Below are 70,880 nucleotides of genomic sequence, written 5' to 3'. Positions count from 1 at the left end.
GTTTTTCTTCCATACGATTGCTTTGGCCATATACATCCAGGAACAATCTGGCATTCGTAAATTACTTTAGAGTCACTCCTTTAAAATGAACAGCAACATGTCATGTGGTGGGGACCAGGCTTTGCATTGCCAGGTGGGAGACGTGTCTTTGATTGCCTGATTAGAGGAGGACAGCTTAGGGAGGAAAGAGGAATGAGGTCAATAGTAAAATAGTTACGAGCAAAATTATTTGATGAGCTTCCCCATGTTTTCCAAGAATCTTCTGAATTTTAATTAAAATGTGACCTAGCAGCAACCCGGAATACTTCCCAGTTTAGGGGTTAATTGGAACATGAATCTCAGATGCCATGGCAGAAGCTGAACACCAGCCAAAAAAGTGCCAGCTGCCCCCTCAGAGTGAGCCGTCTGCTTCAGCGCTTCTGACCAACGACAAGGAACCTGCTTGCTTGCTGGTTTCCCATTTCTTCACTTCTTCTCTCTTTTCTTAACACAGCTAAATTTGGAATTATTTAAAATGTCTTCTATACTTTTATTTTTCAGAAAGGCAGGTAGTACAGAAAGCTGCTGGCATGTTGAAGCTAAAAAGGTCATTAGCAGCAGAGTACAGAGGCTTTAGGGAGAATTTCTGTATCTCTTGCCCCATCCTATCCACATCTCCTCCTTAATCTTGCTCTCTTTCAGCCTGAAAGATTACACACTAGCTCACTGTAGCCTAATAGTTTTGCTTTCTACTCCCCTCTCTTTCTCCTTTGTGCTTTCAGTAGATTCAACGATCAAGGCCTAGATATTTCTTTTAGGTTGTTGAACTTTAGTGAATAAGAACAAAAATGAACAAAGCCAACATGTTTTTCATAAGTGATAGCCAACAGAAAACTTCCTCTGGCTGAAAAGTTCAAAGACTGTATTTTCAGAGACAGAGAAACCTAGCTTTCCTACCATGGCTTTCTGGATATATATCTTGTACTATTGGGACAGAAAAAAGTAGCTGTGAGTGAGTTTGCAGCCAAATCCTTCATTTAAGGACAATTTTGATGATCGTTTTGTGGAAATGAGGCTGGAATGGCTGTGGTCAGTTAGAAGGAAAAGAGTAAAAAAAGGAAGAAAAGAGAGAAGAAGGGAAAGAGGGAAGGAATCAAAGAGAAAAGGAAACAGTAAAGGACTAACAGTAGGAAGGAAGGAAAGGGAGAGAGAGAAAGAAAGGAGAAAATACAAAACATGAAAAAGGGGTTATCTCATGTCTACTCTGATTTATCTTCATGCAAAAATAAAACTAGTCCCTTCTTTTCCTGAACCAATTCTTCCAGCTTCCTTCTGAGGTAAGAAAAAACAGTTATTCACCTTTCCAGGTAAAAATTTACCTCTATTTCATATTGCAACATTGAAAATATTTGCCGGGTTGGTCTTTTTAAATTCTTATTCAATGCGTTCTATAAGCAAATCAATATTTATTTTGCTTTTCTTTCTCTCACTGCCTAATGACAGAGGTTTTCAACATCCAACAGGTCTTTTCTTGAGCAGATACAGGTAATTCAGGTCCTGAGTCAGCAAGTTCATAGACCTAACTTAATGCATATGCTCTGATTCACCCCATGCAGCAAAACCCTGAAACTCCCTAGGTCATCCACTGCTGAATCAGAGCCACACATCTCCATGAGGCATACCAGAAGTTCAAATTATTCGCATCAATGTACATAATTTTGTATATGTCAGCATAGAAACATATGTGTTAAAAAAAAAAAAAAAAAAAGAAAAAGCTCCAGCTTTTTATCAAGAATGCAAATGATCCTGGAGACATTTATTTAACTGAATATATACTCTTATATTTCTCCTTTTGAAACCGCATGGGGAAAGTGGGGTATAAAAGACATCCCTGCTGGTATAGTTCTGCCCCTTCTTAAATCCATGGTAATATCTACCCTGGCTTCAAAAGGAGTTACAGAAACAAAATGTCTTTGAGAATTTTACCTGAAAGGACAGATCTGCAAGGGATTTTAGTTAAATGTCACAGCATCTATCCAAAAGGTGCACTTTTGCAGTAGAATCTGCAGTCCTGAGTTAGATGTCTGTTTCTTTACAAATTGTACAGGAGAGCTGGAATCCACAAAGACGTGCTGAGCAAGGAAGCACTTCAGGAAATACTGAGATTAAGCATATGCCTTGAACTTTCTCCTTATTCTGCAACTTATTTTTTGATTAGAGAGATGCCTTCTTCCACTTGGGATCCATGGTTCTAAAGGCCTGAGTTACCACGTTTTACTCCCTAATGAAAGGGGTTTCCTTTTCTAGCTTTTGGATAATAAAGGGCCTGAGAAATGCACATCTGGTTTTCTTTGCCACGTGGAAATACAATCTCCCACCTCCCAGAGGAGTGCTCATTCTCCCCAGCCAGAGCTTTCCTGGATAATTAAGTAATCACTGCAACAGACAGAAAGTGAGAAGTACTTGATAGTCAACCCCCCTCCCCCCGAGAAAGAAGAAGCTGGGTTCCAGTTCGTGAACCAGTGTATGTATTTAATACTAAGTAATCATTACAGCAGTGACTGGAATCCAGATCTCCCTTTTTCCCAGGTGACTGCCTTAAGTACCAGACTCCTTCTGTCTTCTGAGAAGCTTGTTCTTTCACTAGCTTAATGAATATTTAATCACTCTCTGTGAAGTGGAACATCACATCTCGCAAGGAGAGGCTGTGAGCAGCCAACCCCAGAAAATCTACCAGCCTGATGCTTAGAACATTTTGGTGAGAGATGCAGTTTCAAATCCCTAACAAAATAGAATGAATTGAATCAGAATTTTCTACCTTAAATGAAAACAAGTTCAGACTTAGCTTAAAGCATATGCTCTTTTCTACTTTTATGCAACAAATACTGAAGGACTTGGCATCCCCCATTCATCTACAGGGCCACACAACTCATGCAAGGTATATCGGGAGTTAAACCTATTCCTATCATATTGCATACACAATAAATGTGCTGGATAAAAATAACTTAAAATCCAAAGATCGCATAGGCATGTGTTGTACATCTAGAGGATCAGGGTTTAGGCAATTATCATATTGTCCAGAAGCAGATTTTAGACTCGGATAATTTTAATAATGAAACACTGGCTGCTTGGGCACAGACTCAGGGAAGTATATCATCTCCTAATTCCTTTTTAGGAGTTAGGAAAATTAAGAACATTAATTAGACAGTCACAGACTGCCTAAATTGGGTGCTTAGGCTTCCTAATTGATTAGTGGAGAGAGCTAAGCACCAAAGAGCAGTCCAGAGAGTTTACCTGCTGGGAGCAGACTCACTTAAAGACGGCTGTTATGAAACATTAGCCACAGAATATAGCTGTATCACTGCCTCCCTCTGAAGTTTAGGCACTGACATTGAGAGCTTAATCCAGTTGCCTACACACAGGCATCTAAAGCTGTATGAGATAGTGCAGGGTAGCCCTTCAGCTGCCCTTTAGCTGACGCTCCAGAGGAGCGAAGGTCTCACTTAGCCGGTGGTCATGTCCACCAGCTGGGCGGACAGGTAAACCCAGGGTACTTGAAATAGCACTAGGGGCTTATGCATGGACAACTGAATCAAACCTTGAGCAAAAGATTCAACTCCAGACTGTAATAATGTAAATTTAGGAGTCTGTAGGTACGTGTATACTGGTAAGGTAGTCGTTTAAGTGAACGGAAATCATGGGTGTGATCTCTACATGAGATGTGGGTGTCCCTTTAGATCAGAGTCATACTCAAGGGCCACCATCTTGAATAAACTAGAGTGTCTGAGGTAGCGCTTGGAGCCAACAAGTGGAGAATTGAATCCAGCCTTCAGTCAATATAGACAGCAGAGTCCAGAGAACTATTCAGGTGAGCAAACACAGCAAGGATCCAGTGTACTTAGCTGAGGATAACCTCTTGAAAGAGCAGGTTTCCTGTGACAGTGATGGCTGCAATCAGTTACAATGGAAAAACATCTCGCAACAAAGATTTGTGGGACCAGAGGGAAGGCAGACCTAAGGAACTGTGTATGACTCAAGCCTGGTGGCTAGGCTTCTCTACTGGAAGGAAGGAAACTAAGAAAGTGAACTGGCCAATATTTTTAGGAAAATGTGTGTCGATGATTATACAAAATAAAATAGAGCGCAATTCATAAACCATACCAAAAGAAGAGATCAGACTCTGAAGAATTCCCAAAAAGCAATCCACCTACGCTAGCATTTCTTTGCACTCCCGGTGACCAATGACTAACGAGTGTTACACAGCTGTCCATCTCTAACAGGAGAGAACACAAGGCCTTTAACCCCTGCTGACCTGATAGTGTAATGAACAGGATATTCCTTGGGATGTAATAGACGAGGTTCGAGTCATCTCAAGCTGCAGCAATTGCTGAACCCAAATCTTGAACAAGTATCCTAGTGATAAAGCTTTCTTAGAGAAAACAGCAGGATCAGCCCCAATTGTGTTTTCGTAGGCATACGTGACACTGCAAGCCAATAAGGCCCCTTGTTTAGACAATATGGCATCAATACACTGTTGGCTTTGGAGCTGGAGATCTATCAATTTATGATCGTAAATCCTAATTTAGTTACCAAACTTCCCAATGAAATTCACAGGATGAATAGGAGCTAGAAATTTAAATATTTTGTGGACTTCCTGGGATGAACTGGCAACTGAGCAGAAAGTTAGAGCATTAGGTTTTGGACTTGGGTCTCAAAGGTAAAATTCATCTCACCTAACTTTAGTTCTGCAGTTTAAATGCCCATGACTAGGCCAGTCACCCTAGTGACTCCTTTATCATTAACAAAGGCAACTTCAAGTCATTTCTTCATAAAATCAGTATCTAAAGTAGGTCAGCAAGGGATTCCTTTCCTAAATGTAGCGTCTAGTGCCAGATATTCCAGATACCACAAGATATCATGCCTGGCCTCAGCTGTAATTTGGTAAGTCAAGTATGCAGTTTCTGTTTGGTACCTGCCCGTCCAACACACAATATAGATAACTTGGTTACCCTACCACCTCTCCAATGGCACTTGGCACCTCTGTAAGGAAAGTGACCACGCTCTTTGAGTCTCCTGATCCAATGAACGGAATCACCTGTCACTATTCTGCCTGAGACTTCCACACCGCCACTTGTGAAAGGCATCTGAAGGTCTGGAATAGCAACATTTTTTAGCAGTACCACTTAGTGTGACTGAGGAAGGACCGTTCATATAAAAAATGAAGTCATCTGTATTTCATCACAAACCATTTTACAGTTAAACATCTAAAAGCTAGTTCTTTAGTCATTTTGAAATATAACTATCCTAGAAAGCTGTTTTAAAAGGGAAACAAAATCATCTGTATACTCATTAAGTATTAATATTGAAATGTAAACCATAAAAACACATAGTTTTACCTTAAGCCAACAATGTTGTACTTTTCTCATCTTTGTGTTAAATATACAACATTATTATGGATAAACAACTACTATAAATATTTTACTGCAAACTGGTTATAAAATAATAATTTTTAGGTATATTATTTTCTCATACCTTTAAAAATAGGTAGAAATAAAAACGTCTATTATACATAAAAGTGATACATAAAGGAACTTTAACAATAAATAGTTCAAAGTTAAGGTTTGTATGTTGTATCTTTCTTGTTTAATGTGAATGTTCAGTATATGGGCAAAGTAAGATAAAAGACAGCCCTTATTACTCCTTTCCTTGTTTTTAAGAGCATGGTGTTTATAAATACTGTGATGAGTAGGAACATGTTCTTGTTCTGAAACTTCAGCTCCTTTTTAAAGTGTTGCTTTCTGAAGATATTTTCGTTGGGTTTGTTGTTAAAACTCTTAATGTCCTTTTTATCCATACACATTAAATATTTTTTACAAATAGTGCGATTCAAAGAATAGTCATTAACATTCTTGTTTACAGCAGCAGTCTGTCGGGGGTTAATAAATGCTCACCTACGACTTCCACGCTCTCCAATCTGTCTGTTGCTCCAGAGTCTGAAAACATAGGCTTCCCAGCTTCTAACAGGGTTACTGAACTGGAAATCTTCTCCAACAGAGGAAGCAAATTTTGCCTTTAAATTTTCTCCACTGAAGCTGTTTTGATATTGTTCCTCTCCCAAATGAGCCTGTTCGAGACCCTCTATTGCTTCTGGCTCCCGGAGTCATATGAAGGCACATGTATATATATTGGTGTATGCATAGAGTACGATATGTGTTGTATAATATACTCAAGCCTGCATTTTTTATGGTCAGATGACTATTGAAATCACGTAAATATTTTACAGGAGAGAAAGGATTAATTCTCCCTAGCTGTAGCCCTCTAAAAATGAAGAGAAATAGGCACCTCCAAGGAGTGATTCATCCATCCTACGTGAGATACTTGTTCAGAGGTGGACTGAACTGCCGTGAGATGTTTCTCTCTTTACACTGACTCCAAAGAGACCTGAAACAACCAGTTCAGGGTCAATGTCTACTTTTTCAATGTCTAAAGCCAGCTGAAGGGAATCCCAGCCTAATTAATTGTTCTGCCTGAAAGGAAGATAGCAGTATAACTGTATCTACACAAAAGGAATTGATGATATCCATGTAGTATAACTTTGGAGAGTAATATTGCCCTCACACACACTGTCTGTTGTTGCTTCCTCCCTACCTCTCTGTGAGAGCTGCCTGTCGTGGCTAACTATCTCGGCTACTTTTACTTTCCTAAATGCATCCATCCCAGGCACTCCCCTCTGACTCTCAGGCCCAAAGGTACAGCACCACCCTGACCGGTACTGGTGTCCTCACACTACATAGCACTTGGCCCTGGATCTTACCTAGGACTTCTGCTGGGTTCGTGTAGCCTTAACTCAAGTTCTGGAGTGAGAAGGGAGAGAGGAAAGGAAGGAAGGCTGTGTTTGAAATATCTGAACTAACATGACGGATGCCCATTGGAGTCATTTTTAAGAGCAGTCGTAAGTAACAAAAATTTAAAAACGCCTGAAGATACAGTCTTACCAAATACATTTGGCTATTGACTGCAGGGGGAACGGCAGACTTCCTCTTTTTATCCACCTTTTCTTCCCTCTCCTCTTTCCCCTCCCCCTCAAGGCAAAGAAATCAAGCTGGATCTCTGATAAGGCAATGAAAACTTCTAGCACATCAAGCCCAACCTAGCAACCTGCTGTTGTTCCTTTCGCATGAATGACTATAAAGGCATTCTCACGTTCACACATCTGCAGCCAAAACAAATTCCTGAATGACTCCCTATATTCCCAAGTTCTCTGAGACGCACCTGAGTGCCACGTAGACCTGGGCCACAAAGGATGAGGCGAGGATGTATAGCTCTCCAAGGCTGGTTAACTAGCTGGGGATTTCTGTCTGTGCCAAAGCCGGTGGAAAGGATAGGCAGCTCCAGGGAGCTATTCAGCTCGGCTATCGCAGTCAGCCGTCTTCAGCTGAAACAAATCTCCATTCAGAAATGCCTACCTCTGTATTCATGAACAATAGCAGAAGTCTAACTGTTAGCTCAGACTAGGCGCTTTGTCTCTTTTACAGTTAGAGGTAGGCAAGATGAACGTACAGCTCGTTGACGGTTTTCTTTGGTCGCAAGGTTCATTCCGTGCCGACTGATAGATATAGAGCTGCCACCCAGCATGACAGACCTGCATAGGAAATCAGTCAACACGTGAATTCCATCAGATTCATGTGTGGGCCGTTAATTACAGCATGTACCTTGGGGTCTCCCACCTGCAGATGCCTTAGTAGCAGTGGTAATCACATTTATTCCGGTAGTGAGAAACACTTCCTGAGTCATATAGAAAGCGCTGAGCAAAGTAGTGCTCAACCTGAGGGACACAACACAGGATAAAGAGGAACAGTAAAAGATACAGACAAAAGGATACAGGGGATGACAGCAAATGCGATGTTTCCTGTACGAAGAAGTGAGAGGTGGGATAGGAAGAATCAGCTGAGGTAAACGGAGTAAGCTACGCGGAAAGACAAGGTTAGGTGAAGGGATTGAAGGTCAGACAGGGTAAGGGGGATGTTGTCTTCATATCATATCCAGACAGTATGACAGAAACCTTTTCCTTGGGATCAGTGGGCATTCCAAGTCCATGTACTGCTTTTAAACTGAATATGGAGGAAAACTTCAGCTTGGTGGTGTTGATTATTGCCCATTAGAGATTGTGTGGAGACCACCAAGCTCATTTCACTTCAGATCATGGAATGAACTAAAATTGAGGTCCTCAAGGTGAAAAGCTAGTTTTTTATCCACTACGCTAAAGAAGTAATTTCTTTTTTTCTATTAAGCAACTGTGAAAGGAAAGATTGTGCAATGACTAGAAGTACATTGTAAATATCAGGGTTACCAAAAGTCACAGAGAAACCTTTCAAATAATCTGAAGTGGTGATAGAAAGAGTAATACAGTGAATTTGTATTGATGCAACAATCGTTAACCCTACACCTTCACTTTCATTTGCATTAAAGAAGCAACCGACTGTATGTTTGTGACGTTCATTGGTTTTACCCCACCAAAACTGTTTGGCAGGTTGGCTAGTTTACTCTCTGTGCGTATACATGTGTGTATGTGTGTCCATTTCTGTGTTTAAGCACGTATGTTGGGAAATACATTTCGTACTTTAAGTTCCTTATGTTACAAAAGAGTGCACATATATTATTCCAGTATTTTAAATATGCACTATTAAAGACTACTTAGGATTGCTAAATTATAGGAATCCAGATGCTGCCACTTTAGCAGCTGTTAAAAACTATTTCTTTGGGCAGCCCTACCGAAATCTGTAAGATTCTCAGGGAATGAGTTAAACATGCGGAATCTGACCCAAACTGTTATTTCCACAGATCACTGTGAACTACTGTTTGTGTTCTCAGTCTTATGCAGAGACTGCTGTCACTCCTGCCTCTCATATATTCTGTGGCTTGTCCTATCCTTTATAGATGAGCCCTTGTAAAGCTAGAGATTGTTGAAATGCCCGACTCCATTATCCACATAAACCAGCAACTATTCACATCATTTTTCAATGACAAAGATTTGAAACCCTATACTGGGCGGGCAATTTTAACTGGAAAACAGGGAAAGGCTATTTAATACTGAAATAAATAATCAGGAAGCAAGTAACCGTAAATCATTAGGATGGTTAAGAAAAAATAAACAGAAAACAAGTAACTGAAAAGGCAAGGATAAAATTAAACAGTAATGATGATTTATAGTAAGATACTCCGAGACATGACAGAAGTCTCAGTACACCAAAAGGAAAATCTTGTTTGCTCAAATTATTTGTTTCTTCTGTCTAATGAATGTAATTCTAATATACAAGTGATAACACTGGCATTTCTTTGAAATGTTGATTCAGTTTAATTATGAAAATCACCAAGGTATTTTCTGGCTGCTGCATCACTCCCTGTACTAAGATTAATCACATCAACATCATTCATTTAATCTTCAAAGAGGAAGCAGTTGTCCACAAAAGCCTTCAAATAGCTTCATTAGTGCAATTTTTCAGACTCAAACACTTAGCTGGCAGCATATGATTGAGAGTAAGGAAGGTCATTATATTCATCTGTTTCCTAATCCAATTTATTTTTTTAATGTTTCTACATTTTTTTGTGGATAAGTATAAGCTCCACATTCTTGTCCTTTGTTTTGGACAACCAAACCATACGCAGTTCCAATACAGACAGAACAGTTGGTGGCTGTCATGTTTTACTGGGTTCACGATGGGATGAATTTGAACCAGAATATCCTCCTCTCCCGAGCCCGGCACTGATTTAACATACAGATTGTTTTTGTCACCAGTCACAAGCACAAAGGACCTTAAGATGTGTTTACTTAAACATGCAAACAGGGTTAAAAAGGTGAGACACAGAGCAATGTGCCTAATGTTTTCGATGCCAGACTGAGGCCTATTAACAATGTTTTAGAGAATAAAAATAAGTCTAACCTCTCCCCATTATTAATATTTAATTACATGCTAAGAGCATCATCCTCTTCAGTCTCCCATGGATGCTGAAAAGACCTTCCCTTGCTTCATATTACTTAAAAACTTCTCTAGCACAATCCTGTGCATTTTCAGAAAATCACGATACCTGATGTCCAATTAGCTGATATTGTGGCACAGTCTTCGAGCAGTTTAACTTTTTAAAAAATATAGCATTGCAACCTAACACATTCGCACCGAGCGTGGCAGCTCACTACCAAGATCACGGTGACAACCTGGTCAGACACAATTATCCTATCTGCATAGCACTAAAATAGCCACTGATCAAAACGTGCTTAGTTTTATTACTGAAAATCAAAGCTGCCAGGTTTAGTTTTGAAGCTTTAAAAACCAAAGACTTTATTAAAGTTTTTGCTAACATATTTGCCTGCAGCTGTCAGTGGATTGTGCAAAAATCAGTCAGGCGGAAAAGGGGAAGCCTTGAGACGTCAGGCAGCAAACGTAATTTTTTTTTTTTTAACAAATTGTTTAAATTAATTAAAAATTTCCTTCCATTTAATTTTAGGTGAGGAGAAAAATCAAAGTTATATTCAATAAAAAAACTTGGGCAAAAATTTACAAAAATGGATCCTAAGGCTCTCGTGAATTGCCACGATCGCAAACATGCCAATCATTCGGAGGTTCCCCAAAAGGATGGAAAGATGTGTTTGAACCACCAAGGTGTTTGTTTTATTAACTACTGGATTTAGTTTAGAGAGAGGAGCTCGGGATAGTTCCATAGCTACAAAGCTATATGCTTCAGTTGTCACTGAATCTCACGTAACTATTTTCATTCCTTTCCCTGGCATATAAACAGCGCCCATGCTCCATCCTTGGTTCACAGTGCTATCTAAAATCAATTGCTATATGAAAGAACAGCATAAAATGCAGGCTCCATGTGGTTCTCAATCTAACCACTCAAACAGTGTATAGGTGAGGCTTTTATAACCACAGGTCCCCTGCACAAGCAAGGATTTTCTTCGTGCTTCTACACAAAAAAAAAAGGAAAATCAATATTCTCAAAAGCAGTTGTATTAGCTAATACCCCACTTGCCCCTTTTTGTAGATAAGACTTCCCCAACTCTGGTGCAGGATGAAAAACATAGGCTGGTGCAATATTTATTCATGGCAGAGAAAATTAAAGCATATCACAAGACGAGTTTACATACAGGCTTCAGTCCTTAAGCCCATCTATGAAATTCAGTGGACTATTTTTCTCCTTGTGAGCTCTTTGGCTACAGAATAGTCCTGCTGGGGGACTCCTCACTCCTGACAAGAGATTGAACAATAGTCATGGAAATCATTTTGTTTGGGGCAGAGGTCAGGATGCAATAAGGGACCAACATAGCGGGAAAGTCACAGGAGCTGGAAGAGTTCCCACAGCTGAAGTGATACCGGAGCCACCAGAGTTTGTCTCCACTGGAATTTGTAAGGCATTTGTCACCTGGATATTCTAAGCCATGTTGATATCCCATCCTCAGTTCAAGGTGTTAGGCTCCATATATACTTATTGCTACCTCAATATATCAGAACTTTCCTTGCAGGAGCTGAGGGCTTCTGTGAAGGACTTTTCTTAAAAAAAACCAAACCAAACAAACAGCAGCTTTGAGGTTGGAGTACTTGCACTTTTTAAAACATTTCCATGAATTGCTCTCAGATCTTGCCACTGGATCTTGGCAGTATGAGGCCACATCATTTCAAGCTGTGAACAACAGAAGGAATGACCAGGCTTATCCTGCAATTTGTCCCACTTCACTGGAATACTTAGAAATTGTTAAGCAAAGTAAGCTTATTTCTGCTTCTACCTTCTCTCTGCAGGACATAGTGGGGAAAAATAACCGATCTACTCTGCAGTTTTTAAACAGGAGTCTTTGAAAAAAGACCAACTGCATATCCCTGGAATCATTCCATCCCGAGAGTCATCTTCCCTCATAGTTCAGTACTATAGTCAGTATGGTCCGAATAACTTGGACTTAAAGGGCTACTACACTCCTTGGGTGACATTTAGGCCCTATCCTTCACTCCTCCTTTTTCTTCAGACAGTGTTATCCTCGGGAGTCCCAAAGCTTCTTGGTCTCAATCAGGCCTTAATAGAAGCAGAAGTCTTCGGAAAGGTCTTGCTGTGACAAATGTAGGTACGATATGCTACTGTTCTTTACTGTTCTCCTCAAACCTCAGTTTCTCTAATTACACACTACTTCTCTGAAAACTATGAATTACATAAGGAGTCTAATCAAGACGTATGCTGCAAGTACTGCATGGGTTATTACGCAAAGATATGAAAATCAAGCTAATGACGGGGAAAGCTGTTTCAATTCATCTGCCTCACATTGTCCATTTACAAGGCATTCGTTTATGTTGGTTGCTTTTAATTTTAACAGTAAATGAACTCTTGTTGTTAAAGTAGGAACAGATGACTGAGTAAGTGGCAATGTGCAATGGGAATGAAGAATCAAGTAAGGATATATTTACATCAGAAAAGTAAGGGAAATAATCTGTAAGCCGTAAAGGCGACAGTGAATACAAATCTATTTAGATGGCCGCTAAAAACAAATCGGGATTCACGCCTCCAAGGGTCCTGCTCTGCCTTTTTTTATGTTAACAATACACAAGTTTTCAATCAAAATTGGGACCAAGTGAAAAACCTTCTTCACAGAGCATGAAGAAGTAGAGATTCACCTTTCTGACCACCTTCTTTCCTGTCTTCTATATATCCTCATAAAATATTTACTCTGCTTCTGAATGACCACTCTGATTATCCTTAGACTCCTTTTCAGATTCCCTGATGATGTCATGGAAATGTTAAACCCATTATGCTAAGCTAGGACCTCCATCTACTGTGACCTCTTGGCACTAGCTTCTAAGGACAGCATGATACTTTTACGTGAAAGTTAGGCTTCCTTCGGGTCATCGACAGATGGACTCGATACACCGGCACTTCAGTCAACACCGGTAAAATCTGAGCAAGGCCACGTAAAAAGCCCAAATCCGTTTTGCGTTTACAATAAAGTGGTTAAAACGTCTATGAAGAGCTACAGCTGTATTCTATTGGAAAATAAGCATTTGTATTATTTCATGGGTCCACCCCATAGGTAATACATGGCGTTCCTTTTCATTAAGCTATTAGGGAAGTGATTAGTGACTAGCACCCCGCTCTAATTATCTTTAATGTAGTGTTTCAAATTGATCATGCATAATGCAATTAGAAATCATAATTAAATTAATTTATATTGATTTAAGCCTTTATAAGTTGTTAATAACTATGGCCCATTACATTAATTCCTACAAGCCAACGTTAATATTTTCAATATGCTGAGATATTTCACTTTTTTCCCCCCGTTCGTGGCGTCGGGCGCTTCGTTACGGCGTTCACGGGGGATGGCACCGGGGGACGTGCCCGGCAAGTGCCCCCGGAGCCGGCGGGCTCCAGCTCGGCAGCCGTGGCCCTTCGTGGTCCAGGGGCGAGTGGGCGCTGGGGGGGGACGAACGAGCCCACGGCTGACTTTAGCGCGGGAATAACGACCGCTGCCCGGGCCGACAGCGGCCCTTTGTATCTCCACGGAGACGGAAAGAGCCCGGCAAGCCGCCCAAGGGGAAAACTGGGGGCGCGGGAGCCAAAAAAGCGAGTCCAAAAAGAAAACAAAACACAAGCAGCCCACGCCGGAGCTCCCCGCCGGCCGCGGAGGAGGCGGGCCCGGCCCCCCGCGCCAGCGGCCCCACGGCGGGGGGGACCCGCGGCCGGCGTCGCGCGTGGGTCGGGGGGGAGCCGCGCCGCTGGCGGGGGGGGGCGGCGGGGCGCAGGGCGCAGGTAGCCACGGCGGGGAGCGGGGAAGCCTCGGCCCCCCGGGGCTTGCGGGGCAGGGCTCTCGCCCGACGGGGGGCTCCCAAATCTCTCCCTCCTCTCCCGGCAGCGACCTTATTCCCTCCCATGCCCCCGCCCCATCCACCCCCCCCCCCCCTCCCCAAGCCCAAAAGTTACACACACACACCCCCCCCCCCGCCTTCAACTTGTGCAGCCGGGCCCCCTTTTCGCAAGAATCACATAAAATACAAATAAAGGCAGTAGATCCCCCGGCGCGGGCTGTCAGGGCCGAGGCAGCGCTGTGAAGCGGGTGGGCTTCCAGCCCACCCGCGCCTGCCACCTTTCCAGCAGAAACCGGTGCTCCGGGGTCGAAAGAAGTTTCCCAGGGAGGAGGCTGCCCGGCTGTAATAAAATCTTACAGCGGGGGGTTAACAAACCACTTAATAAAACAATTTATGCTTAAATAATATTTCTTTTAAAATAAAACCGGGGTGTGCAAATCAGGATTTGATTTGAGAGGCATGAATTCTATTATATGTACAATTTAATCACGGGGTATTTAAAATAGACATTTCCATCTAAAATCCAATCAGAAATCAACACGGTACCTCGAGGCATTAAGATGATCATCTCCATTTTGCATTTGTAAACCGGTAGAAATAAATGTGGCTTGTGGATACCAAGAGGTCAAGTACGGCTGCTCAAATATTTTTCTTACAAAATGACGGATTTATTAGACAAATAAGTAGCCCGGCTGATGCAAAACCCCCAGTGATTGAATTTTGACGTTGAGTCAACAACAACTCGAACTACATCAGTGCTCCAAGATTTAGTTATGATGGCAGAGATTACTGAACAAATAGGAGGCAGAAATGAATACAGATTTCCAAGGATCTGCCCCTGGCACCCTCTTCTTGACATTCCCCTCCATATGCTGTCCCTATTCACGGTGTATTCTAATTAAAGGACTGGGCTATGTCTTCTGATTTTACAAGAACTTTTAAATAATTAGTCTGGTGTGTGTTAAAAGGGAAAGCTTCAGACATGAGGGGATTTCAGTCCCTTTAGGATCTCTCCCCGGCTTTGCAGTTATCCCAGTCCCTTCCGTGAGGAAGGCTGGAAAACGCCTCTGATTTGATTGCAGAAAGACACGACCCCTGACCAAACCGCCGCATGCAAACACAGGCGTCCTCGCTTCTTTTCCAGCCCACGCAAAGAGGGCGGTTTGGGGGTTTGGGGGTTGGGATTTTGATGCGAGATTTTTTTATATATATATTTTTATTATTTTCCCCCCCCCCCCCCTCCCAGCGGCAGAGACGTTGAGGGTCCAGCATTCCCGGGAAAAACCTGCCCACGGATCCCAACCGCCCGTGAAACAAGCTCGGGCTGCAGCCTGCACAGCCCCGACCGCGGGATTTTTTCACGCTGACCCTGCCCCCTCCTCCTCCTCCTCCTCCTCCTCCTCCTCCTCCTCCCCCCCGTGCCCTGCCTCCCCGCTCCCCAGCCCACAGGTGGATGTTCCCCGGCCCGAGCGCTGGGAGCTGCCGGGGCGCGGGGCGGGGGCTGCGGAGCCTGCCCGAGCCGGGGGAAGCGCTGCTCTTCTTGCTTCATTTCTTCAGCGCTCTGGAGCGTTACTTTTACTTGCTAATCACGAAGGGGCGCTTAAATAATTGAGAGTACGTTTAAGCATAAAGCACTCGGTTTCTAATCTTTTCAGGGGGAAAGGGACTAATCTGCACCTGCTGTGAGAGCCCTTTTTTTATTTATTCTGTATATTACTTCCACTCCAAGCTGGACCTGATGGCTCCTATTACAGTTGAGCCTTGCGGAACCCATACCCTCCCTTTCGCAGCCCCTTTCTCTGCTCCCCTCTTCTCCGCAGGTACAAACTTTTGCTTGGCAGAGAAGAGGGAGCGGGGGGGATCTTACCAGTCACCATTTAGCTGAGATTTTTTTTTATCTCTTTTTTTTTTAGAGAAGCTTTTCAGAATTCCCAAGCTCTCCAAATTTGCCTTCTTTCCATTGCCTCTGCTGTATCGCATGCATGTTTGTAGAAAAGGGAAGCACGCACCGGCTGCCACGGTGCTCTGGATTATTTTTTAATAGGGGATACCTCGAAAGCAGGATTTTAACGTAGAGTTGATCCTATTTAGCATTTGGGAGGAAATTCTTTAATAAGCCTTTCTCCTACTACCTATTTTCACTGCCGAGATTTTACATTGGATAGAGGCTTCTCGGAGTCCTGCCAAAGTTAATTCCAGATTTATATTTCTGTAACCTACTTAGGATGCAAAAAGAGAAAAAAAAAAATCCTGTCAAATTAAAGTGAGTCCTCCTGTCTTGCCTGCTCCCAGCAAATAACTTGCAGCACCTAATAAATCCAGATGGAGTTCCTCATATAGCCCGGTGCAGAAATAATTATTGTCCTGGCTTGTTTCATGTCAGAGGCCTCTTCGGCTCATCTGTCATGAAACCAATTTCACTTTATTTACATCCATTTGCTAGTTTAATTACTGTGCTGATGAATAGCCTGAAGGAATTAAGTTACGAGTCTTTGGAAACCTAAAACGACAGATATATGGGTTACCTTTTAAATAGAGGAAGAAAATGATGGGTGGTGTGTGCACCAAAATTTAAAGGTAATAAGAGCCTTTCCTTAGCTAGGTGGAAATGCAGAACCAACTGACACTCAGCCCGCGCGGTTACCTCTGCTCGATGTAAAGTATTGCTTAGAAAGGCTTTCATATTTTTTGCAGGTTAAACGCAATCTGTGTTAAAGCAAAGGTGCCAGAAGACGGGTGCCAGCTTTAGATCTAAGCACAGATGCACTCATTATTTTTCCAGCCACCGAAAGAGGAAAAACCATCAGGAAATAAGTCTGTCTTAAAGACCGACTTCGACATAACCTACGCACCGTACCGTACAACACGATCAATAGGGTCACTATCCTGCGTCAGCAGTCGCAGAAATCGTCTCAAGCGCTTCTTCCCTCCAACTTGCCTCTCTGCCATGCACTTGTACCCACAGAGGGAATTTCAGCCAGCTAGGGGGTCTCGGGCTTTTTAGGGAAACCTCCGAAAAGCAGAGTTTACCCTCGTGTTCCGCGTCCCTGGTCTAGCCCACGTCCTTGCCCTTTCCCCGGGTGTCTTTCAACCATTCGCATGGCCTGCAGATCAGGGGCGGGGGATCTGCTCCCTCCACCCCGCACCCTCCCCACGCGGGGACCCTGCCGCAGGGTCCCGGCACACCGGGGGGGGGGGGGGTGTCCTTCCCTTCCCCCTCCTCCACTCCATAACTTTCCTGAGCCGCTGTAGCACTTTGTCATAACCTAGAATTTCAAAACTTCGTGCGGCGTGTGCCTGAGCGGAAGGTCAGTCTCTTTAACGTTCCCCCTCATTCGTCATGAAAGAAAAGAAGAAAAAAAAAAAAAAAATTAAAAAAAATCCAGGAGTCTGGGAATTAGGCTGGGAGTGTCCACGGCCCGGGCTTGTGCCCCGGCGTGTCACCTCCGGACTGGCCAAGAGGGTCCCGGAGGAGCCCGGGTGAGCAGGTTCGTCCTAACCCTGCAGGGCCAGTGCCCCAAAGCGCCCCCTCCGCCAAGCAGGGACCCCAGAGCCCCCCACCGTCCCGGGGCGCTAAGCCTGGGCCCTAGGACATCCTTATTTGCCTGGACCGCAGGAGCTGGGGTGAGCCCGCCGGGCCCCTTTTGCCGGCCGCCTGAAAAATTCACTTCCCCGAGGGCTTGTCCGCCGCTCTCTGACAGAGACTACCTCTTCCCCCCCGATCCCGGGGATTTTGTGGACCCGGTACTTTTGTGGACCTCGGGGGTTTAGCCACCGCGGGACAAACCTCCCGCGGAGAAAAGTCGTGCTGCAATAGGTGACGGGGCACACGGAAAAGCGGTGAGGACGGTCAGTCCTCCGGGCTGCCGGTCGGGAGGTGATCCTAGGAAAAGCCTCCCCCTCAGAGGCACCTCCGCAAGGAGAGGGCCGGAGGGGCGGACGGAGGTCCCCTTTGTCACCCAAGGTGAGCGGCACTTTTCAAACCCAATCCTTTGCCGGGGGGAACGTGCCACATTCCCCCCCTCCTCCCTCGAATCTCGCTAGCGGGTGACCCGAGCCGGTTCCACGAGGGTATGTATAAAGGAGAGCGGATCGAAAGAGAATTACAGCTGCGTGCTCGAGGTACTCCGGCTCTTTATATCTGAGGGAAATGAAAGGAGAAAGTATACAGCAAAATAGGGTGGGGTAGTAAAAGCCCCCTCCCCCCCCCCCCCGCCCCTCTCCTCTCTCCCTCTCTCCCCCTTTGATTAATAGATCCATGTGGCTAACGGCCTGACATATGGTGTGCGAAGCAGCTTGAGATGGTACCTCGGGCATACCCCACGGCCATTAACATATTACAGGCTTCTGTGCAGACAGCCAGCAGCCGGCCGCCCGCGCAGCCCCGCGCAGCGCCGCGCAGCCCCGCGCAGCCCCGCCGGAGCTCTCCCCGGTGCTGAAGCGCCGCCGCGCCCGCCCCGCCGCCCGCTCCTCCGCGCAGCCCCCGCGCAGCCCCGCCGTGATCGAGTTCAAAAAGCGGGCGGGCGCGCACACGGATTTGAAAGTCCCGGATTCGCAGGGGAGGCGAGCGACAGCAGCACCGCTCCTCGCCCCTAAAACGGGGATTTCTGGCGCTTTTTTTTTTTTTTTTTTTTTTAATCTAAGGAAAAAAAGGGGGCCGCTATATGTAAAACCTTTTACTAGAGAGAGCACAAAAATTGCCTCGTGTGGAAACGGGTCGCATTTAAAAGGCAGTGCCAGCTTGCAGAGCAGAAAAGGCAGATTTCTGCAAATAACCCCAAAGTTGGGAAACTCGCATCCATAGCACCTGGCAGCTGGGGGGGGGGGGGGGAGGTTACTCCCAGCCGTGTTGTCTGGAAGCGGGAATTATAGTGCACAATACAGTAGCTGAGAATGCAGCAAAACCTAAGGTTTGTTTAATCTATTTCAAGGGTTCTGACGGAAGCATAAATCACCCCCTGCACTTTGCCTTTTAGACTCCTGTAGATAACTGCCCCAGCTCTTTTGAACTTTGTTCTGGCTGTTTTGTTGGGAAATAAAGCTAACACTAGATTAAACGTTTCAGGTAGCTTCATCTTCTGATTTCAGGAAAATAGTGTTAATAAGGAGCTTTGATGTTGTTTTACTTTCAGACTGTATGCCTTAAGGCAGAAAAACGCATAAAGGTAGCTGGGAAAGTAAATTGCCAGAAGCGAAGAGCACCCTCCCTTTCAAAATCCTGTAAGTACTCCTCTCTCCTACATCAAACCGATCCTATGCAGAGCAGCACTAGTGGGTTTGAGATGCCCTGGCTTTTGCAAACATCTCTCATTTCAACGCACACACGCCGATGTGTGCGCCTGTGTTTACGTGTGTGCACTCGAGTATTACCAGTTGTTAATGAGACTGAAGATTATAGGGGGAAATAGGGAAGGCTAGTTGCAACGGCCGCTTTTTTAAATTGTTATTTATTTATTTTCTTTTTCCCTAATAAGAAAATAAAATCCCCCGGGGAAAAGAATCCTAGAGATTTGCGCTGAGGAGTAACGCCGATGCAACGCGAGCAGGGAACTGTAGACCTCCACCCCGCCGAAGCAGCCCAGAATAAAAGTTGCGCGTACTGCACGTTTTGGGGGTCTTTCTAGCTATTCCGCCAGTAGCCTCCTCTATCCTTTCGGGAGCCCAGCACATCAGCCCCGCAGATTCCTCGCACACAATCAATACATTTTGCATAACACGAGTCTCCCCCGCACGCTCTCGCCTCCCTTGCTCGCTCCCTATTTTGGTTCGCCTCTCGTAGGTGGACGGGGTTTCTACACGGGGCTTGTCTTTTCAGAAATTAGCGCCGACGGTACGGAGTCTCAAAAGCGAGCCGTGCGCGGTAGCTGGTGCCAGTCACTGCTTCCTCGGGTCAGAAATTGCGCTGGAGCCCACCACACACCACAGCAACCTTGCGAGCGGGCGGTTCGGTCGCAGACAGACACAGCTTGCCTCTCTCCAGTCCCTCGTCTTTAACAGTCGTCGTCCCCCCCCCCCCCCCCCCTTCCTCTTACAGCAGTGCTTTAATAAAGTCACATAAGTGATTGAAATTAACATAAATCATTATTAGTTATTAGGATTTGCTCTAAATTACTCTGTGAATATAACACCAAACCCCATCTGCCACTCCTGCTCTAGCAGCAATAGATTGCAGATAAAATAAATGTCCTTACCCCATTAGAATGTTCCTGTCTCTGTAGCCAAAAGCCAAACAAAAGCAATAAATACAGAGCTTTTTTCTCTCCACTATTCAGCTGTGACTGTTTTCATCAGCTCTTCCTCTAGAAAAGCTCGATAGCTGCCTGAAAATATTGCATTTTATATCACCAAAGGGCGATTAATATTGCATTAACTGTATTTAACATTTTTTAAGCGCGAGTAATCTGAAATGAGTAAGTTTCTGTTACTAAATACAGGGGATGTCAGAGCTGGTGAAAACAGCTTAAAATATCTGTATAAACAGATTATTTGTTTCATACTTTGTATTTTTATAATGTTATGGTATAGTGTGCTCTGTTTGAAGTAGAAGAAGCCATGCTAATGGTCTGTTTAAAGTATTCTGACACTGTCTGGAGACATCCAAGTCTCTGCCTTCATTAAATGTTTATTGTCAACACTTCAGTGAAAAAAAGTCTTGTGTAAGTGAATTTCCACTGCTGGATGCTGTCAACACTTTGTTTTATTCTGATCCGCGTGTACAAAAGTTTGTATACATTATGCTGAAGTGAAGAGAGGCAGAGATTTAGCGAGCTATAATTAGTTACCAAACAAACTTTTGGTAGTAATTCGGTTCACATAATGACCATAATCAAGGGCTAAGTTACACGTATCGGCGCCTCGCCTTCTTTCCGCGCAGCCTGCAAAAAGATGTATTCGTGCTGACATGCTATCCCCTCGTCAAGGAATACCTTTCTTTTCCAAAATAAATAATAAAGTCAATTTTAAAAACCCAACCCAGACCCACAGCTTTTACGTATTTTAGCTCTGGCTCACCCTCGCAAGGGTGGCTTTCTTCTGTGCGGGCGAGGGGCGCACACAAGCCGAGCTCTGCCCCTCTCGGCACCGCGGCGCTCGCCGCAGGAGCCCCCGTCTGCGCGGCCGGACCCGGCCTCGGGGCGGTGCGTGTCCGTGTGTCCCTGTGCGTCGTCGTCCGTCCCCCCCCCCCCCCCCCACGCACTGGGAGCCCCTCGGTGCCACAGTGGCCTGCGCGGGCGAGCGGGAAGGTCCCTCGGCGTTCCCACTGAAGGAGACTGCTGAGAGACTTTTGCGGCTCGCTTGTGAAAATCAATGCCAAGTTACAGTTTATCTTCGACGTACCGGCGCAGTCTGCCTTTCTTTTAATTATTTGTTTCATTTTGATAGGAAGCCTTTTAAATACTTCAGTCCTCGGAGTCGTTAACGTCCTATGACATCCGATTTTTTTACGTAGTTCCCCCTTCGCCTCCCGACACGTGTGGGTTTTTTTAAAAAAAAGAGGGGTTTCACAACTTTTCTCCCAGAGTTAGAGACGCTTTGGTACGCTCGGCTGAGCAGAGAGGGGGAGTTAAAATGCAGTTCGGAGGAGGACTCCCGCTTTCCCGGAGGGGCTCTGGCTCCGCCGAAGTCCGGAGACCGATTTGGGAAGCAGGTGTTTGCCTGCGCGGCTGCCCCTGGAGGGTCGGCCACGGCGAGCCCCCGGCCAGGGTTCGCCCGGTGCCACGGCCCCCACTCCCGCGGAAACACCGCGCTCCCTCCGCCTTCAAGTTGCATCTTAACCCAGCAGGACCGAAGCCGCCCCCGCGGGGTGGGTGGGTGTGTGGGGGGGGGAGATGTGGGTGAGCAGCCCTCCGCCCCCCGCGGAGGCAGCCTCCCGCGCAGGAGGCGCGGGGGGGACCCCGCGGCCACTCGGCGGTGCGAAAGCAAAGGCGGAAAGTGCGCGCCTCTGGCCGCGGGGCCCTGCCTGCCCCTGCCTGCCCCTGCCCTGCCTGTCCCTGCCCCTGCCTGCCCCTGCCCTGCCTGCCCCTGCCCTGCCTGCCCCTGCCTGCCCCCAGCCCTGCCCGTCCGCCCGGCGGCGGGGCTGGGGCCCGCCGGTGCAGGCGCCCCTGTCTGCTAGTGCGGCTTCTTCAAAGATTTATGGGTGACATCTAATTTTAAATTAACTTTTGAGCCCTGGGTTTCATTCATTCATCCACCCACCCAGCCGCCCTCCGCCTACCGATCTGTCTTGCCACGATGCAAAGAGACTCGGTTGCCGTTTTACCCCCTCGGTCCCGTCTCTGGGACCTATATATTCCGCTGACCTATATATTCGCGCACCGCTTTTCTGCCAAACCGAGCCTCCTTCAGGTGCGAAGGGGTCGCAAAGGAGGAAAAAGAAAACGCTTTCCAAAAGCGGAAGGGGAAGGAGGGGAAGCGGGGGGGTGCAGCACGCCTCCCATCAAGCTGTCTCGACAACAATTACTAAAGTTTTTAATTAGCCTCTTGTTATAATTCATTTTATTAATTTTCCAAATCTCAGCCCATGAATTATTAACGGCGGCTCCGTAATTGTGTTTGCAGCGGCGCACGTGACGGCGGCGGCCCCGCCGCTCTCCCCGCGTGGGTCCCCCCCGCGACCGAGACCGGCACCGGCACCGGGGCCGGGGCCGGGGCCGGGGCCGGGGCCGGGGCCGGGGCCGGGGCAGCAGCCGGCTCTGGGATTTTATCAACTCTTAAATAACATAATTACCGATAATCAGACGCTCGCCTGGCAGGTGGAAACAGGTTCCCAAGCGGATTAGAATTCTGCTGCTGATCTTTTAAAAATCAATTAGGCTTTCCTCCGCTTTGGAATCAGCAGGTAAATATAATAAAGCTTTTTTTTTTTTTTTTTTTTTTTTTTTTTTCCCCCCTCTCCCTCCCCTCCCTTAAATAAATAAATAAATAGCGCTGGCTGAAAAGCGAGACATAAATAACTGGAGGGATTTAAAATCGTTTGGGAAATGCCAGAATAACACAGGGCAGCAGCGGCCGTATCAAGCTTTATGCGCTCGAGTCCGTCAGAGTTAAAATAATTATCTTTCGACAAATCTATTTCTCTTCGGAGGAAAGGGGGGCCCGGGGGGGGCGGGGAGGGAGGCACATGAACCATAAAATCTGTGCTGTAGGACACTTCATTCTCCTTCTGGGGAGCCTTTGTACTTGTTGAACCAGGACCGAATTAGTCTTAATATCGCAGGAGAGTAAAAATCAATACGATCGTGGCAGTGGGTGTCTGTTATTCACTTATGACGGCCTAATCTAAGTTGAAAGCGATCGGAGAGCGAGCGTTAAGGAGAAAATCCGGGAGCCAGCCCGGGTCTTGCGGACTCCGGAGTGGAAAAGCACCTCAGGAAAGCGGCCGGACACCTCAGGTGTGGAGAAAAAGGCCGTTCGAGGGACGGCGGCACCCGAGTGTCCCCGGCAAGGGTCGCAGAGGCTGGAGCCGAGGAGCCTTCCGAGGTGGCAGCCGCCGCCCGCAGCGGCCCCGGCCCGTACCGGGGGGGCAGGAGGGGCGGCAGGGGGGAAGCCGTAATTTTTGGTCGCAGATCGCACTTCTGTATGCAGGAGGTTGCATACCGTTGGGGAATAAATGCGAATGCATGTTCTGTCTCTTCGTGTTTTCTCTCTTACTTCTTTCCTCGGATGCAAAAGTTTTAGCAGTCCTTAGGTTAGACCTTACAAACAGGAATGTAAACACTTTTTTTCTTTCTTTCTTTCTTTCTTTCTTTCTTTCCTTCTTTCTTTCTTTCTTTCTTTGTGTCTTTCTTTCTCTCTTTCTCTCTGTCTTTCTTTCTCTCTCTCTCTCTTTCTCTCTGTCTTTCTTTCTTTCTATATTTTTAGTGAGGCATTTATTAAAAATGCCTCACGAGTATTTCGTGGGTTTATGAGCTATTCAGATTCATCCGACGGAAAGCAGGACATTCCGGTTTTGCACAGTTTCCTACCATGAAAAATAGGAAACTCTGCAAAGCTTTTATTTTCACCATCTGTTTTATTAACATATTATTTTTTCCTTTGTACTCGATAAGGATTGTACTTATTACAAAACAAACTCCTTAACTTTTCAATACATACATCGGTCATTACTGTATAATACAAATGTGGTATCGTTTGTAACATTTCAATCGCTTGGGGCAGATGAAAAAAACCCCCAACATTTGTAATTATTTTCATTTGTTCATTCCTGACTCTCCAAAAATGATATCCGGTAATACTTTTCTATAAAATAATATTTTTACAAATGCATTTATTAAAAATTCTGATGACATTTCAAGTTAATAACAACAGAAACAAGTCAATTTCCGGTGGACGAGATCTATGGTTTTTTAAAAATACCTTTAGTGCTTATTTTTTAACATCAACAGTTGTTTAAAATCACAGCTTTTTGAACGTATTATTCTTTTCTGAACATCACGTGTCTTGATTCACAGATTTACCGGCGAAATTAAAAAGATTTGGCTAAAATATGTCTACAGAAGAAATAATCCCAGCTATTAAGTAACTTTTTACATTTGGCATCTGATCTAGTCACAGGTCATCAGAAAATAGAAAGAGGTTCTTTGATCACTTGAAGCAGTAGGTGGCATCCTATACGTTCCTAATGAACAATTGCATTTACAACATAAGGAGAGATCAGTTTAGGATTTTCATATTTATTAACCCAAAATAAAAATAAAGTATCTTGTTACATAATTAAGTGCAATTAGGCCAGTCAGAACAACATATAAACCTGAAACCACCCAAGCTTTTCTTCTTTATACATATTTTGTAGGTGCATAATCCTTTCCAGCAAACTGAAAAGAAATACTTCAGAAGTCCTTCTTAAAATTTTACTTTGATTTATATTCTGCAGTTATAGAATAAACTCCAAGAAACACACGCAGCTAATATATAGTTAATTTTATTCAGAGCACCGATTTTCACATAAGAGCTATCTCAAAGTAATGATTTCTGGATTTAGCAGAAAAATACATCTCTCACTATTTTCTTTTTGGTAGAATTAATCTTATCGTCTAACGGCCATACCTTGAATTTACCAGCCGTGTCTCAGAAATATTTTTTTCTTTTTTCTTTTTTTTTTTTTTTTTAAATGCACCCAATAATAATAATAACTATTCTGTTTTCACGTTTGTTTTATTTGTAAGTATGCTGGGACGCATCTCCCTGTTGTATTTTGGCGTACAGAAATATTTCTGATAGAAATAAAAGTAATAGAGTAAAGACACAACCAAGGAGAAAGCTCAGCAAACGTACATGGACAGGTAGATTATTCAGTGAGACATTTCAGGATCCACACGTGGTTGCAGTTTGTAGCTTTTTTTTTTTTTTTTTTTGTGCATTAAAGAAAATATTTACAATCGTCTTTCTTCTCTTTTTTTCCCTCTTTTTTTTTTCCTCTTTTAAATCTAAATACAAGAACGTGACAAGAATGTTTGTGTTTTCAGTGAAAACAGGCAGTTAAACTGTGAAATTACACCATCCACAAAAGATTCTACCAGAAGCTAGTCTATTTAGTGCTCAGTTTCAAAATGCATAGAATGTTTGCGCTGCAAACAATGATACACCAAATAATAATCATAATAATAGCAATAATAATAAAATAAATAGATAAATAAATAAATAAATAGATAAATAAATAGATAAATAAATAAATAATATCGAGACTTTACCACGGATCTTTCTATGCCTTTTTTTTTCCTTTTTTTCCCTTTTTTTTTTTTTTTTTTTTTTTTAGGTCATGCATAATTTCAGTCTATTGTTTTGATTTTGACGGAAGGGTGTTTTCTTTTCAGAAATTCCTTGCTACTTGAAAGCCCTAACGGGCGTTCGGTAACAGCCGGAGCCAGCAATGGCTTCTGCACGTAGCTGGCGCTTTTACCTAACGAGCTCTGATAATTTCTTTTTCTTTTGTTTTTTTTTTTTTTCCTTTTTGTCAATCCGCGAGACATATAATGCACCTTGACGATTATTAGTAGTACCAGCATCGTTTTTACGGAATAACATCATCGCTTCCAATCCGGGAGACTGCGATAGTGCAAATTGAACCCCCTCCCCGCACACACTCCCCCCCCCCCCCCCCCAGCCATCCTCTACCTAACGTTTATTATTTACAATAAACGACTTTGAAGCCCGAGTGGGGGTTTTGCGGGTCTGTTCCCACCACGCAGAGCCCCGCAGAACCAAAACCCCTTTCGGCCCCCCGCGCTGGTGACCCCCCCCCCCCCCGCGTGGCGGGTGCGGCACCCCCGGCCCCGGAGGAGGCCGGGGCAGCACCTCGGCCCCGCCGCGGTCGGCTGCTAAGCCAAGGCCGGCAGATTTGGTAGGGATGCCGGGGGAGGGGGGGGGGGGGGGGCGTCACGGTGGGGGGAGAGCGGGAGAGGGAGGGGAGAGGACGCAGTTAAGCAGGAGCCTTAACGAACCCGACCGTGTTCTTTGGGAGCGCGTCCCTGCCCGGGCGGGTTTGGCACCTGCCTCCGGACGCGCCTCTGCAGAGAGAGACGGGGACCCGTCTGAGGCCACGCGTGGAAAAAGGCAAACCGCGCGGGCCGGGGAAGAGAAACAAAGGGGCTGTGGAGTAACTGGTTGGATGGTTTGTTTGCCTTGAGCTAGCTAGGATTCCCGAGGCGGGAGCGGAGAGGAAAGGGACCGCTCCCGAGCCTCGGGAGCTCCGGCTGCGCCCCGCCGGGCTGCGGCCGCCTGCCCCGGCCCCGGCCCCGGCCCCGGCCCCGCTCGCACCGCTCCCCCGGCACAGACAAGACCCATCGCCAAAGCCTCGCGAAAAACCGCATTCGAGGGTGGGGGGGGGGGAAAACAACAAACAAACCCCAAAACAACAAACCAACAACAAACCGAAATACAGAAACCCAACCCAAAGTAAAACAAAAAATCCCCAAGCCAAGCAAAGAAAAAGACACCCCCCCCCTCCCCCCCGCAAACCACCGCCGTCCTCATTCATTACCAAGCCAGGGAAAAGAAAGAAAACCAGAAAAGCAATGAAAAGAGACCCAAACCAAACGTAGCATCGTCACCGACAGTTTCGCCTTCCGGGTTTGTTGGTCGGTTTTGTTTTCCTTCGGAAAGTTGTGACTTAGGTTTCTCGGTTTGTGGTTGCTGCTGTCACGGTATTTATTGGTGTGTGTCTGGGTGTGTTTACGCTTTAAGTTGCTCTTTCTCCCGCGTTCTGTCGGGGGGGGGGGGGGGGGGGCAGAGGGGGGCTGGGGCCGCAGAAGTGACCCCCGCGGCTTTCGAGAGCGTTTTTACCTCCGCCCTCCTGCCGCTTCTCCTCGGCGTCCCGGTGTCTCTTTCTCTTAATAATTGATAGCGCCCCCCGCCCCCCCCCCCCCCCCCCGAGGAGTCCGCCTTTTCAATTCCGCACCGTCCCTTGGTCCCCAGGAGCCTCCCGCGGCGTCTCGGGCGACGGCGGCGGTGCGTGGGCGTCCCCCGCGGCCCCGGCCCGGCCCCCCCTCCCGGTGCCCCCGGTGCCAGGGCCGCCCCTCCCGCCCGCCCCTAGTAGGTGGCGGAAAATTTCATCCGTTTCTGCTTCTGTCTCTGGTTGCAAAACCAAACCCGCACCACGTTCTTTTTGAGGTCCAATTTCTCGGCGATGGCGGCGATCTTCTCGGAGGAGGGCCGGGGCTGGACGGCGAAGTACGCCTCGAGGGAGCGCTTCTCCGGGGCGGCGATGGAAGTCCGCTTGCGCTTCTTCTCCCCCCCGTTGAAGAGCTCGGGCTTGTTCATTTTTTCCCGCTGGGCGCCCTCGGCCTCCTCCAGCCAGGCCTGCAGGATGGGCTTGAGGGCGATCATGTTGTTGTGGGAGAGGGTGAGCGACTCGAAGCGGCAGATGGTGCTCTGGCTGAGGGAGCCCACGCCCGGGATCTTCAGGTTGGCCAGCGCCGAGCCCACGTCGGCCTGGGTCACCCCCAGCTTGATGCGGCGCTGCTTGAAGCGCTCGGCGAAGGCCTCCAGCTCCCGCGGGTCCGTGTCCGAGTCGCAGATGGAGGCCAAGCCGGCCGCCCCCACCACGGCCGCCGCCGAGGCCACCTGCCCCGCGGCCCCGTGGTGCGCGGCCACCAGCCCCGGGTGCGGCAGCCCCGACGGCATGTTCATGGCGGCCGGGTGCGAGAGGTGGCCCAGGCCGTGCATGTGCGAGTGCGGGTGGGCCGAGGTGGAGATGAGGCCGCCGCCGCCGCCGCCGCCGCCGCCGCCGCCGCCGCCGGCCCCGCCGCCGCCGCCGCCGCCGCCCGCCCCGTCGTGGCCGCCGCCGCCGCCGCCGCCGCCGCCGCCGCCGCCGGGCATGAGCGCCAGGGAGGGCGAGGTGATGTGGTCGAGGAGGTCGCCGGGCTCCAGCGCCTGGTGGTGGTGGTGGTGGTGGTGGTGGTGGTGCGCCAGCGGCACGGTGGAGGTGGAGGTGCAGGGGACGCTGTTCATGGTGTGGTACGTGGCGTCCGGCTTGAACGGGTGGCTCTTGCCCTGCGAGACGGCGATGTCGACGGCGGCCAGAGCCTCGGCCCGCGCCAGCAGGGTCTCATCGAGGCTGGCGAAGATATTGCTCTGCAGCTGCAAGGGACACAAAACAGAGCGGGGTGCGGGGAGAGGGGGGCGGCGGGGCGCAGCGCGGACAGGCGAGGGGGCGGCCGGAGGCGAGCGGGAGGGGGGGAAAGCCGAGGGAGGGGAGCCCGGGAGGGCAGGGGGCAGGTGGGCGAAGCCGGCGTGAGCGGGCGGGAAGGGGTACGGCGGGAAGAGCCAGGTGAACGGAGGAAGCGGGTCGGAGCAGCAGGCGGCACGGGGAAGGGACGGGAAAGAGAGAGGGGATGGGGCAGAAGAATGGGGGGCGGGGGGGGGGGGAGCGAGGGGGGGAGCGAAAGAGGAAAAGAAGGAGCGAAGAGCAGAAGGGGCAGGAAGCCGGGGGAGGGGGGGGGGGGGGGGGGATGGATCCGAAAAAGAGAGGACGAGGGCGTGAAGGGAACAAATAAATTCAAACCAAAGCAAACCAAAAAGGAACGAAAGAAGAAGAGAAAGGAGGAGAAGAAACGGATCTGTAACTCTCAGCTGGGGAATTGTGTCAAACACAAGAGCACATAAAGCGCATTCCTTTTCAGAGGCCGAGTCATAAAAATTAATACAGAAAGTGGATGAAGTCGGAGACTCGTGTGAACACCGCTTTCAAAAAAGATCACAGGCGCTCAGATGATTGCAGAGGACGACATGAAAAAAACATTAAGCGCCGCTTGTCAAAATGTGCCTCGCAGCGGTTTTTTTATTAATGCACATACACATACATGCAGTATACAGAAAAGAGAGAGAGAGAGGAAGAAAGAGTGTGTGCGTGTGTGCAAGAGAGAGCGAGAAAGAAAGAAAAGGAAAGAAAGCGAGAAAAGAAAGGAAGGAAGGCAGGAAAGCAAGCGAGAAAGAGGAGAGCTGCAGAAAGCGAGAAAGAGGAGAGCTGCAGAAAGCGAGAAAGAGGAGAGCTGCAGAAAGAAAGAAAGAGGAGAGCTGCAGCTGCCCGTCCCTTACCGGTGGAGTTGGTAGGCATGCTCTTCTTATTGCTTCCGAGCTGGAGTGTAGAGAGGGGTATTTGTGCTCAGGTAGGGTGGGATGCATGGCAAAATGCGGCTGCTTGCTGTTCATGGACATCATCTTGAAGGCTTGGCATGTAAATCCACAAACACTCCTAAAGTCGGGGGAAAAGTGCTCTCCGGGCGCTCTCCTCCCGCCGGGGGAAGCCGCCGACGGCGGCGGGTGGCGGTGGCGGAGCCGGTGGCGGCGGTGCCGCGGCGGACCCTGCCCCCGCCGCCGCCGCTGCCGCGGTGGCCGGGGCTGGGCTGGGTGGGTGAGCGGGCGGCGAGGCTCCCTCCGGCCCCCGCCGTCTCACTCCTCTGCCTGCCGCTGCCCGGCGCCGGGCGCGCTGCGCTGCGCTCTGCCCGCACCTGAGCCCCGCATCCCGTGGCTACCGCCGGGCGGGCTCTCGCGAGAGCGCGGCGGCTCCGGCTTTGACAGGCATCAGCTGTCTCCCCCCCTTCCTCCTCCTCCTCCTCTCTTTCCTCCTCCTCCTCCTCCTCCTCCTCCTCCTCCTCCTCCTCCTCCTCCTCCCTTTCCTCCCGCCGCCCCCGGTCCCTGCCTCCCCGCGCCTTGTTGCATCTCCCGCAGCCCTCGCCCGTCTCGCCGGGGCGGCGGCGCCGGGGCCGCTCTTATAGCGAGCGAGCGGCGCCGAGCACCGGGCGGCTGCCGCACCTGTAGCTGCCACACGTGCGCGCTGCGCGGCCGCCGGCGCGGCCCGGGGCGCCCCGACGGGGCGGGGATGGGCGGCGGGGCGCGGAGGCGGCGGCGGGCGCCCCCGGGGCGGGGCCGGCCGGGCTGCGGGCGGGCGCCCCTTCCCTGCCCCGCGGAGCGGCGGCGGGCGCCGGAACGCGGCGGCGCGGGGCCCCGGCCGCGGCCGAGGGGGGAGAGAGGCGAGGCCGCGCCGGGGACCCTGGCCGCGGGCGGGGGGCGTGTCCCCCCCCCGCCGCGCCCCGCCGCGCCCGAGAGCCGCACGTCGCGCCCGGAGAAGGAACCGCGGCGGCGGGCGCGGGTTCGAAGCCCTCGGGGGCTGCCGCCTTCCCGGCGGTCGGCCGCGGCTCCCCCCGCCCCGGGTAGTTTTGTTGCGGGTACGGCTGTGTGGGGCGCCGCGGGTGGCGGCCGCCGCCTCGCCCGCCGGGAGCGTGGGCTTCCCGCGCGGGAAGCGCCGCCGCGCTGGGGTCGTGCGTTTCCTCCCGGCTTCCCAGCCCGGCTTCCCTCGCTCCCTCTCCGTGGGAAACCCCAGCTCTCACTGGCGTGGTCTGGGGCAGAAAACAATCACCAACAGAACAGACATTTCTTTTTCTTTCCTTCCTTCCTTCCTTCCTTCTTTCTCTCCTTCTTTTCTTTCTTTCTTTCCTTCTTTCTTTCTCTTTCCTTCCTTCCTTCTTTCTTTCCTTCTTTCCTTTCTTTCTTTTCCTTTCTTTCTCTTCCTTTCTTTCTTTCTTTCCTTCCTTCCTTCCTTTTTTCTTTCTTTCCTTCTTTCTTTCCTTCCTTCCTTCTTTCTTTCCTTCTTTCCTTTCTTTCTTTTCCTTTCTTTCTCTTCCTTTCTTTCTTTCTTTCCTTCCTTCCTTCCTTTTTTCTTTCTTTCCTTCTTTCTTTCCTTCCTTCCTTCTTTCTTTCCTTCTTTCCTTTCTTTCTTTTTCTTTCTTTCTCTTTCTTTCTTTCTTTCCTTCCTTCCTTCCTTCCTTCTTTCTTTCTTTCCTTCTTTCTTTGCTTCTTTCCTTTCTTTCTTTTTCTTTCTTTCTCTTTCTTTCTTTCCTTCCTTCTTTCTTTTCTTTTCTTTCTTCCTTTCTTGCTTTTTTCTTTCTTTCCTTCTTTTCTTCCTTCTTTCCTTCTCTTTATTCTCTTTCTGTCTTTTCTTTCTTTCTTCCTTTCTTTCTTTTTTCTTTCTTTCCTTCTTTCTTGCCTTCTTCCCTTCCTTCTTTCCTTCGCTTTATTCTCTTTCTCTCTTTTTCTTTCTCCTTCTTTCTTCCCTTCCTTTCTTTTCTTTCTTTCTTTCTTCTCTGTTTTCCTCTCTTTTTCCTCCCTCTCTCTCCCTTCTGTCTTTCTTTTTCTTTCTCTTTCTGTCCTTTCTGTCCTCCCCCCGCCCCTTGCTACCCAGGTACTTTTTATGCAAGAAACGAGTCGATTCCATCTTATACAGCCTGAAAGAAGACAAAAAGTAAAATAAAAGTAGCCTGGAGAAACGATTATTTTCTTTTTCTTCCATTCCTCCGTTCTTTGATCTTTCTTTCTTTCTGCCTCTCTTACTCCTTCCTCTCTGGCTTTTCTGTGCTTTATTCTTTGACTACTCTCGCCTTTGAATGAAACGGCCGAGGAGTGACACCGGGGTTAACAACGCGCGGTTGTTTTTACGGGTGATTCGGGGCTACTGCCCCGGTGTAGAGCAGATTTTTTTTCTTTCGGCTGCTTGTGAAGTTGGAGGCAGAACTGTGGAAGGAGTGACTCTGCTGCTGCGCCTGGGGGATTAGCGTGACTCCCCAGGGCACGGCCCCCGCTGGATCCCGGCCCCCGGGGCACGCCGGAGCCGGCCCTCGGTGCCCGACCAGACGCTGCCTTGCTTGTTGCAGCGGGGCTGCGGGCGGGCGGGCAGCGGGGCGTTTGCCTCAGGGATGCGACAGCCTCGGAGTGCGTCGGAATCGCTCTCTTTGCCCCGGACGCCTCTTATTTACGCGCATAAACGCGGCCGAAAGGGCCCACAGGCGCGCACGCACGCACACAGCACACCCCGCCACCCCAGGTAAAGGCCACATTTGTCTCCATAAGCCCCTTCCCCAGCTCCCCAGCCAGGCCGGGAGGAAGGAGGGAACGGCTGCCAATTACTGGGGCGAAAGGGAGCCGGGGCTCCATCCATTACCGCGTCCCCTGGGGCGGCGGCATGCAACTTCGTCTCTGAGGGGGGGAGCCTGAAACCGAACGCCACCGGTCTGAAGCGGGGCTGGGCTCTCCTCGTGCATCGAAATCATTGCATCACAGTAGCCAAATCATACTTTTATGTGGATTTCTTTCCTCCTGCCTTCCTTTCTTTTCTTATTAGGTCGTATCACTTACTAGAGCCATTTGCAAGCTACCGTGCCTCGTAAAGAGAAAGCCTCCCGGGCAAGGGATGTAGGGGAGGGGGGAAGTGGGAGACACCGCCACCGCTTTTCGCCCAGTCGCTGGGAAGCGGCCAGCTCCAGCAGAAAGGCCCGAGCCGCCTGCCTTTCCTTCCCGGCGGCGAAAAGCCGGCCGGCGGCACACACGGCGGGGCTCCGCGGCCGAGCCCGGGCCGGGGGCGGGCGGAGGGAAGCCGGGCCGCCTTCCTCGCCCGCTGGAGGAAGGCGTGGGACGCTGCCCCGCCCGGGATGCGGGGCTGCTGGTCCCCGCCGCCCCCGCTCGCCGGGACGCGGCCAGGTCAAGTTCATCGGGTCTCCCGGAGGGAAGCGCCCAGAGCCGGGGAGGACGGTTGCGAGCGGCGACGAAGGCGCCCGGGGGGGGCGGGCTTCTAGGCGAAGCGGCGACCGGCCTTCCTCCCCCCGTGCCACCCGGCCTGCTCGGCCTCTGCGCCCGGGGGCTCCAACCTCGGGGCTGGCGGGGGCCGGGGCGCGTCTGCAGGAGCGGAGGCAGCCCGGGCCCCGGCCCTGCCCGCACCGCCGGGAGCGGGGACGGGCGGCCCGGGCAGGGGCCGGTGGGCGAGACCTTCTGCTTGGGCGGCGGAACAGCAAAGCCTCCAGCGCCTTTCAAGCGACCCCTTCCGCTCCCGCGCTCGGTTTTTCGGCCAGAAAGAGCGGAAAATTCAGCCCCCCTCCCACCTCCGCCCCGAGCGCCGGCCGGAGGCTGAGGGGGCGAGTGAGGGTCTCTAGATGTTCTAAGGGTCTTCTGTCCCGCCTCCCCGGGGGCTGCTGGAGGCAGGGTGGGGGCCGGCACGTTGTCTCTGCAGCCCGCCGTGTGCACCCTGCTGGATTCTCCTCGGTTTGGCAAACGGGGGGGGGGGGGGGGGGAGGCAGCCCCGCCCGGCTGGAGAGAGCCCCCCTGCCCGGTGCTGCTCGCTCCTTCATTAAAATCGCCCGGGGGGGGGGGGGGGGGGGGGGGGGGGGACACACGGGACACCGCCGCGGCAGCCCGAGGCCCGGGGGTGGGGGGGAGGAGGGGGGGTCAGAACAGCCTCCGGACCCTGGGGAGGCGTCGGGCTGCCGGCTCCAACCGGTCCCTCCTGCTGCCCCCGGAGGCCGCAGCTGCGATGGGGAGTCGCAGCCAACTTTTCCCTCTGCCTCATCTTTCGGAGGTGCGGAGAGGAGAGGGGAGGAGGAGGAGGGGATTTATTTCAGGTCTGTCGCTTATCAAAGCCGAGAGGAAAAACTTTCCTTCGCAGTCCTTGGGACACTCTTTCTGGTTTTTTTCCTGGAAGGGGGAAAGCGCTAACTTTACAGCAACGCTTAAAATTACAGCCCCGCAGATGCCGCCCCGACCGTAACGCCCGCTGCGGTGCTGCAGCCGGTCCCCACGCCGCAGCCCCCTCTGCTCCCCCTGCCCCACGGAGCGCGGGGGCTGCTGCCCGGGGGGGTTCCCCGGGGCTCGCCGCGGACCCCCGCCACCAGCCCCGCAGCCCCCCCCCGCTTTCCCCGCCACACGCAGCCGGCTCCCCGGGAAGGCGGCTTGAGCCAGGCTCAGCATCGCACGGGCCTGGTAATAGATTTTATCTTAATGTTCGCTGTTATTTCTATTCCTCGTGGGTACGTCCAGGCTCATGAATACTGATGGCAATAAACTCGCAGGCTTTGAGGGGCGAGTTCACTGGAGATACGACCATGCTGCAGCCCTTCTTTTATGGCCCAGGATGCTCAATAAAGGGAAGGAGGCATATATATATATATATATATATATATATAAAACCGCATTTACTTGTCTCCCGTAGATTTCTCCAGCTTCAAATGCAAGAAATGGGCAGATTTCCTTAATTGACTGAACTGCCTATCTCGAGAAAGTAATAAAGCAACCCCTTATTCCCACAGTGAAACGATTTATAAATTAATTACTGTAACCCATTGTATTTGATTTCTCTTTTTAGGATTCCCCAAAGATGACTCTACTAAAGCTTGGGATATTAAGTATTAACGTCTGATCACAGTTTGCTATATATTCCGACTTAAAAAATAATAAAAAAAGTTGTTGTGGATCTTAAAGAACCGCTCGCTCTAAACCTTCCGGATATTTTTATTTCACCAAGCATTAGCTTAACATTTTTGAGTGGCGGTGTTCGTCCTGCCCCGAGTGTCGGTGAGAGAGCACTGAGAGAAAACCTACAGTACACGTGTCATTTGGTGAAGTTCACAGAAAGTCAATATCCCATTTAGTGTAAAAGCTATTCTCCCTTTAGATGATAAAAAACAACCTTCAGAAGAAAAAAAGCCACCCCCACAAAAAACCCCAAACAACCAACCCTTTGGGTGAATGCATAAAAAGTATTTCCATGTCCCGATGAGGACTTTCCTTACATCAGCAAAGACCTGCTAATTACTGATGTACAAGCCGCAATAACTGCTTTTGCAGCCAAAGTGTAGAATGTTGTCATATTAAAAATTGAAGCGCTTGATGGTGATTTAAGTCCCAAGGTAGTTCACAACGTCCCCTTTCGGGAAAGTAAGGAGACCGGAGGAGCCGGGCAGAGGTCCGGCGGAGAACACGGCAGGTCCTGCCGCCGGTCAAGTTTCTCGCTCTTTCTTTGAAGCGTTGCGGAGGAATGAAAAAAGCACATCGAGAAGCCCCTCCAGCAAAACACCTCGCAAGACCGCGCTCGCTTCCCGCACCGACCGGTCGGCTGCCGGCTCCCACCCGCGATCGCGATCGCGATCGCTCCCGCTCCCGGGACGCCACATGGGATGGGGTAGCCGAAAACCGCTGCCTGCCCGCCCGCCCGCCCGCCGACAGCCCCGGCCAGGGGCTCGGAGGCGCCGGGGGTCGGTCGCCAGCCGGGGGTCGCCGAGCTCCGGGGTGCGCTCGGCTGCCAAAACCGGGAGCGGAGCGCTCGGCTCCCTCCGCCGGCCCCCCCGCCCCGCGCGAATCAAAGCACCTTCCGAGGGGCTGGGAAGTAGTTGCCTTGTCATGTAACACATTGCCCTGATTTATTATAAAATTTTAACGAAATCATGCATATTTTAACAGCCTTTAATCACTGCATGAAAATTTAATTCATGAACTGTAGCGCGTTTAAATAAATGAAGTGTTAATTCATTAGGATTAATTAATTTGTTAAAGGATTGTGTGCAAGGTTAAGGTGGAAGAAAAACTCTTTGTTAGTTTCGCGTCTTAATCACCAGGTTTTGTTAACAGTGAAGGGGGGGGGGGACCCCGCGACGAGGCTTCGCGTGGGCCGGGGGGGCCCGGGGAGAAGGGCTCCGCGCCGCCGGCCTGCCGGCGGCTGGCAGCCTGGGCCAGCCCTTCTCTCCCCAGAATTTGGAGACGGAAAGTAAAAAAAAAAAAAAAAAGTATCCCTGACACCGCGAAGCCGCCCGGCCCTCGGACGCGCTTGAAGGGCCGGGAAAGGGACAGGGCCCTCTCTCGTCCCTGCCCGGCCCCCGCGATTCCCCGGCACGTTTTGGCAGCTTGAAAGCGGCACCCGGTGACCCGCTGAGCATCAGGTAGGAGTGGCAGCTGCCCAGTGGATTTTGACATTGCCCCCCTGGCTTCCCCGGAAAACAGCAGACGGCACCCACACAGCCTGTAAGAGCACTGGAGAGGAGACAACACTTTCTACTGAGAAAAGCTGAAAAAACCTGAAAAAACCCCAGAATACTAAACTTCAGTTGTTTTTCAGCCCAGTTTCATCCTCCCCTGCTATGTCCCGCTACATTCACGAGCGTCAAAGCGCACGCAAGCTTTCCCCTTTGCCAAATGTCCTTTTCCCTCCATCCTTCAGCTAATGAAGATGGCTTTTCCAGTTAGAGCTAAGGGACGCTGAGGCAATAGCTCGATGTCGGGGCACGAAGGCAGGACAGACAGGCCACCCCTTTAGGCCAGACCTGACACGCCGGTGGCTCATCACAGTGGTACAGGACCGCTGCAAGGGAGCAAGGCGCAGGAAGGGCCAGACCTGGATCAGTAGCCAGAGGGGATTGCTTATCACCTCTCACTGTGGGCAGTCCTTGGGATGACCGTGAAACCCCCACATCGAGGTACCTTCGAGATTCTTTTCCTCTCATCCAAACCTGGGATGGGGAAGGGAGAAGCCTTGGTCTGTTCACACATGCCAAAAGCAGCAAGGAAGGAGCATCATCTTGATAGTCTGCAAAACATTTACCCCAACTACAGTGTAGAAAAGGTGTGTGAGGAGGTGTGTTTTTCAAGCCTATGGCTGCTGGGAGTCAGAGGCAGGACCGTGATGCTGTGCAAGAATTAGCATCAGACTTGGTTGCTTTGAACTGCCTTTAAATGGCGTTATATGGTGAGGGAAACAGTTGTGAAATTCAGGGGAAAGGGAGACGCAAATAAGCACTCCTTGTATTGCATATACAAGCTATGCATTGTCCCCCCTGCCCCCCCTTTTAAAAGATATTTTAAGAACAGACAATAAAGCACGTTCAAAACCAAACACAGCCAAAGTCAGTAGCTGCTGTTGGTAGGTAGAGCTGTTCCAGCAGCCTTTCATCTGAGGAAGCAATAGCAAGCAGAAGTGGACTCTCGCATGGCCTTCAGGGCATCATGGAGAAGCAGGTCACTTGCCAGACTGCGTGTAGCTGAAACTGCTGGTAACAAAGTGAAAACCGGACCTTGGCGTTCTTGCTCTAAGGTATAACCCAACAGATTTCACTGGCACCGAACTGAGGTCGGTAGCGATCTCACTCTCCCATGTTACCAATACTCCTGGAGAATGCTCTCCTGTGTTAAGACCTGCAAGTTGCCTCATATTTAGTACAGTAAGTATTATTAGATGAAGTAAAAATTTTATGACCTATTAAACATCAGAAGACATCATAGATCTCATCTCTGCATCACCCTGAAACATCTATTGTCTTAATCAAAATTGTAATAGTTAAGTTTTAGATCTTGTGTATTACAGTTCTACATTACTACAGAACTAGGTAACTGTCATAAAAAATTAACAGCGATGAACTCTCATTTAGGCCCTTTTATTCAGAGAGCATGGCAAGTGCAGCAAGAGATTAAGCAAGCACAGCATTGACAGAATGCAGCCTGGAGAACTGAAAGCCCATGTATGGCCAACAAATTTCTAACTGAAAAAACCCTAGTCATTACATATAGCTTAAATTCTTGAGTTGATAACTGCACCAATCACTGTCAAAATTTAAGCCAAAAGAAACACAATCTACATTAACAAATCAGATACAGAACTTAAGAGTGTGGTAGTTGTTTAAAAACACTCCATTAAAAAACACAAAACACGCCCCCCCCCCCCCCCCCCCCAAATCCAACCAACCAACCAAAAAAACCCCAACAACCACAACCAAACCCCAAACCAAACCCCAGGCAAACAAAACAAGACTGATCTGTTTCAGCTTTACAACTTGTGAAACATAAAATGCTCCTACTTACAGCACTGGATGCAATCAAAATCTGCTCACTGTATCTGCAGCTGAGATCTGAGGGTGCAAGAGAGCTTGGAAATCAAGTAATTATGGATAACTATGGTAACTTTCTTCCCACAGTGCAGCAAGTTACCGGCCTGGAGCCGGGAGGCTACAGGAGACAACGTTCCAAGCAAAAAGCCAGTACTTGGCCTGAAATGCCTCGCTCTGTCCCCACTTAAGATATGAAGTTTATGACCTTGATCTTCAGCATTTTTGTAACCTTAGGCTTGGCTCTTCTATCCATTCAAGTTGCATAACATGTAAAGTCAAAACATCCATATTGAAGAGCAAGTCCATAAGCAGTGTTCCTGTCCAAAGGACTAGAAAGTAGCATGAACACCCCCCCCCCCCCCCTCCAACATCTTGCTTTTTTATAGTTTGATTTCAGGTATGATACCAGTTTTATTCACGTTTCCATCATTGAAAATTAGCTGAGTATCAGAAGTATACTGGAGTATAAAATACAGCCCATAAATGCACCCCCCTCAAACTCACAATGAAACAAAACAATGACCTTAACACTTACTTACTGCATATTTGCAATTGCTTTGCAATACGAGGATGTTTTAAGGAAGTAATAGAGATGTATATTGAGAAGCCCTTGCCTCTTCTCCCAAAGAGTCAGATCATGGGAGCGTTTTTTGACTTATTAGTAGAACTAGTCAAATCAAGTAGCATAGCAGCTCACGTCCAGATGGTTTTGCCAGCTCCCTGATTTCTGAAAAGTATGTTAAAATTGAACAACTAGATTTTTCTGTGAAGATTAAAATTCAAGCAGTATACTGAAAGCAGCGTATGAAAGCACAATGCCATCCTGCCTGTCACCAGGAAAGGGTCCTCACATGTATGGTTTGCATGATGATTTTTTGGTAAAGCAGTTTCTCAAAAAGTAAAGTCCCAGTTTAGGATGAACACACTCAATCGCATGAATGCAAGCACATATTACGATGTCAAATGTAGTTCTTGTTCAAACCACTTACAGGACTTAACTTTACTAAAGATGAGCCAGCCTATTGAAATTTTCCAAGTGGCTATCCCTCTTTTCAAAGGGACAAAAGGCAGCATATAGATTTTTCGTATCATAGGTATTGATGAAGCGAGGAAGTCTGTTTGTACGAAATGCCGTCAGAGGCCTATATAGAAAGAAAAACCTGCATCTTGCAATTAAATATGCCCTTAAAAAAACTTAAACACAATAATGCAAAGAAACCAATTTTGCTCTGCTGCTTAATTAGGTCTCCTGCCTGTAGTAGGCCATCACATTATGTTGACCTATGCAATACTTTATGGAAGAGTCACCTCCAGAGAGGCCGAAAGCCATTTCCATCAACTGTATCGATGCTGACACTAGAATGGTAATATGTCTAACAAGGAGGAGGAAGGGAGATTTGCTTTTTTTTTTTTTTTTTGGTGAATAAGCTCACATTTATGTTTTACAGAACTTAGGTATTTTCCAAATTACGGAAAAAAAAAAAAAGTTTCCCCATTCTCTTTTTGCTAATTCAATATTTGAGGCGACATCAAGGATTACAGTGCTTATAACATGTTTTATTCAATTCACATAGAAAAGCATGCAGTATTAATGTAAAATGGTACAGTATTAATGTAAAATGTTCAGTGCACATTAGGTAAACAAGACATTAGCATACAAACCCATTTTTATGGTCTATACAGGCATACTGAACGCGTTTAGAATAACAATGCTTTTTGGGAACTAAATTAAAAATTGTGCTTAACTTCAAAAAATACAATCCATGTTTGCAGTGTTAAAGAGGAGATGTTTTCTAACTGAAGTGCTGTAACCCTGAAAAGAAACAGGCTGCTACCTTACACCCACTTAAAACAAGAGTTTCAATACAGTACAGTGCTATGAAACAGCCCAAGCAGCAACATTTCCTCTGGGAGGCAAGTTTTATGGCAAAACTGACACTGTTTTATAGCAATTTCATGAATCCATAGGATATATAGCCAGTAGCTGCCTTACACGCACAGAATGTAATCTTTAGGAATGGGAAACGTAACCTTTAAAACAAATTCTTACATAAATGACTGATTTGACAAGACCACTTAAAACTGTCCTGTTCAAGGGAGTCATTCGCTGTGCTCACAACTGGAAGATCATGTAACCCGAAAACTTAAAAAAACCACCCAAACCCCCCAAGTAAATAAAATTCCCAGCCAAAAGAAAAGAATCTGGAATGGTTCTTCCCTAGGAAAGAGCTTGTAATGGGCAAGGGAACATTCAGTCTTCACCTAGTCAAAAAAGGCAGGATCAGATTGCATGGAAGTCATTAAAAATTAAGTTCACCTGTAAATATTAAACATTTGCAGGTTGACGACTTTGAGTCACGTTTGATTTCCAAGTAGAGTCAGTTTTTGGTGGTTTTTGATGGACTAGCACTGGAAAGGCTGCTTTGAATTTTCCTCTTGGTCGACTGACTGACATTTTTATTTTTCCTTTCAGTTATAAAGGAAGACACCCAAGGAGGATTAAGCTGATTGTGCAGGTCAGGTGACATCTTTAAAAAGCAGGAACCAAACTTTTGTTCCTCAAACAACCTTTGTGAGTTACTGAATAGCAAACTCTGGGAAAAGTCTCTTTGAAATAAACAGTTTGGAGGTTTGATATCACTAGTCACTACGTTTTGGCCTGCAAACAGTGGAAAGTGGTCATTCATATCTAGCTCAGATGGGGAGAGGATGGAAAACATAGCAGGTTTCCAGCCAGCTCTGTCAACTGCTAGATCGCTTGTCTCTGGACACTTCATAGTCTGTTCCTCGTTCATCTCTTCCAGTTTCTTCTCAGTTTCATTCAGAAGCTTAGAGCACTCTGTTGACTTTGAAGAATTATCAAGATCAGAGGACTTGAAATTATAGCATGGACTCTTGCTGTTGTCTGATTCGGACATCATTGAGTCCAACTCGGAAATTTTATCGAGGTAGGCAGCATCCATAGATGCCTCACTGGAGGTTCTTGTGCGATTCATTTCAGAAGAGCAAAGAGTATGTAACCTTTTAGGTAAGCAAGAACTTGTTTTATCACTGGACTTTGCTGAGGTCTCATCTGACTGACCAGCCACTGAATTTTGCTCCGATTCATCAAAATCTAAGTTCTCAGCAAAATTTGTTGGGCAGGTCCCCCAAAAACCTGATTTTCCTGTAGTAAAACAGTTCAGCTTCTTTTCGCTATTACAGCTGCTTGTGCTGTGTTCTGGAGAATCTTTGCTACAGTCATTTGAAGTGTCACAAAACTCTTCAAATTTCAGTTTTCTTAGGAATGTTGATGGTTTCCTTGCATTTTCTTTTCCATCAGGAGTGTTCAACTGAAGGCGACTGAGAGACAGAAAAGGAGTGCACGGTGGTGGAAGATCATAAAGCTCTTCATCTTTATATGGGGTACATTCCTCAATTTTATTCCACTGCTCTTCTAAGCAGGCATCCATATTTGTAGTATTTTCATCCAGGAGAACCCCATGACAGCCTGGAAATAGTTCTTTCTTTGGGGCACACTGGGTATTTGAGCCATTTGAACCATCTTGACTAGAAGAGCTTAAACAAGTTCCACCACTTGTCAGCTGTTCAAGACTGTCAGGACTTTGACTGGTAGTCAAAGCTTTTTTCTCCTCAACTTGGGTTTTCAAACATGCTGTATCTTCATTGCTCTCAGCTCCTTTAGCATCTGTGGAAAGCGCTCTCTCACTAACAGCACTCACTGTCTGGGTTCCTTCGCCTGCATTCTTCAGCTGTAAAAGCTGGCACTCCATTTCTTCTATGTATTTATCACTTCTTTCCAGTGCCTTTTTTAGACGGTTCATTTCACGTTCACTTTGTTCTACTTTGGACTGAAGTGCAGCTACTGTAAACCTACCAAACCTGCAAGAAGTTTAAAAAAAAAAAAAAAAGAAAAAAAGAAAATATTAAGCTTGAAAAAGATATTCTCATGGTGCTTTACAAGCTTATTTCAAGAAAGAACAAAGCTATTAAACATTGTGTTGATTTGAAAACAAAAGTCAGAACTTTTCTCTGCTAATTATGAAAAAAAATCCTCATGTATAATGTACAGGTGGAGTGAACACCTGAAAAACTGAAATTAAACTATTAGTGGTAGTAAGGCAATAACAAGCAGATTACCCTTCCAGGGGCTGGTTCTATCAATTCAACTCAAATATGCATGAAGAATTATCCCCTAAAACAATGGCAAAGATTTATGGTAACATTTGTACAGTGGTCCACATCTTGAAATATTTACATTCAATCATTTTCCCACAGTACAGCAGTGTTTTACAATACATTTCTTACACAATGTCACCTTGCCAAATATAAAATGCCAATATGAAATTCAGAAATTGCAATAGTCCTTTGAGGTGGTTTAAATACTTATATAGACCATTTCAATTATGCTCCTGTTAGATATACAGCTTTTCCTCGGCCATCGAGTGGTTGGTACTTCCACTTACTTCAGAGTTACTTGGGTTTTTTTGAGCCTTACAACTGGAACAATCTAATTTCTTCCTTGACTCCAATATAAAAAACCTGCTGCTTGTGGTTTGTGAAAGTTGGGTGTTTGTGGGGCTTCCAGCTTGAGCACATTTTCAACTGCCAAGATACAGACTTGCCTTCCCCCCATCCTCCACTAGCTTTCAAGACTGACCTTCCCCAGAGGGCAGGTGAAGGTTTCAGCTATATGCCCCGACTAATTCTAACCTGTCACTGACAGGTAGGCACCAGGGAATTCCCTGCTCCATTCGAGGCTTTCAATTTACAGAAAGGAAAAACAATTAAAGTTCCGGTATTATTAGGAAGGAGGGAAGGACCTGCAGCCACCCTACAACTCTGACACGTAAGGTTTTCTATCACAAAGAAATGACAATTGTGTACGTGGGCTTACACTAACCTCCGCTTTCCATCTTGCAGCTCCATGTTACAGCACAAGTTTATATTCGCTCTTCCAGCACAAACATTGCCTGGAATTTCCACCCTGTTTCTTTGTCTGTCTGTCCCTCCTTCTGCATCTTTCAGAGTCACAGGGAATTCCCATTCCATTTTCCCCATTCCATCCCCTCACTACTTTGCAAAATGCTCCCACTAAAACCCTTAGACCAGTGAGGTCTGAAGGCGGTCTTCAACTCCTGAGGCCAAAGCAGTAGGAAACTGCTCTGTGCTGACAACTGCAATACCGTTAAGTGAGCAGTCTGGGAAAGGAATAAGAGGTATTAGAAGCCCCAAACAAGTTGGGCACGAGCGACCACATCTACTGACATACTCATCATTCAACTGCTTCTGCACATTTAAAGGACTTTTGAAGATTTTGGTGTAGATGGTTCAGTGGTGGGGAAGACTCACACAACAGTCTAAGCCAGTTCTTTCACAGAACTGCTACTAGACTACTTTTTAAATCAGATAAGCCTAAGCTCTGCACAGTTTTGGTATGTGCCACACACTGCTTTGTAGACACAAAATGGCAAGGCAGTAGTTTTCTGTTTAGAATAGGAGTGTTCGCTTAGTATGATTTTTTTTTTTCCCCTGAAAGAAGCTGGCTGGATTGGAACTCTACCGAGGCAAGCACCCTCCCACCTCTGCATTACCTCTACCCAATTACCTTTGTCTTCAAAAAAATGAAGACAGACCATTTTTCATTTGCTTACTCTACGGGTAACAAGTTTTCTCAACTGATTATAGCAGTTTCTCCGTTTCTGGTTGCATGCAAGAGGGAAATGTGAGAAAAGGTGCACAAGACTTCCTCCCTCTCCCCTATGAAACTAGATAAAAGCAGAATCACAGACAGCTCCGGAATGTTTCAATTATATTTTCAGGTGAAGGGGGTTACAATGAAATAAGCATCCTCATATACAACACATTTTGGCTTATTCCCTCCTTCAGTAAAAGGAACCCAGATTTTGGTTTAAAATACCAAAGGAGCCACTGCAGCACAGCAGAGCCCAAGCAAGACCCTTCCTGCTTCCTTGGGTGATCCAAAAGTACTTATTTTGCCTTTCTCTAACAGACCTGTTCACACAGCCTTACAGGAGTGAACCCTACGCTGCTTAATAAAGGACATTAAAATGATGCAGAAATACGGTTTAGCTTAATAGCCAAGTGAGAGATGGGGAAAAATGCTTATGTAAAATAAGCAAGATTTTCTGGGGTCTGCTGTGACAGACACTTTGACATAAAAATTAAACATGTTTACATTTATATGCATACCTGGCAATTCCTTTTTAATGGAAGAATGCTGTAATATGTTTATTTAATGCAAATAGCATTAGTGACAGCCTGAGATTTGCTTATGAGGAAGAACCACTGTATTCTCAAGTGCAACTTTTGTAACAAGTGTCCTCAGGTTAAGAAAAAATACAGTGTGTCGTTCAAAGCCAAATAGCATCACTAATATATTAATTGTTGTAGAGGGAAGAGGTTAGGAATTTTGGTTTTCAGAAATGGAGCATATGACATGCTGCCTACTAACAGTTACCTCTGCAGTTAAGCACCAGAACAGTGGTTGCTTCCTGTTCCTGCTTTGAGACTTGCATGCATTTATTTCCCAGATTTTCAAGGACATGGATTTTTAAGACAGCCGTATTACAACACACATATTTAAACCAATTACTCCAGACCACAGCATGACATAGGTGGTTCAGTAACTGATCTGACAGGTCAGCAAACAGTTTAAAAGACATGCATATTTTGGTTAAAGAAGCCAAAACCCTCCCCATCTCCCCAAACCAAACCACTCTCCTAAGAGATTTCCTCTTCTTTTCCCTTCAGATGTACAGTGAGCTGTGCCATAGCCAAAAACATATGGTCTGGTGATGATAATAATAGAATGCAGTACAGTTAGATGAAAATAAATTAAAGTATGGCCTGACACCCTAGATAAATTATTTTTCCTGAAGTATTTGACCCATTTCACACTCGGTAACAAGTTGATACACTCTTCATTAGAAGTTAAGGTATTCAGTATATATGTGGTAAAGAGCACTTTTCATATCCTCACGCATGGACAAAGTCTTTTCAGCGTTAGGTTCTTGTTCTCTAGTTGTATCACTTAAAAATGCGTTTGTATCACTACATTTGTTTCAAGTACATCCTTTCTATAGAAAACTGAAAGGCCAGAGAAACTAGTGGTCACTCTTAAAGTGAATAGAAAAGACATTCAGGTGGGATTTGGATCCTTCAATACAGACACCTAGTGACATTTTAGATGGCCTAAGGTCTTTTACATGACTGCTGGCCTCCAGCTATCACTCTGGAAGGATATAGGTGCCCTATAGGTCCTATATCACAGCTGCCAGCCCCAGGCAGGTGTACTGGATATACTACAGTGTCTGAGGTGATACTGCATGTCTAGATAAGCACTTGAACCCTGTATTTCAGGACCTTTCTTCAGTCAGAGTCCTTGTCCCAGCATGATTCTAACTTGACACCAAACAGAAAGGTGCAGTCAGCTCTGACCTACAGTGAGCAAGAAGAACTAACATTATAGCTATGTTTGAGTAACCCTCTTTCACTTTATTCGACAACCATTCCCTCAGTTACGTTTAAGTACTCCTGAAGAAGTTTGGGAAGTTTAATAGTCTCCCACCTACAAGAGAAAAACTTCTTCAGTCGTTTCTTGTCTTCTTACCTATCAGTTCTGCAAATTCAGCTTTAGGGTTTTATTTTCACACATCAGTGACCACTGACTGTAGCAGATCAGCCAACTCAGTTTAAAACCACACAACCTCAAACAAACGTCTTTGTGGGTAGTAAGCAGCTGCAGCAAATAGTTTTCCTATATAACCATTTACAGAAGACTGGGGCTGCAAGGATGCCATGGAACGTGACTCTTCAGTTCTGATCACCTGATGGCCCAGACTGGGGACTGCCCTGTGGCTCAGATACATGAGCATGATCCATCGTCCAAAGGAGACCAAGGGTGAGAAGTGGGAAGTGACAAGGCACAGTCAGGCCTTGTCACAGCTGGAGATCAGGGCAATGCCAGTGTGCACAACCAAACCCAGTCCCATCATTTAGATACACATTTTTCACTTGTGTTCTGCAGTTAGATGGGAAGAAAGGGCTAGGAAACCCCAGAACAAAACAGCTGAAAGCCCCACTAGTTTCTACAGCCCTTCTGTGGTATCATGTACTAGATGCAGCTGGACAAAAACAAGTTCTGCAACCATCCTCTACATGCACTATGAAAGGTGATACGCAGCAACATCTTGACAATATCCCAGGTTATATACAATTGCCTTAGAAGTGAGTCATATTTGCATAGGCATTTTTAAGAAGAAAACCCAGTTACTGTCAGATGGGGACCTTTTCCTAGCAAGCAAAAAAAAAAAAAAAAAAAAAAAAAAAAAAAAAAAGTCAAGAGATATACCTCTATACCTCAAGCATGTTGCTCTATTTAAGATCTGAAGCCAGAAAAAAGAAAAAAAATAATATCAGTAATGGAATTTGGTTCCACTGAAGAGGTAGGCCTGGGTATAGCCTACTACTGCTTTCCATTCTGCAGACCAGGCTGGCTGACAGAAGAGAGCATACAACTGCTACTTCTTGAAGGAAGTAGTGGAAACACTTGCTATAGCTAATTTTCTAAGTTTGTAAAAGAACAAGTTATTTTCAATATGAGCAAATACTGGGCAGTAAATCCCCTCCATCGCACGATTCAGAGAGTACAAACCAATCTGAAGACACACGGGTTTCCTCATGAAATCTCTCCTGAACATCGGGGAAATGCACTTCCTTCACATCACATGAGTAAGGCTAAGCTTTACTGTTTGTTGGCTGACCGCAGAGCAGCAGGATTTGAACAAAAGAATAGTCAAGGTACGTTCTTTGAAAAGAGCTTCTCCTTTCACTTAGGGAATTGGGTGAATTCAAACAAATGTGCAAAGCCTCTCCAAACATTTAACATCTTTCACTGAAGCAGCAGTGGCCTTCCAGATTATACCTGCGGTCAGTGAACTGCATAAATCAGAAAGGATTAACACAGAATTACTACAAAAAAACCCCACCAGAAAACCCACAAAACCAAGCAGTGAGATCTGAATGTCCTTACCCATCTGCTTAAGGTTTAGATCTTCACATCTGGAGCGGGTGCTTCCTTAGGATTTAATGCTATGACTCAAGAACTCAAAGCTGTTTTGAAGGCTACTAAATAGCATTTTCTCCTATTTACTTTTAAGGCCACACTGCAGCTGGTCTTTGAAAGTGTCACTCCTCTGGGACAGCAAGCTTGCAGGGAGCTGAGAAAGAAACCCTGTTTTCTATCAAGGAAGACAGCAGCATTCTTACCCTCTGCACCCTGAACACAGGCTACTAGAAGCCTATTTGTAGGCTCAGTGAAATGCAGACTGAATTAAATAGTCTGGCATAAGTGGAAATATTTGAGTTAGATAAAAATTGGATGTTGTATAGAATTACCTAAAAAATCAACAGCCTTAGATTTCAGTGTGCAGGTACCTGGAGTCACAAATCTAGACAAGATGAACAGTAAAACAGGAGAAAGGGGGAAAAAACCCCCAACAAAACAATAAAACAACTCACAAAACCAGAGAAAAGAGATAACACAACAATTTTCTGCATGTTACAGATAGTTTTTCAGACTGGGATTTTAACTGGCAGAAGAAATTAAATATTTAGGGAAAAGACTCCTAGGAAGCCTAGAAGTCTGGTTCAAGCTAATTCGAATCTAACCATTCATAAAATACACTATACCCTGGAGTAGATGGACTTGTTAGTTATTTTCCTTCAGGTAAAAAGCAAACATCCCTTTGCCAAAAATGCTTTTAGATCCATTGTGCCTTGCCAACAGACCTAACAGTTTTCTATTTTAAGTAGAGCTGGAAGTAATAGGGCTTTATCATCCTGCAAAACTTTAAGTTTTGGAAGTTTTCCTGTTCTGTATCAGGAAAACAGAAGCCACTGAAAATCACTCAAGAGAAAGACCAAAGAGCAAGCAACAACCACCAAACAATCGGTCTGACGTGCCTAACAAAGGGGAGATTAATGCAGGTCTTTGGTAAGGATCAGAGGAAGGAACTTACTCTACTTGCTTTTCAGAACTATGTCCCAACTATGTGATTGTATGGTATTCTGGTGAAGGTCTACTCTCAAAAATGTTTCAGGGAAAAAAAAAAAAAAAAAAAAAAGGAAAAAAAGAAAAAATCTAATCAATCAGCACCATCAATTAAAAAATTGTGTAAAAATCCCTGGCATGGCTGTGATGTCAATTTTATTGACATAAATAACATTTTTCAGCAGGTTTTAATGGATGCAAACACAGAAAAAAACAAGTCAAGACTATGATAAAAGGGAAGTTTTTTTATTGACCACTGAAGAAGGCTAATTATATTTTTCCTGTGATGTCAGAGGTAAAGTCTGTGTTACAAAGGGATCATTCACCTGCCATCAGTGTTTCCTTTGCTATAAAGGAAAGCCTACTAAAATAATTTAGGGTGTGGTATTTAGCCCCAGTGTCATCACGCAAAAATTGAACTGTATTTGGGATAAGGGGACTGAATACTGACAAATCCTTTCAAAAACAATTTGATACAAGTTTTAGTTAGTTATCTAGCCAGTTGTTTAAGCACAAATCCATACCTGACAATCTGAAGCTAAAAAATACATGACAAATGAAACAATCCTGCTGACACTAAGTTCCAAAGATCCAATCCAGCAGCTGTATTAAATTGCACTAGAGAGCCATTCAGAAACTTTTTACAAAAATTACCTTCTGAACATTCTGAATAGAATGCAACAACTGTACTGGCAAATCAGCATACCTGCACAGAAAAGTTTAATTATAGCAACATCGTCGGGCTCTGATGCCTTCAATTCTCATTTCATATGCAAGGTAAGAAAGCAGTTACTGCAATCCCTGCTCAGTGTGTGAAGCCTAGTTGAAAGACTTTTTAGATATTGTCAAAGTTTCTCATCAGAACTGAAAAAAACATTTAAAAACTGTCTTGATGTTACGGCTGGTCTAAATATTGACCAGACTAATGACTACAAGTGTGAAAGTTAATTTATAAAGTCTGCCAGCAACACTAAGACGGAAGAGACTTCCTACCACCTGAAAGATGTTACTGGAATTCAAAAGAATTAAGTTCGACATGTGCATCAAAACATCAGTCTGAAGAAAGCCAATCAATGGGTAAAGTCCCACACTTTGCAATGGGACATTGGCAACACAAATGCAAAATGAGGTAGGAAGGTAAGTTTCTAAGTTGCTATTTAGCAGAACTGGTATGGGGCATTTGCACTAGTAGTGCCAGGTAAAAGGAAGCAATAAAAAGCGTATTGCAAGATATCAATATAAGATGTAGCAAGACACAAGACAAGTTTTTCTGTTCAACCTAGTGCTACTGAGGCTTCACTTGGAATCTAGTACCCAGTTCCAAGCATTATTGCTTCAGAAAACCATAGACACTGGAGAGCCACGAGAGTACAGCAAAACCAAGTACATCAGAAGTTTACTTAAGTCACGCTTATCTAGAAGAACTGGGCACACTAAAGTCTAGAAGACATGACTAGGACTGAATGGGTATAGGTAGGGTGAATCAAAATTTCTAAGTTTAAGGTGTGGAAGGGTTTCTTCCAGGGCAAATTTTTCTTTGCATATACTTAAATTCTTGTAGTACACAACTGGGCTCAAAGTAAAACCAAAGCTGAAGATAGCAAAAGCAGGGTACAGACATGCAATTGTCTACCCTCCTGAAGTGTCTGAATTGTTCCTGGGCCAGTTGAAGCCTGATTCAACGCACGTACTCAATTCCCATGCACAGTTCTAGAGTTATCATGGGCCAAAGATCATTCCCAACAGGGAGTTAGGATGTTACTATTTGTTCTGGAGACTTAAAAAAAAAATAATTAAAAAAAGTTTAATAGTAGAGACACAGACAAGCCAATCTAGCTGGCATCTGGGTTGCAAAACAGGCCAATTTCTAATAACATTTGGCTATATCTGTGCTTCTAAAGAAGAAAGTGACCGGCTATTGTTTTAGGCCACACTGGGAAAAGATGGGAAAATAATCAGCTTGCAACAAAAACTAGTTCTTCATGTCTCCGCCCCTCTGGTATCTAATTTTTCCTGACCAACAGGATGGTAAAGCATGCACAAGCTAGAAGAAATGGGAATTCTCTCCACTGGGGAGTTTACTTGACATCAGTAAAGTAAAAATCAAGTTAGATTACCTGGTCTCTCCTAGCTCTTCTTTTCTAGGATTTATTTAGTTATAACTACTTATTTTTCAAGTTTGCTATCCTTGCCAACTCACTCTTGAATCTTATGGGAAAAAAATATTCCATGCCATTAAAGCCCTCTCCATTGCCAAGACCTTAAACAGGGCTCTATCTCCCTTATTAGGGGACTTCAGGGTGGAATGTACTTTTATGCACTTAACAGCAGAGCACAAGGATCATGCATCTTCTTTCCTGTAGTCTTGAATGACAAACAGTCTGGCAAGCAAGCTCTCTATAAGGATGAATTTAATCTTCCAGCAAGTGAGTTGTGAACTAGAATAAAATCCAGAGAGCTCTCTTCTCATATTTCATAGGAGCCCCCCACGCCCCTGCCTCAAAAGCACTGTATAAACCTTCAGCCAATGCTGCTCTTACCTTTCTAAGTTCTAAACCAATGAGAGAAGAAAGGTAGAAAACCAATGAAAGAAAGGAACACAACTTTAAAAATATGAACATGTTGCTTCACAAAGTACTTCAAAGGAGAGGTACCTTAGCACACAGCTGTAATTAGTATGGCAAAGCTTCTGCTTTTTGAGGTCATTGTTGTTGATGTTTTAACTGTTTAAACAGAGTAGTAAACACAGGTGTCAGTTCTGGGAATGATCAATTCTACGTATCTTGCCCAGACAAAGCTATCAGAGACTTTCTTGAACAAGGAGCCTAAGTCCACAGAACAAACCCCGAAGGCAGCAGAAGGAAGAACAAAACAAAACCAAATACAAACAACCAGAACATCTGCACTCAGTAACAGACCTTCTACTTTGACCATATACCAGATTTAGAAATTTTGCAATTACAAAAGTAAGTTAACTGTAGAATTCAACTAATAAGTCCAGTCCCTCAATATTGGCCAGATAACGCAAGGAATAGCACTTGTAGTCATGTCACATTCCTTCACTGTACACTTGCTGCTATTCTGTAAGTTCATTTGTCACCCAAGTCTATGAGGATAAAAATTCTAAAGTCTACCTGGAGACTCATACGCGACACCATGTACACCACCACAGTTTTAGATTAAAGTCCTACAACAGTTAAACAGTTCATAAATAAAATATGGTAGCTTTTAAAATATTCACATACTTTTGGGGTGATCTACTATCAACTTCAGCTTTTAGTCGCAAATTCTCTCTTAAAAGGCTATTGTTTTCCATGCTCAGTTTCTTATTTGCCTAAGGAAAAGAGAAGGAAAAAAATAAGTATACAACAAAACAGAAATTACTTCTAAAATTTATAGGACAAGCTGTTTCTCCTTTTTAAAGAGACAGAACTAGAAATCTGAAGGCAGGAAACAGCCTTCAGACAGGGACACCACTTAAAAATCACCAAGGGAAATGGCTTGCAAAACTGAATAGCGAACAGACATTTTTTATTTATATTCCCAAAATACATCGCAAGTGTCCTATCTAGGGAAATAAACACAGCTATGTTAGTTAGCACAGAAAGTCATTAAGGAGATGTACTAATGGCAATTCCATGTTTTTTTTTTCCACATGACTAAATACGTTAAGTACATTAACATTACAATGTGCAGGTATCAGCAAAACTAATGTTGAACAGCTTCCCCCATTCCAAATTAGAGTAAGATTACTTTGGGTTTTTTGGCTTGTTTTTAAAGCATAGTTATCCTGAGGATGTAAATCCATTATGACAAGCTATTTGCAGTCTTTCTTCACTTTCTTCCAGGATGCTGTGATTAGGACTCCCGATTCACAACCCTTCTTACTCCTTGAATTGAGGTCAATTCCTTCTTCTCAGTTCAGCAGACACCCTTGTTAACAAGATACTTCATATAAAGAGAAGCTTTCCTGCCGCCGTGTTTCAGAACAATGAATGCCACTATCCTAACAAGTAGAAAATACTCTGCACTTCGTAGTCTGCTCAATCTCTGTATGCTGAAAACGGCACCACTAGTCCAGGACTTGTAATTCACAGTCTCAAATAGATGATACTTTGACTGCATAATAGAAGTATGATCTAGAGTTAGATCCAAAGAAGGAGCTATGCAACTGGGCTCAGGAGTGAAATGTACTTTTTCAGAAGCATCAAACAGTGCAAGGAGAGAGGCAGAAAACTCTAAATGCTTACAGAAATATCCCCAGCAACTTCTCCAGGTGAGGCTAAGACAGTGGGGGATAGGGGGAATGGAGCAGGAAAATAAAAAAAAACAAACAAACACCATCCTCCCCCCACCGACACCATAATATTCCTAGGGGCAGAAAGAGTAAATAGGGACTGATAGAGACTTCCGGTAAAGAAGGAATGGCAAGGGTGAGCCCAGGGCTTGGGTGTCTGAGAGTCAACTATTTGGTGTTTAAAAAAATAAAAGCACAAAAAACTATCCTGAAAGCAATGAGTAAGAATCCAGGACACCTCAGATCCAAAGGAGCATCAGACCATTTGACAACATGGCCGAGACCTTTCTCTCCTTCCAGAGACACGGTTCCCGCAGCCAAACAATCAAATAGGAAATTGCATGACTTGCGTAGAGTCAGTAGGTAGGGCATCCATCTGGCATGCGGCAAGGCAGGACTGAACCTCTTTGGTGTCCTCCTTCCAGACAGTGCTCTATCCTCCAAACCAGTAATCTGCAAGGGATCCCCACTTGCAGCACAATGTCTAGACTAATGAGTTCATATAACCCCATTATTAATAAGTGTACTTTGTCTAGTACTTCTACTACTGGTCTTCTTCCATACTAGTTACAACTCCACTCAAAGTAATAATGCCTACTTTGGGAGTCTCTGCTCTAGGACATTAAAAGATAAATAATAAAGGTGGCTGCTATTTCCTGACTGAGTCTGGTTTTAAAAAGAAAGGTGATGGCAACCACATTTTCTGAGGGACCCTGTGCCACTGGGAAGCAATGGGTGTTTGAAGCTCCTGGGTCAGGTACTTTAGGGTATAAGAAGGTTTCTGGTTCCAGATTAAGTGTACGTGGAAAGAGGTCTGGCTGTTCAGACTGAACAGCTCTTGCCGTTGAGACCGGGGTTGGTCAGTGCACACTCAGAAGTGAAACAAGGTCTAAAAGAAGAGCCAGGTGACTTAGGTACTTCTGGAATTGAACAGCTGTTGAACAGGGAACAGATGGGAATAGACTGTTTGACTCTATGATCTTAAAGGTTTTTTCCAACCCTAAATGATTCTATGGTCACCGTTTAAGACTTGGTCCCTAAAACCCATCTAAACCTCTATTCATATCTAACCCTTAACTAAATTCAGAGGCTCCATAAACTTAAAAACTTTTTCTTGCTAAGGCTGAAGTTGTACTGAAAAAAACCCAAACACACCCCTCCCTCAGTCCCTGCTATATTCTTCTTTTTACTTACCCAGAGAAAAAGTTAAAAACCTTAGTCACCACAAAAAAAAAAAAAAAAAAAAAAAAAAAAAAAAAAAAAAAGAGAGACACTACAGTTTAACTTCATGGAAAAAAAAATACAAAAAAAATTATGCAGACAAGAACTCTTCGTTGAGACTGCCCTTTTGCCAACTACAAGTGACTCTGAAGCTCCTGGGATCCTCTTAGGAGGGCAGAAGATGTGTCCCAGCCTGTAACGTTTAAGTCTGTTTTGGAAACTCAGTTTATTTCTTTTAGTGTTTATCACACAGTCCAATCAGAGCCAGAATTTACTGTAGACTACACAGAGGCAAATCTAGAAGTGTCGCATTAACAACAACAGAATGGCAGAACAGTATAATGTGGGCCTCTGAGTCTGTAGCACAGGAAAAGTGTAAACACTATTAATGCTTACAAAGGAAAAAAAGAAAAGTCCTAAACATGAAGCACTTCAGTTTTGCAGGAGGCAACCCAGGACTGTTAATAGAAGAAATAAAGGCAGCATTTTGAATAAATGCAAGTCCAGTTCTTTCCACCTTGCCTTTCAAATTAATCTCGAAATTTCGCTCTTCTTCAATGTTTGAGGTGATCCTTCTTGTGCCTGCAGGTAGATTTTGCAAGATATTTTTATTTAGATGTATTTTCACACGACTATCTCCTGCATCCCTCCTTCTGCAGTACCAGGTTTTCTTTTATATTACATTCAAGATGTATAAAAATGCTGCAGGTTTCCAGTAAAGGATCTTCTGGTCATAAAATGCTGAAGCTTGTCTATTTTCGGTCAAGGGGTCAAGTTACTCTGTCTCAGCAAATTGCACCAAAAATATCGGCTAGCAGGGAGGGCAATAGTGCAAAATCTGCCTCAGCCAACTGTACTGTGTTTGGCCACTGAATGTTGTAAAATAGATATATTATATAGATTATTGCAAGCCTGAAAAATCTGGTCGTCAATACTGGTGACAAGCGCTGCTATAATCCAATTACCCAGCCATAGAGTGACAGAGGAGTTGAGGAAGAGTCACATACAAGACTCACTGGAACAAGCAATAACATCTGACACTTGCAAATGCTATATGGAAATACTATGATACACCAACAGTCACTGGAATTCAATTTCTTCCTCTTTATACTGGATCTATGAAGTACCCAGAGGTCATGCTAGCCCTCACTCCCGTTTAACTAACATGAAACAGTTATACTACAAGATGGAGGAAGAAATGTATTTATTACCTCCTTTAGCTTTTCCACATTATCCATCACTTTTTCATATATATCATTGGCAGCTTTCAGCTTTTTGCTCCATTCCTCTGGGGTTTCTGTGCCGCTGGTACTTGCTTCATTTGCTGATTGGCTAATTTCCTCATTTTGGCAAGACAAAGCTGATGCTGTAGGATCCAGAAGAGATTTCAGCTGTGTCTGTAAACTAAGATTTTTACCTCTCAGGTCTTCCACTTCTTTTTGCAGGGATTCTATTTCATCCTAAAGGTGTCAGAAATTCAGGAATTAAAATAATGCATGAGATTTAATTAAATAATACTGGCAGGTTCCCACAGCACTTTAGAAACATGGGTTCTGGCAAGCCCAGATGCATACCTTCACTTACATATATATCTAAGTATGCTTATGTATTGTGCTCTAGGCAGGATTTTAATCAACCTGCACACTCAAGCATAGTCAAGGTTTTAGTGAAGGGAATCCCTTGACTACATAAAGGACCCTGAACAAACTGGCGGGCAGACCAAAAGCTTCAAAGCATTCAGCAACATGAATCTATTATTAGGGCACTCTGAGGGAGGATTTCCTGTATCAAGAGTGTTCTTAAGGTCGTCCTCTGCTGACTCATTTTCTGTTACTTGAGAATGTTTTTCTCATAATCATTCTGAAACATCACATGTTCGGATGCTGAAAGTCTCAAGATTCAAAATGGACAGAACGCTGCCTGGAAGAGGCTGCTCCAGCTACACAAAAGTAGCAACATCTTAGGAAAGACTCAAAATGCAAAGAACAAAGCTCTTGGCTGTATCGGTCTGAAGCCACAGAGAAGCAAAAACCTTCAAAAGCCTGTTGTTAAAGGGATAAAAGAAATAATTTTTCCTGAAAACATGTCTTCTACATTGTTCACCAACTTAAATACTTGAGTTGCTCAAGGTCAGATTACTAAAAAGAGGCCACATATGCCATTTACATAAATCCAAGGCATATTTGCATGAATAATCAAGCTACCCCCACCCCCAGCATGAGAATAACCATTTTAAATTTAGGTTTTTGAAGAGATTTGTGTTATCCTCTGCCTATCTGTGTGATTTTGGAGTTGACTGAATAGAAAGGCAAGGAACCTCCTTTTTCTGACTCCTCCTTTCACAGAGGATGAAAGAAGCTGAGCTACAGGCAAGCTTGTCATAAAAGACAGCCCTTACTTCCCCAGTGTTAAGGATATACACAGTGTCCGTTTCCTTTCTCTCATTCTCTTCCCTGAGACAGGTTTTCTTGCAGAATATGTGATGTCTTCACACTGCTGCTACTAAGGAAACAACAGCTGAGAAAACAAGCTAAGCATATTCCTTATTAACATCTTTTCACCTTCTTCCTAAGAGAATATTTTTCCAGCAGGAGAGCGGAGATAAACTTCCAAGCATTCACTTTCAGAAAACAATAAAGCAATAGTGATAAGAATTAACCTATGCCAGAAGGTTACAGTGGGCAATATTCTTTAAGAAGGAATTTAGTCTCCCTGAGCAACAAGGGAATTACTTCACAAATGCAAACATTTTCTATCAAAGACAAAGCAAAAAGCCCCCAACACCCAATATGCATAAAGAAAACCGTCCCATACCACCTGGGGGTGGAATTCCCACAAAACTATAGAATTGGCTGTACTTGGCTACCTGTAGTATTGAGAGAATATCACCATGACTTCAGCGGGACCACTTCCCAGCAAATGCTCTTTTGTAACCTTAGCCAGAAGGTGGGATTTTAACACAGCTGAGTTTCATATAGATCCAGTATAATCCTTTACTCAAATTAAAAATGGGACTCAAAGCAAAAGGACCAGTTGTATGCAGTAATTTAACAGCTGCAGTTCATCTGGAAAGTCACAACACTTCTCATGTCCTTACCTCATATTCTTTGTGGAGCAATTCAAGCCTTGTTTTACGTAGGTGTTTTCTGACTGTTGGACTAAATATAGGATCACTTTCACTCGTTCCTCCTAAAGCAGCAGAGGATGAAAGAAACACTAACATTGCTTCTTTTTCAGTCAATTCAATACTAGTAATCCACCTTACAGTGCTTTTCATATTATCAACTACAAATAGAGCTAATATTAGACCAATCTACTACCATGGGAGATTTAAAGTCCTGTCATTTTCAGAACACGTTAAACTTGAGTATCTAGTGATGTTCAGAAGTCAAAATCCTGCCCCACAGCAGGAAGACAACTTTTTGATTTTTCAACTTTGTGTTTTCCTTGACAGAATCCTATCTTATTTAAGACCATACTATTAAAACAGAGTTGGGAGGGGCGGCGGGAACTAAGCATACATTTAATTAGTACAAGATAGTGTAAGTTTCTGAAATAAGATTGTTCAGAGACATTTTTTTCTCAGAACCAAATGGTAGAGCTGATGTTTTATGTCAAATAAAGATCACGGTATTTCCTAGCTCTGCGGAAGTTCAGATCCACATTTAGGTGTTGTAGCTCTGTGCTAAGAGACATTTTCTTAAAAATAAAGCAAAACAGAAGAAATGATGAACAAAACAAAACAAACAAGCAAAATAAAAAGAAAAAAGACCGCATACATTCAAGATTCTGGATTTAAGTACACTATTTCTCAGGTAAATGCTGTTGTCTTAGGTCAACAGGTTTTAATGCATAGGTAGAGGAGTACTTCAAGTGAGATGCATTTTTTTCAGTTAAAGGCACCGTCCAACCATTGTTAAAAAAACAATCATTAAAGCCATGGGGTACTTTCTGCCTTTGATTAATCTAGCCATTAATATACACATCATCTTTGGAATTTTTACCTTACAGCTATTACATATGTTTCTGGAAAGATTTAAAGTCAGAACTTCCTTAGACACTAGTAAAAAATACATAGAGGAAAAAATATCCAGACATCTTTGGACTCAAAAGAATCTCCTCCAGCAGCAAATACCAGAAAGTTATTTCAAAACCTAAAGTTGTCCTTACCTATAATTTCCTTGCAAGGATTTTCAGGTGTGATGGGAATCCTGCAAGCTGGACACTGATTATTGTTCTTCAGCCACACTTCAATACAAATGGAACAGAAGACATGGTTGTTGACACAGATGACTGGGTGACGGACCTTTTAGTATTAAGGGGAAAAAAAAGAAATTAAAAGAAAGCAAACAGAAAGACACTATGAATACTTAAAAACTCTTTCAGGTAACGGTATGAAAATACACTACTCCATCTCTCAGTGCAAGTCTGGTCTTGCAGGAAAGAGACACTTGTTTCACAGGGCTAGCTAGGAGTAACCTCCTCACTCACAACACCAAACTCCCCTGTTATTGAAGGCACCAAAGCTATAACCATTTTTGCAAAACTAGGGTCCTTGATTCCAAGAGCTCATTAATACATGGTGCGGCAGGCACCCTTCCTTCACCCCACAACCTCCAAGAACTGCAGCCAACCACTCCAGTGAAATGCATTTGTGTCCCTAGGCAGGAGACCAAAAGACACGCATTAACTGATTTCCAAAAGCGAGGGAATGAGGGATCGCTCCTGGCAACAACCAACACTTTGCCTTGGAAGAGGTGTCACTGAAACGGACAGTGTTGCAGATTAACTCTAGCCTGCACATAATCAGCTTCATGGAAATCAGATTTGAAAAGGATAAGGGCCAAAACCACAGAGCAGAAACATGAACGAGCAATCACTAATTCAAGCCGCCTGCTAGATATGCATTGCTACTAAATAAGTCATTACCCAAGAACAGAGCAGCTAACTGAAGGATTAAATATTCTAATCAGACACAGATCCTTTCAAGAAGCTTTCACTCCCCTTCCAAAACTGCAGGGTAAACAAACTTTTAGAAAATACTAATGACAATGCATTATTCTCTTGTCATTTAACTATAAACCCTGTTCAAAAGTAAGTGTGCACACAGGGACCAAATAGGATATGGAAGTAAAAGACCTTCCCCTATATCTATGCCTTACTGCAGCTTCTGTTACAGCTTACTGTAATACGCACTCTCAAATCTCTTAAGACTTAACATTAGTGTCTGTGTTAGGGGTCTTAGAAATAAATATTTTACCCAAGAAACACATTTTGAGACACAGAGGTATCAGTATCTATTACTGTAGTTTCTACTGTGTGGCACTTAAAACCCAAGTTCAAGAAAATCCTTTCAACTTTAAATGAAGTCCTCATTATCCCCAAGATCTTCCTCTTTCATTCTATTAGTAAAGTAGTGAAACTAAAAAGGAAAAATGAAACGTTGACAGGGAGAAGCAAGCAACTGCAAAGGACAGGCAATAACCACTTGGGAAAACAGATTAGATTTGTCCTGTAGTAATCATATCCATACAATCAGTCTTGCACAAGCTAAAACCCAAGCATTTTACCACTGAAATACACACAGATCTGAATTAAGGCCCAGAGCTCTCAGCTTCTTTTCCCATTTACTGTCTATGCCTCTGTCACATTACAGGATTCACAGTATTTTTAAAATCTCCCCTATGACAGTCCTGGGAGCCAAAGGATTTACCTATACACAGATAGAAACTTGAGTTACTGAAGGAGTGAATAGAGAGAGACTAAGCAATTCCTCCAAGTGTCTGCACACTTTCACCTCTAATTAAGGAGGCTTTTTTGTGATTAATGCCAAGCATTAGCACACCAATGCTTTGGAAACATTTAAACATTACAATTTCAATTACTAAAAAAAAAAAATTAATCTTGTTATTTACTGCTTTTTATCAGAAAAAATGCTTTCTCCAGCCTTCCCACCAGCAGCTAGAAGAAAAAACCCCCAACTTTTTCACTAGCCTTACTCCCTTCTTACTCAGAGAACAGTTATATGGATGGTGATGATAGGATACAGAGCAGAATAACATAAAATAATCCAAACAGGAAAAGACATTTCAGGAGTGCAGGTCTCCCCCCTGGGGAGCAAGAGACCCTCAGTTACCCCAAACCTGACATGGAAGCGCACTTCTTGCAAGTGAATGATTACTCCATATCTCTAGCAAAATAGTAAGTCACATTTATTACTCTCCAGGGTACAGTGCTTCTGATTTACACACCTTTACAAGTTTCATTTCAGGGCTGAGGTTTATACTTTTGTTGGCTCGGGATCCACACAAAGCAATCCATGCGGCCGCTATTGAAATGCCACACAATGGCTGGGGGTGCTGCCGCCCTTCACCGAGTCCCTGAGCCACCGACTGTGACAAGCCTGGGGGGTGGGGGATCGTGACAGACTCATTACTAAAAAACACATTTCACTTGAATTACAGCACAGTTTCGGTTCCTTAATTGACCATAATGTCTAGAAAGACTACAGCTTAAGACGGCTTGATCAGCTAGATGATTTTGAGCAATTTCCTAATTTTGCCCCCACACATAATGCGATACTCAGGCAGATCAAAATCAAATCCTGTACATGTCTATGTCACTTTGAAGGCACTTCTAGACCTTCAAGCAGTATTAACAGAGGAGCAGGCGCATGGAAGAGCAAGCACACCGACAGCAGTGAACGCATCCCCAGACATCCTAGGGGGTTTCAACACACGCAGAATTGTGCGCCAGTGCCCAAGCAAACTGTCGACACCAAAACCAACAGGAGAGACAGAGACCTTCAGTCGTTCTAGCACAAGTAAACTTAACAGCCTGGTGCAGATAGCTTCTGATCTGCTCCCTAATTATGAATACGGATATGTTAGAAGATAGCCCAGACTGTGTTAAAAGAACATTCAGGTGACAAACATGAAATTTATCAAGCAATTAACTCTTATTATAAATGGTTATATGCAGATCTTGCCAATATACTTTACGACACTGTTCACCCTAACAAAATGGGCTAACGTGTCCCGTCCTCGCACCAAGATTTTTGCTTCACTGAAAACAATGATTGGTTGACATTATTGAATAAGTTTCTCTTCAATATCTCTTTTTACCTCCTCACCATCATGCACAGCGAATAGTTGCTATTTTTGCAGTCAGTCCTTTGCAAATTTTGCAGATAGAAAGAGGTACATTCTGATTGTAGGGTAGGCTTTCTACTCAATTTGAAGCCTACACTACAAATCACAGAAGTATTAGAATATGTCAACCCTCCATGACACTTTCTGCTCCACCCCCCCCCTCCCCCCCCCCGCAAGACAGGACAAAACTGGCAAGATTTTTCTCTTAATTTAAACTAAGTAACTTTTTCTTCCTCTGATCTTACTCTTGAGAAGAGCTTTTTCTGATGAAGTTTTTCAACGAAGTTCCAAGCTAGAGACAAAGATATGTATCAAAAAAAGGACAGCCAGAGCTGTCAACTTTGGCAAAATTTAAACAGCTTCACGCATCTAAAAAGGAAAGCATTCAAATACCTTCATTACGGGTATCACCAGTCGATTCACTTATATAACGCTAATATATAACCTCAATGCAAGATACCAAGCAAGAAGAGCGTGGAAATCTCTTCCAGTACAAACTCAGGCACAACACCTCCTGACCAACTCCAGAAAAGAAGTGGAAGTATGAAACAGTGGCTTGAAGTCAGTGGCATTATAGCAAAATATGAGTCAATACCTAACGAATCTCTCAAGTGTTTATATTAGAAACTCACTAGGGTCAGAGTCAAATAGCAAATACGTTGTCAGTTTGATCTCGCTCTCCTCTTTTTCAGGAGTATCCACTGTGCATTACAGACACAGTAAATATGTGTTGTCCTCCATTTTCATTAAACAGATAAATAGAAAAGGAGAGGTAACAGGACCACAGCCAGGAAGTCTTGCTTGGCTTCCACAGAAAAGCCAAGAAATGAGTAAACATGGTTGCTAAAAGCATCACTTTGTCAGAGTTAAGAGATTTGAGAGACGTCTGACTACTTTCACTGCCAGCACTACACCTACTTTATACATCAAACGTGCCTATTCTTTTGTTATCACTCCAGCAGAAACCGTCTTGGAGTAAAGGCCACGTGAGGTAGAAAGAAACCGGTCAGTAAATGCCAAACATAGAAGGCCATTTCTTCCCTTGTAATTACTGTTGTGCTTTAAGACGTTTGGTTTGTTTTGGAGCGCAAGGAAACGAGCAAAAAAAGAGTAGTGGGGAATGAGCAAAGAATTTGAGAAGCAATTAGTGACAGCCATGAAATTAGCTCTGGGGCTTTCAGGGAAGAACAGACTAGCAAGAGCGCTCGGCTTCCCGAGGGAGAAGAGAAAGGGACTGAGTAAGGGTCAGAAAGAGGAAACGGAAACTTTTTCTCCAGACTGCTGCAGTTTTGCTCCGTACTTTTAAAATCCACTTGGTTACGCATCCCTGCTTTGTTTCACTTGTCCTCTAGGACACAGCACCACGCTTAAAGACAAACTCACCTCCTGTTTTAAAGCAGATTATCCTACTGATAGCGGAAGAAAAAACAACCCCAAACCTCAAAACCTTCACCCTGAGATCCATACGTACACCCACGTTTCGGCGCGGGGGCGACCTCGGGGCCTGTGGCCCCCAGCCCCCTCTAACAGCCTCCGGGAGGCTCCCGCCGGGGTTGGGGGGGGGGGGGCTCACGGTTCCCCCCCGCCCCAACGGTGGCAACAAACCTCACCCGCAGCCGGGGAACGGGATCCCCGAGGCGGGCCCCCCCCCGGGGAAGGGACCCCACGCCCCAAGTTTCTTCCCGCCGTCCCTTAAAACAGACAAACGCGGCGGGGCCAGGGCTGCGGGCCGCCGCGGGGCCCCCCGAGCAGCCACCGACCGACCGGAGCGGGCCGGGCCGGGCCGGGCCGGGCCTCCCCCCCCTCCCCGCACCCGCCGCCGGGCTGAGGGGGAAGGGCAGCGGCGACGCCGTTACCTTCCCCAGGCAGATGTGGCAGGTGATGGGCAGCGTGAGGGACAGCGTGACGCTCGGCCCGTGCTGCGCCATCGCGGCACGGCCCCGCCAGCACGGAAGTCCCACCGGCGGGCGGCAGCGGCGGCGGCGGCCCCCTGCCAGCCCCCGCTACGGCAAGCCGGCGAGGCCAAGCCGCCGCCCGGCGGAGGGAAGGCGGCGCGCGCTTTTGCAGCGCTCCCCTGGAGGGCGGGCGGGAGCCGCCGGCCCCTCACGGCTCTGCCCGCCGCCGGCAGCTGCGTGCCCCGTCCCCGCCGAGGAAGGCCCGGCCTCGGGGATGGCGGGGGCTCGCCGGGCCCGCCCGGGCAAGGCCGGGCCGGGCCGGGCCGGGCCAGGCATCGCCGGCCGCCGGCCCCGAGGGGGTGGCCCGTGGAGTCGTTGGCGTGCGCGCGGCCTTCCTGAGGGGAAAGGCAGCGCCGTGGGGAGCGCGTGGTAAAGGGTCCTCGCCGGGGGGAGGCCGACGCGCTTACAAGGGCCTTCCTTTCCGCGTATAAACCTATCCCTCGCTCAGGTTTCATTGTGCTGAATTGAATAAACCGGGCGCTTTAACCCTCTTCATTCCCCCGAGTCTTCCTCTGCCCTTTTCCTCACGTCCCCTCCAGAACAGGATACAGCAAAAGGGAACGTGTTCCAGGGGAAACTCCCCGGGGCACGAGCCCCCCTTCCCCACCGCCTCGGTCCAGCTGCAGCAGCCCGTCCGTACCCGGCAGCGGCCTTGTGCCCGGCATCGACCCTCGGCTCCCACGCTGCCCTTCTGCTGTGCGGGCGGCTTGGCTGAAACCCCTCGCTTCTTGGCCGACAGCGTTGCCTGTCAGCTCTGGTGGGATCTTCACAGCCCACACGCCCGTGGCTCTGAGGGCGACAAGGAAATGAGGACCGCGATAAGCCGCCAAGCCCTGTGAGTTCCGTGCATGGTGGCACTTGCCTAACGATGCCCGATGGAAGATACTGCCGCGAACCATGGAAACTGAGCGGCCAAATCCACAGACGAAAATTCACACCTGCTGCCTGGCTTGCACCAATGACTCTCCAAATCGCAGAGACTTGGTGTTGCGCTTTCTGGGATGCCGGAGAGCGGCTGTGAAGCACTGCTGGTGGGACAGGAGGCTCCTAGGAGTCTGCTCGCTTGACCTCAGTCCCAGGATTCCTGTACTTTCTTGTAAACGTGCCACAGCATGCTGAAAATTATAGACCTGAGTGAGTTAACATTGCGCACATGATAAATGCTTGGAATGCTGAGCAGCTAATTCAAACAAGCGTAAAGTTGTGGATGCAATGATTAACAAGGAAAGTATCTTAGGCCGACATAGCAGAGTTGCACGGATGCATTTCAATTTGATATAGGTAAGTCACTGCAAATAAAGCGAGCAAACTAATCCATGGTGACATTCCAGCGCAGATGAGGCCTAGCAGCTTTGATGGTAATGTATCCTTAGGTGGGAAAGGACAGGTTTGAATAAGGTGCGCTTGATAAAGATTGAGTATTCATGTGTTAAAACGCAACACTTTTTAGTAAACCTCATGTCGTGGTTTAACCCCAGCCAGCAGCTAAGCTCCACGCAGCTGCTCACTCACTCCCCCCTACCCAGTGGGATAGGGGAGAAAATTGGGAAAAGAAATAAAACTCGTCGGTTGAGATAAGAACGGTTTAATAGAATATAAAAAGAAGAAACTAACAATGATGACACTAATAAAATGACAATAGTAATAATAAAAGGATTAGAACATACAAGCGATAGACAATGCAATTGCTTACCACTCACCACCTGATGCCCAGTTAAGTCCCCGAGCAGCGATCCACCCCCAGGCTAACTTCCCCCAGTTTATATACTGGGCATGACGTCACATGGTATAGAATACCCCTTTGGCCAGTTGGGGTCAGCTGCCCTGGCTGTGTCCCCTCCCAACTTCTTCTTGTGCCCCTCCAGCCTTCTTGCTGGCTGGGCATGAGAAGCTGAAAAATCCTTGACTTAGTCTAAACGCTACTTAGCAACAACTGAAAACATCAGTGTGTTACCAGCATTCTTCTCATACTGAACCCAAAACATAGCACTAAACCAGCTACTAGGAAGACAATTAACTACCCCAGCTGAAACCAGGACACTTCAGAAAAAAATGATATAATGTCAAGTAAAAAAAGAACAAATTAGCAACATGATGGAGATACTGTTAATTGTCATAAGCTGGAGTGAGTGGACATCAACTGTGAGGAGATGCTTTGAGTCCCGGCATGACTGACCTGCCACTTAGGTAAGAGGGTGCTCAGAGAATTTTTGCAAGAGAAATATAAAATTATTGGGGTTTGAGCTTTAAAGAGAACTATTGGAGCGTGAAATTCGTTGAGTGAGTTTATCATGCAGCCAGCGGACTGCACAGGAATGTGGTGGATCCCTGTTATTTATCTTTGTTAGCTTTATTTTTATATTGATTTTTATTGAAAAAATGTGAATAGACAATACAAAGAGCAAAAGGGTGAAGGTATGAAAGAGAAATCAAAAGCAAGGAAATGCATCTTACAGTTGACATGTGAAACTCTTTTAAATGAATCTGGGATAAAGCAGGAACCCTTTCAAAGGCATGACTTCCACTGCTTCAAAAAAGTATATGTAACTGGAAAGTGACCTGTTAGAGAACAAGCTCTGTTGGGATGAATATATTTTCTCTCAACCGAAAATAGCTTGTAAAGGAGCTTATTTTTCTGAATAAGCTGCTAAAAGGAATATGTTTTCTGTGTAAGGAGGTTAAAGTTATTTGTTCAGCAGATTTCTGCTGAAGTTGGATGCCTAGTCAGTGAACGAACACTTCAAAAATTATTTGTGATCTCGTAGCGCCTGAGGTTTAGTTGAAATTTATGGGATGATGTTACCAACTCTTCAGGGGCATGGAAAATACTTAATTCTGTAGCGCTGAGAGAGAGAAAGAGAGACCACAGAGAGCGAGGAGAAGGGAACTGGAGGGGTAACAATCTGCTGCAGCTAAGGGGAGCTGAGAAATATGATTGTGACTGCAAGAGGCAACAAATCTTTAAAAGGTCCAGGCTGCCTAACACAGTAGTCCCTCTAGCGTGGAGGGTGCTTTTGCAGTAGGGCTGGAGCCTGGATGAAACCCATAAAAAGCTTCCTGGAATGCCTGGCATGCCTCTGTGGAGGCACTGGAGCATAACAGGCAGGCAGGAGTTAGGTATCTGGCCACTGCTGTTACTAAATCTACAGAGAAAGGATGGTTAAAAGAGTGGGTTAAAAGTCGAGAACCTAACTATGAATGACCTCCCAGGATTAGGGCTTTATTTGTGAAATGCTTCTGCCACTTCACTACCTGCTCTTGAAATCTCAGAAACCTTGAGCTGGTCAATAGTGAAAATACAGAACATTATCCATCACAAAAATGAAAAGTTCTTTGATGAGAGCTTGAAAGAAACTGATATAGGACAAGATAAACTGGTCGAAGTACTAAACTGATCCCATTAAATCTTTTTAACTTGAGACTTACATTGTCTGATTCATAAAACCGAATAAAGTTACCGTATTTTTGGCTTAAAGTGCCTAAGTTGCCTATATTTTGGATCTGTGTGTGTTTCCCAGCAGCACATTGTGCAGAGAGAGTGAGGGGCAGGTGAGGGTGTGAGCAGTGAAATTCATGTCTTCTTGGCTGATTAGCCCAGCTGATAAGCGATAAATAACAAGTACAGTTGCATCATTTCTAATAATTTGGGTACGTTTCGATGTGTGGCTTTGTGCCATGAAAACTTAACTTGAACGTCATTGTTTACACCTGCACAAATAGATGTGAAACACTGATTTTTTTTGTTTTTCATTTTCTTATTCTGCTGAGGTGGAAATGACTGGAAGCTGCCAGGCAGTGCCAAGCCAGGCTGTCTGCTCTCAGTGTCCACTTCTGCGACAGTGAAGTCTGTTTGAGTTTGCCTTGAAGAGTTTCCTCTTCAAGAAACAAGGCTGGATCTTTAGCTTTTAAGAAGGGTTTCCCAGGTGGTTTTACATGGGTTAGGGGAATGTAGAGTGAAATTTGCCTCAAACCTAGCGTAAAGAAGTGTGGGATTCTGGGTGCCTAATTTCAAACCTGTGCTCCTTAAAATATACTGCTTTTGGAAAGGGTGAAAACAGGTTCTCCCTGTGCAGGATTTTACTGTTGACGAGTCCTGCAGAGTGATGGCCTCACTGGCTCCTGTTGTGAGGCACCAGCTGTGGGATTCACCGGCTGCTGAATCCTTCTTCTTGATGCCATTCAGAGGCCATTCAGTGGAAATACGTAGTTCTCAGATACTCCCCGTCTATGCTGCCTGAGCACCATAGGCTGCTCTTGCTACTTGCTCTTTGGGAGTTCCCATGTGACTTTCATTTTAAAATGAAGGCAAATTTCATCTCTCTCTTTAAAACAATGTTTTGGGTTCTGGCTCTGGAGAAAATGTTGTACCATCAGAAAGGAAATTAAATGAATGCTAGAGGCCAGAAGGTAAATCTCTGGCCATTGGGTAAGTAAGCTGGGGGCAGAGTAAGAGCATAGCTTTGGTGATTTAATGTTTGAGACTGGCAGTCTTGTGTAAGCTTGGTGCAGTTAGTCTTCTTCACATGAAATAGTAAAAGATGAGAAATTGCTTTTACAGATGCAGTTTTCGTTTTGAGTTTAACCATAGTAACTTTATCTCCTCTTAAAGGAGAATATACCTGCTCTCAGGCTCTGCGGTCCACAAAGGAATTCAAAGTGACTAGCTCAGACCTAGACATCTTACTTTTAGGTGTCAAAACTTCAGTGAGAAAACCCCCATTCTTTATGACCTTTTAAAATTTTTTTTTGATCTTGCCCTTCTGATACTTTCCATTTTTCTTGCCATGTGTTAGCAAGGAGCCAAACAAGTAAATAGAAAAGCTCGGTTATAGCTGAAGTTTGTGCAGTTTGCATGCCTAGGACATTAGGCTATGCCCCTTTTCCTTTTCAAGGGTCACGCAAGAGGTTGATTTCCCATCAGACCCTTTTTCAGGTGAATATTTTATCCAAGCAAACTGAATTATACTAGAATGACATCCTAGGGCAGGAAGAAGCTCCAGAAGTATTATGCTGTGCAGGCACTCTCTAACCCGCCTGTAATGGTATGTCTCAGGCTAAGGATATCTCCATGGGCTTTTCAGGAGACTGTTTGGGGGGGGGCTGGTTATTGCAACCAGAGCCACAGATGTACCAGGCGGTGTCCTGACCATCAAAAGTTACGGATAAACAGGCTGTGCTTTGTGTTCTGTGCTTATTTTATTTGCAAGTATATACAGAGCCTTTGTGAAGTAGGCAATATAACAGAAGAGGGGTGAATTTTAGCTACTTTTTATGCATAGAAGATCTCTCTCTCTAAGCCTTCCATCTGCAGAGATTTAACTGTCTTCAGGAGAATGGTGCTTCTATCTAGCCATACAGGGAACATCTTCAAGTTTGGGCCATTGTTCTGCAACTTTTGGCTGCTGCTTAACCTCTGATGTTCCTCCTTACACCAGTTTGAACCATGGAGTACGTTACTGACAAAATACACACGTGGGTGCAACAGGCCTTAGTTTAAACTGTAATTATGACGGCCTTTCAGTACACCTTATGGTGCCTGCTACCAGCTGAGGATCTGTCCCCAGGATGTAGCAAGGAACAAGGCAAAGTGCTGCAACACACCAGAAAAGTTCGAAAAAGTTACAGAGATCACAGAGATCATGTACTTTCTTTTCCTTTTTCTTTTGTTTTTGGAAGCGAGGGGAGGCTGCAATTAACAGTGTAAAATCTTAATGAGTAGATTGTGCTGAGCAGTGCGGTTCACCTCTGTTATTCTCCCAGTCTCAAATGTTTACCAGCCAATCAGAGCATTCCTTAAAACCGGAGATTTATAATGAAAAGTCAGCCCTAATTGAATTTCTTCATTAAGAACACCATCAAACAGATACAGAACACCTTACACCACCTTGTTTAAATTAGATTCATTTTTCTGATTAATTATTAAAAGGAAAGTTTAAAAAATCATAAAATCTTAAGTGCTATTAAAAATTGATTAGGAATGCATTTTTTCATTGACCCAGTTTGTATTTTTTTTAATTTTTTTTTCGTCAAAGCTAATACATTTGAGTAGCTGCCTCAGACAGAAGTTTGTAATCATTTGGTCATCAGTCAATTAATCACAGCTTCATAAATATTGATCTCAGATTACATTTATTCTTCATTCTTGAAAGATAGTTTTTTATTAATTTAAGCTCACTCACATACATTGTGGTTTACACTGAAATTATTTTTAAAAGTTCTATTAAAATTTAATTTGAGCAGCCAGCCAACAATGCAGCCACTGCACATTGTGCCACCTTTCGGCCGGTTTATCCCTTCCTCCTGAAAGGTCCTGAGTACCCACAGCTCATACCGTAGGGCTTGCTGACTGGTATCTGTCACCTATAAAATCTCTTTAGCTGGAAGTTGCAGGCCACTGTCATCCCAGGCAGAAGGAATAATTTGAGAGTAAGCGTGGATTTCTCTGAGGGGAGGAAAGAGGTGTTTCCCGTCCCACCTTCAGTGGCCATGTCCTGATTCCTGGTAGTGCATCACAGATGGTGCTGCCTTCCTGATGGCCGTACAGTGCTCTGGCTGCTCTTTGGCCTCTCCCAAGCATCAGACAAGCCGTGTGAGGGTGTGTGTTTGTGGGTACATCTGTTGAATGTCCCCAGCCCTGCTGTAGTCCCTGTCGTGGAGGTCATATGTGAGGTGATGACCCATCCCAGGATGGTGAGGGTACCTAGGAGTGCTCTTGCAGGGCCTGCCTCTGCATCTCTTGTGCCTGGGAGTAAACCCACTACTTGCTTTTGCAGGAGTTGCATTTATAAACAGAAACTCTAAGGATTTTTAAAGAGAGACGCTGTAAGGACAAGTGTGGGCTCTTTGGTCCCAAGCATCTGGAGTGGACACTGTCCTTTTCATAGCATGTTCACCACACCTGAAGCAGTACTGAAGCAATGTAAGCAATGTTTATTAACATTCCCAGTCCAGTTGGAGCTAATAATCTCCATCTTGACAATTAAATCTTCTTTTTTTTTTTTGCTTTATGCTTGCTCTTATAGTTTAAGAAACACAGGTATGGACATATCAGGGCTAAGAATACACAGCTGAAGAGTGACCTGAAGCATTCATGGAGCAGGATGAATCCTTTCCCACCCTATACTTTGTGTTTTACTTTGTAATGCTGTGCTTCACACTGAGAATGATAAATTTCTCCAGGCCAGGAAGAACTGAATGGCAGACTTGCTACAGCTGCTGCAGTACATTTGGGTTCTCTGTCCTATTCTCTGGTAAAAAAGCATGTTAAAATAAGTCACTGTTCTCTAAAATCCCACTTGTCTGAGGACTTCAGAGTAATGGGCTCACGTAGCAACCGTTATCTTTTACATCTCTGAAAAATCCCATGCCTCATCTTTAATGTCTGAAATCAAAACTGGTTGCCCATTGTTGTCACTCCAAAACCGTGTTTATTCTGGCACAGCTCTTCTGAGAGGCTCTGAAATACAGCTTCAAATTATGGGCAGCAGAGCATCCTGGTGTGCTCCTCAGCATCAGTATGGAGTCATGTGAACCCCTGTCAGCGTTCCTTATTTTTGCTGACATTGGATGTGTGTAATATGGACCATGGATCATTTTTGTGACTATCCATGTACCTAAGATTGAAAAAAAAATATTTAATTTCAGAGTCCTGTTCTCCAATCGTGTACTACTCATTTACCATATATTCTGCTGAAATGTAACATCCTCATATACATTTGGCATATCCACAGCACCGATTTTTCCTGTAAAAAAATTAAATCACGCTACAGGAAGTTCTTGGACCCCTTCCTTTAAATCTCAGTCACACACAGTGCTTTTCTGCCCTTTCAGAAAAGTAGTCTTATAAGGATCATGTCAGAGACAGCATGTGCAGAGGGCATCCAGATAACCCATTTGTTTTACAAGTAGCTGTGATGGTTTAAGATCTTACCACCTCTGAGCTGTTTGCTACCCCTGTTCTCCTTATCTTCCAAGTCAAACTCATTTTTTGCTTTCATTGTCCATGGGCTGTCAAGATGCTGCACATAATTTGTTTGTTTTGCATTATGGCAAATCAAGAAGGGTATTGTCTGCTACAGAGACAGTCATTTCCAGCAGAGAAGTGCTAGCAAGCGTATATAACGGGGGATGTGTTAAGTTACTCCAGTTATATCCTTAAAAAGATGCCTGTCTATTCTCTGCATGTTGTGTAATCAGAAGTGGATTCTGAGTCCAGTTGCAGCTGACATGTTCA

At 45.5% G+C, this 70,880-nt stretch overlaps 2 protein-coding genes and 1 long non-coding RNA gene across 4 annotated transcripts in view; 1 reads left to right on the top strand and 2 right to left on the bottom strand.

Moving 5' to 3' along the window:
- Positions 1-19,742, top strand: part of LOC126045189 (uncharacterized) — a 187,466-nt gene extending 167,724 nt beyond the window's left edge. The window contains exons 2-3 of the long non-coding RNA XR_007507952.1: positions 18,953-19,040; positions 19,295-19,742. This is a non-coding gene — a long non-coding RNA (uncharacterized LOC126045189). The remainder of the gene's footprint in view (positions 1-18,952; positions 19,041-19,294) is intronic.
- Positions 19,743-27,309: 7,567 nt separating this feature from the next.
- On the bottom strand, positions 27,310-29,847 carry POU4F1 (POU class 4 homeobox 1). Its single transcript, XM_049815933.1, has 2 exons — positions 29,352-29,847; positions 27,310-28,394 (listed from the first exon to the last, which is right to left on the bottom strand). Exons 1-2 carry the CDS (start codon positions 29,472-29,474, stop codon positions 27,345-27,347), a joined length of 1,173 nt encoding a protein of 390 aa, XP_049671890.1. The 5' UTR covers positions 29,475-29,847; the 3' UTR covers positions 27,310-27,344.
- Positions 29,848-39,484: 9,637 nt separating this feature from the next.
- Positions 39,485-62,638, bottom strand: OBI1 (ORC ubiquitin ligase 1). 2 transcript variants are annotated; one of them, XM_049815921.1, is made up of 6 exons: positions 62,549-62,638; positions 57,712-57,847; positions 56,639-56,730; positions 54,753-55,001; positions 51,269-51,357; positions 39,485-41,830 (listed from the first exon to the last, which is right to left on the bottom strand). In XM_049815921.1, exons 1-6 carry the CDS (start codon positions 62,618-62,620, stop codon positions 40,327-40,329), a joined length of 2,142 nt encoding a protein of 713 aa, XP_049671878.1. In that variant the 5' UTR covers positions 62,621-62,638; the 3' UTR covers positions 39,485-40,326. The 2 variants fall into 2 exon arrangements, with proteins under 2 accessions (XP_049671878.1, XP_049671879.1); XM_049815922.1 differs by lacking the exon at positions 62,549-62,638 and adding an exon at positions 59,793-60,122.
- Positions 62,639-70,880: the final 8,242 nt, after the last annotated feature.

This window comes from Accipiter gentilis, chromosome 13 (assembly GCF_929443795.1).
Source record: "Accipiter gentilis chromosome 13, bAccGen1.1, whole genome shotgun sequence".
Classification (NCBI taxonomy): Eukaryota; Metazoa; Chordata; class Aves; order Accipitriformes; family Accipitridae; genus Astur; species Astur gentilis.
This window is presented reverse-complemented; position numbering and strand designations above follow the sequence as displayed.

Excerpts from the sequence above, each read along its gene's own strand:
- OBI1 (XM_049815921.1), bottom strand. The coding sequence starts at position 62,620 with ATGGCGCAGCACGGGCCGAGCGTCACGCTGTCCCTCACGCTGCCCATC. Across the intron at positions 57,848-62,548 it reads GCCACATCTGCCTGGGGAAG|GTCCGTCACCCAGTCATCTG; the intron begins GTAACGGCGTCG and ends TAATACTAAAAG. Across the intron at positions 41,831-51,268 it reads GATAGTAGATCACCCCAAAA|GTTTGGTAGGTTTACAGTAG; the intron begins GTATGTGAATAT and ends AACTTCTTGCAG.
- POU4F1 (XM_049815933.1), bottom strand. The coding sequence starts at position 29,474 with ATGATGTCCATGAACAGCAAGCAGCCGCATTTTGCCATGCATCCCACC. Across the intron at positions 28,395-29,351 it reads CATGCCTACCAACTCCACCG|CTGCAGAGCAATATCTTCGC; the intron begins GTAAGGGACGGG and ends TGTCCCTTGCAG.